Genomic DNA, 72,089 nt, shown 5'->3' with positions numbered 1-72,089 from the left:
GTGGAATTTGATTAGTAAATATGGAATTTTCAAAGGAAGAAATTTAATAAATTGTCATGCAATTTAAGAAACCTTGTCACCCTTTCTAAAATTGGTAAATTTCTTGCTTTATTTATGTTAGTTTTTATTTTTTATTTTTTAAATTGAGATCCAATATTAACAAACCAAAGAATTGCCATCATTAGGAATTGATTGCTCATGTTATATATTTTATTTTCTATTGGAAAAAAACTCTCCAATGTACAATAAATCATACTAGGCTCTGTTAGCACCTTTTAGATTTTATAGCCGAACTATTTTGTACTTTAAAAGTATTTATGTTAAAAATGAATAACGAAAAAAATAAAATAAAAAACAAAAATATAACCAAAAGAATACATAAACATCAACGATTTTCGGTCATAATATAAACATCAAAAGAATTTCAACAATGCTTGCTTTATATATCTTGTTTGCTATTTGGTGTAAAGCTCCTTAAGGTAAATCATTATGCACTCGGAGTACCTTTTAGATATCAAAGTCAAAAGAATTTATACATTGAAAAGAAAAAGAATACCTAAGCATTAGAATGACAAATAAAATGGTATAGACATAAATTAATGATTTCGAAAGTCATAAAATAAAATGATGTTTAATATGATTATTTTCTCATTTATTTTTCAAATTTATAGTTGCTTCAATTTTTTTTTCTTTCAATTTTTTTCTCCATATATCACTACGTGCATTTGCTCGTGCGTTTTTAACTTATATATATATATATATACACACACACACACACACACACACTATCATATCATACTACTATTATAAAAGTGTGTACTCTTTCTGCAAATCTTTCACTTGACTATTGTATCTTTTGACTTTATTTAAATGTCATCTTTTTGTATTAGCTTTGTTGTCATTTTATTTTTTACTCATAAATTATGGTACCCTTTTCATAAATTTTTTTATTTAAATGCGTAAAATTAAATTAAATCGAGAAAAAAATTTCCTAGAAAAGAGAGTATTTTTTTTTCAATCTCAAGCAATCTTCCTTATAAATTACTTAAAAAAAAAAAAGGAGGAAGGATCATACTCGCGATCTATAAAATTTGGCAGTTCCCCTCTATATATGGTATCAGAGCAGTTTCTTTCCTGAGAGACTGTGTAGAAAATTTTTTTCATACTTGATAAATGAAACAGGCCCTTAGATGTTACTATGTCCAGTTTATTGTTTATAAGAATAGTTTTAAACTTGCTACAAAAGCTATATGATGGTTGAGATCCTTACCATTATAAAGATGATAGTGAAGATGCCAGTATTGATTATAATAATGATCATACTGCAGAGGTTTATGATTATTTGAATTAAGATGTTTCAGATTTATTCATATGATAGATAGATTGGCTGTGTATAAGCACTTACCAAAACCAGATTGTTTGTGTGAAATTTATAATCAATATTGTAGATATATTGTTTATAATAGTTATTCAGATTTGCATGTTCTGCCTACGCATATTAAAGATATTATTTATGAAAAAGCTATATCCTTTTATGGAGATATTTATTCAGATTTTGGCAATATTATAGAAAGATATGCTGAAATTTTTACCTATAATTTGCCTATTCCAGATGCTCATATGCAAAGATTTTATCAAAGACATTCTGATCTCTTTGATGTCTGATTTGAAGAAATTAGAATATCTTGGTCTTGAGATAATTGATCTAACGGGTGTGAAACTCACTTCCTTGGATAGATATAAGATTACATGTTATTTTTGTTCTATGCATTTTAGGCATTAGTTGCATAACAATAAGCATGAAGATATTCCTGACCAGATCAACTGCTTGACTGATCTTTTGATAAGTCTTTCAGGAAATTTGAAGAAATATTGGGAAAAAGTTGAAAAGATTTTTAGAATTTTAGCCAGTAGTATAGGTGAGAAGAATCTAGTTCTAAAAGATATCGAACATAAATTAAGCTCTAAGGATGATAACTCTCAGATTATAAAAAATTTAGATTACATTAATTAGAAGATTGAAGATTATAAGAATAAGATACCAAGGGTTAATTATTCCAAATTACCTTTGAAAGAAGAAATTAAGTAATTAATTGCCCAGTTGAAGTTTAAGGAGCCCAAAGATATATAAAGACAAACTTTGGCTAATCTGGAAAATTAGAAAATGAAGCCAAAAAGATGAGTTTTTAGAGAGAAAAAGAATCGGAAGACTTTAAGCAAAGGATTAGAATCATTGATTCTAAGATAGATCAGCTTGAAGCTTTGACTAAAAGATTGTTTGGATTATGAGTGGAGAAACTCCTATGCCCTATAGAGATTATATCATTGCCATTGAAAGATTGCAAGATTATATTGGCCAGTTTACTGCAGATAATGTGGGAATTACGAAATCTTCACCATCGGGAATGCCAGATAGGATAATTATTGTCCAAAATAAAATTATCCTAGAGTTATTCAAGATAATTTTAGAAAAATTTCAAAGATTCCTACTATAGATACTAGTGGAAACAGCCAGTTGCCTTCAAACTTGAGTAGTTAGCTAGATTCCCTTAATGCTTCTCTTAGAAACTTAAAGGTAGACGGAGAAAAAATGGCATTAAAAGGAGATTTTATAGATTACCGACCTACAAAAGGTTATAAGATAGGACTTAAGAAATGAACCTCACCAGACCATTTACTGGAAGCTCAGAAACACTCGAGAGATCAACTTCTAGAAATAGGGGTTATGAATCCTCTGGGAGAAGATCCTTTGTAGGACAAATGCTCCAAAGAGTGATCAGATCTCCTAACGACCATAATGTGTCTTTAGAAGAGGTAATAGATGTAGATCAAAATATAGATAATTTTAGAAATAGAAGATTGGACTTATTACGTCCTCAGGAGCTATATGCTCATAACAGATTTGTTCGTGATACAAGCCTGATCCAAGCTTATCATGAACAAGCCCTTGAAGTTGTAGGAAGACAAGTCGGAGTCATCAACTTGCTCTCTGATAAAGCAGTACAAGATTTGGTAAGATCTCGAAAGATGAATATTTTGCACCTAGGCATAACTATTATAGGAGTAAAGGGTTTAACTAGGAAATGTTTAGGAACCAAAGTACTAGTTGCTATTACAGATGATGGTTGGAAAGATCCACAGAATGCCATCATAGCTGTTACTGAGATAGATATGAACAATAATATAGGATTGTTTATATTGCTCCTGATTTCATGAAAGAAATTAAGGATGTTCATAATATAAAGATTAAAATCCTAACTAAGGGATATGAAGATTATAAAGGAAATAATCTTCTAGTTTGTGTAGGATTTATGGGAAAATCTTCCCATAATTCTACTATAAACTTTAGAGTCAAGATTGATGATGTAATCCAAGGAATAGCATCCAGATATATTCGGTTACAGAAGCCAGTTATGGTTGATCCTACAAAGCTAGCAGGACTAGAATGGGATGTAACCCAATTAGTTCACCAAAAAGATAATAAGGTTATTATTCCCCAGGAAAATACCCTTTATAAGGATATGAGTGGTAATACACTCCTTAGATTTCATAATTATACAACAGATAATAGTATAGAACAGATTGAAGATGATTCTGAGTCTAGCATTACAGAAGAACTTGACCAAAGAATCTGATGATATTAGAATTTAGGCGTAGACAAATAAGAGAAAGAGCTTTATTAAGGCAAGATACAAAGATGATCAGGGATATAGAAAAACTTTTATATTCCAAATATGGAATTAGCTTTGAAGAATTATTCCCTGAGAAAGATCAAAAGAAAGAGCCAGTTGTGCCAAGATGTGATACACCTTTTAAAAACTCAGAGAGATTAGATAAATTCCTTAAAGATTATGTGGAAATAGTAGAAGAAATAGAAGAAAGATCCTATAACGACAGATCAGGATCTATAGATGATACGGAAGATCAGATAACTCTGATAGAATCAGCCAGGATCAAAATGAACCAACCTGACTTTGATAATTTTCCCTCAGAAATAAATTTTGAAAATGTTAGGATGAATACACAAGGAAAACCTTTTGATCCAAACTAGCCTTATGGTCCAGCTAATTCAGACATGAGATGGGGAGATAGACCTCGTCTAAAAGTTGAACCAGTAGATTATCAGCTAGAAGGCATGGAACCAGGAGCTAGGATTAGACCTAGAGGGAAACCAATGCCTATAGAACACCCCGTACACCTAGGAGTTGCTACACAAAATGGCAGACTCTTAAATTTAGGATTTCACGATCCACAGATGTGGGATTCTATCCTTGAAGTTTGGAAACAGGGGGTAATTAATGAGTTCTTTAATGAACAAAGGATATGGACCATAGATGATATGTATACATATCTTGAAACATTTCTTGGAGAAACAGTTAAAGCTAATTGGGAAAGATTTAAGGTTGAATACCCCAATAATTTTAAAGTTATGTTAGATTTGGGAACAAATCCCTATAACTTTACTAGTTTCATCCTAGAAAAAACAAGAACAACCCAAAAAAAATACAATATTTCAAACAACTTCTAACCACGCACGATTGCAACACTCTGGTACTTTATAACTTTAAAAAATTTTTTTTTAAATTTTTTTTTTATAATTGCCTATTTTGTTATTGTTTTTTTTTTTTTTTTTTTTTTTTTTTTTTTTTTTTACCACTACCTCCCGGGGGGCCCAGGGAGGTTGGGGGGGGGGAACCAAACATCCACCTCCCCCCTTCCCCACGTTTATTTTTATAAAAATTATAATATTAATATTTTAAATGATGGAGGCCTCCGCCCCCCCACCCCCCAACCACCCACTTAAAAAAGTTTTTTGTTTTTTTTTTGTTTGTCCTCCCCTCCCCTCAAGGAGGAAGAAATTTTGTTAGGGGGAGAACCGGGAGCCCGCTAACCAACCAAACTAACCCCGCGGATTATTCAATTAAAATAGAAAAGGAAGAAGGAATCACACACACACAAGACAAGATTTACTTGGTTCGGTCAGAGACCTACATCCAAGGATGAGATATGCTCTCACCAAGCATATGCAATCATCAAATAACAGAGGAAGGTTACAGCCCTAGACAGTGACAATACTCTATACAAAGACTAGAGATAACAACCGAAACAATGGAACAACCACACCTGAGTCAAGATGCAACCAGAGCCTCGAGAATCTCCTGCGTGAATCCAAGAGCATCAAATACCGAAGCCTTTACACGCACCAAACAGTATACACTGCTTCAGCTTTGTACAAGAGCAAAGAACCATCACCAAGAACACATTAGGGCTAACCGAAACCCTCAACAGCAGATGAAGAACCAGCAGAGACCGAGAGCAATCGCCAGAGAGCAAAACAGAGAGGAGAGAGAGTGTATTCGTGCGAATGAGATGATACAAACAAAACCCCAAATACATATCCCCTTCTAGGTATGCAATTACCCTATTGCCCTCAGAACAAACTAATAAGACAAGCTATCCTATAGAATGAAAAAGACCATATTGCCCCTGCTAACCCCTGTTACATATTACATTCTCCACCTTGACTCTGTCATTTTGCCGATGCATATACCTGAGAGAACACAACCCATCAAATAAAATATATAAAACAATGTAAAAAAAAAAAACAATTTATAGGGATAACAGTTTCAATGAGTTTAAGGCAGATTTAAACTTATTAACAGGTACAACCTTAGTCATAATATCTGCAGGATTAATAGAAGTATCAATCTTACACACATCAACTAAACCCTTAGCAATAATATCCCTAATAAAATGTAACTTTACATCAACATGCTTTGTTCTTTCATGAAACACACTGTTCCTAGCAAGACACAAAGCACTCTGAGAATCACAATAAACCAAAGAATGCAAGTCATGAAAACCAAGCTCCCCTAGAAGCCCTTAAGCCACATGCATTCTTTCACAACTCGGACAAAGCAATGTACTCAGCCTCAGTGGTTGAAAGAGCCACCACATGTTGAAGGGTGGACTTCCAACTCACTAGATTCCCACCAAGAGTAAACAAGTATCCAGTAATGGACCTTCTCTTATCTAAATCAGAGGCAAAATCTGAGTCACAATATCCAACAATGTCTAACTTATCAACACAAGAGTTATCATGAACAATTTTATAAGATGCAGAATTTTTCGGATATCTCAACAACCACATAACGCATCCCAATGTGAATCACATGGCCTACTCATGTATCTACAAACAAGACCAACAGCATAAGCAATATCAGGCCTACAACAAACCATAGAATACATGAGACTACCAACACATTCTTGATATGGTCTATTAGTTACAGCAGCAATAGAATCCATTCTAAGCTTAAAATGAGCACCAAGAGGAGTAGTAACAGCCCTAATATTATCATGTTCAAACTTGTTAACAAGTTTATGAATATATCCAACCTGAGACAAGGTCAAAACACCACTAGGCCTATCTCTATGAATATCAATGCCAAGAATCCTTTTAGCAGCCCCTAAATCTTTCATTTCAAACTCAGATTTCAACATAGACTTAAGCTTACAAATCTGAGATTTATCCTTTGATGCAATAAGCATGTCATCAACATAAAGTAAAAGATAAATGAAAGAATTAGTGCTAAACTCACAATAATAAATGCAACTATCATAGGAGCTTCTCTTATAACCATTCTTAAGCATGAATTCATCAAACCTTTTATACCATTGCCTAGGAGATTGTTTCAAACCATATAATGATCTTAACAATAAACAAACCTTTGTCTCACTCCCCTTCATAACAAAACCCTCAGGCTGAACCATATAAATATGCTCATCTAACTTACCATTCAAGAATGCAGTTTTCACATCTAATTGTTCAAGTTCAAGATCAAAGAGAGCAGCTAAGGCAAGAAGCACTCTAATAGAAGTATGTTTCACAACAGGTGAAAACACTTCATTATAATCAATTCCCTCAACTTGGGAATACCCCTTAGCCACTAGTCTTGCCTTATATCTAGGTTGCTCAACACCAGGAATACCAGCCTTAAATTTATAAACCCACTTACAACCAATTAGTTTCTTTCCTTTGGGTCTATCTACAAGAGTCCAAGTCTGATTTTTCATTAAAGATTCCATCTCATCTTTCATGGCAACAAACCAAAGCTTGCTGTCCCCACATCCAAGAGACTCTTTATAGGTTCTAGGCTCACTTCCTTCAAGCTGGTCAGCTACATTTAAAGCATAAGAAATCAGATCTGGACCACCATTAGACACACACATATTAGCATACCTAGAAGGTCTCTTTATCTCCCTTCTAGACCTATCTCTTGCCAACAAATAACCATCTAAAGGATCCTCATCTTTAAGCTCTTCTTTAACATCAAAAGAATCACTTCCAACTTCCAAATCATCATCCTCAATCATAGGATCGAATTCATCAACAACAGTTTTAGACTTATCCCCTAACTCCACCTCAAATATAGCCTTGTCTAGATCATTGGAGTTAGGTCTAACACTAGATGAATCAATTTTCAGAAATTCAAGTTCATTGAATTTAACATCTCTACTAATTACAATTTTCTTATCTTGTAAACACCAAAGCCTATATCCTTTAACTCCTAAAGGATACCCTAGGAAGATACACTTCCTACCCCTAGGCTCAAGTTTACCCTTGTTTTGATGAACAAAACAAACACAACCAAAAGGTTTCAAGAAATTGTAATCAGTATGCATTTTACTCCACCTAAAATCGGTGTTTCAAAATCAACAGAGGAACAAGGAGACTTATTAATGACATAACAAGTCTGTACTAGCGACTTCAGCCCAAATTTCTTACTTAGGCCAGATTCAATCAACATGCATCTAACCCTATCCATGATTGTCCTATTCATCCTCTCACCCACTCCATTCTCGCTGAGGAGTATAGGTGCATGTTCTATGTCTAGTAATACCATGTTCCTTACAAAAAATCAGAAACTTTTCATTCACAAATTCAAGACCATTATCAGTTCTAAGTTTCTTAATTTTCTTTTCAGTTTGATTTTCAACCAATACTTTCCACTCTAGAAACTTATCAAAGACAGCTGATTTATCCCTAAGAAAATACAGCCATGTCTTTCTAGAGTAATCATCAATAATAGACAAGAAATATTGAGCACCGAAAGAGATAAAGGTACATGTGGACTTCCCCACAAATCAGAATGTATATATTCAAGTACATGAGAGGTTTTATATGAAGAATGAGGGAATTTAGTCTTATGGAGCTTACCCATGGCACACACATTACAAAAAATCAAAGGGCTAAACTTCTTAAGACTTATCTGACCACTTTTGTACAAGTGTCCAAGTCCCTTACTACTTATATGACCCAATCTCTTATGCCATAGCTCCACCTCACTAAGAACCCCACTAGAGACTGATGCAGCCCCTAAAACCACACTTCCATTTAAGAAGTATAAACCATTCTTCAAATCAGCAGTTAGAATTACACTACTACCCCTCATAACCCTAAGAGAACCCTCCCTAGAGGTGTAAGAAAACCCCCTAGAATCAAGCACTCAACCTTTCTCCTAAGTCCGTACATGTCTCACCTCCTTTAAGTCTCTAACAGTCCCATCATTCAATTTAAGTCTTATTGATCCAATCCCCATAACATCACAAGCATGATCATTACCCATTAATACTTTACCACCACTAAGGGACTCAAAAGTGATAAACCACTCCCTTCTTGGAGTCATATGAAAGGTACAGCCTAATCTAAGACCCAAGCATCATGATCACTACAAGTTGAAACCACTAGTGCATCACTAGTAACATCAGCCACATGTGTGGCCTCTATTCTCTCATTTCCATTTTCACTTTGCAACTTTTGAAGTCTCTCTTTACAATACTTTCTTATGTGACCTTCCTTCTTACAATAATAACAGCCCTCTTGTTGTTATAAGACTTTCCATTAAAATTCTGATTTGTATTAACATTAGTGTTCTTTGTAACAAACTTCTTCCTTTTCTTATTATTATTATTATTGAACTTCTTCTTAGTTTCATGCACGGTTCTATTATCGAGTTAACATACAAGCCATCACTAACATGCTTTACTTTCCTCTCGCTTTCAATTCTATATCCCTAATTTTCAATGCTTCCATCACATCATCAAGGGTTATAGATTGCCTACCATACTTAATAGCATTCTTAACACCAACATGAGAATCAGCAAGATTTTAACAATAGGACAGCAAGGGTATTATCAGATAACTCTTCATCCAAATCAGCCAAATCACATGACAATTTATAAAAGTCTTCTACATTATCAGTTAAAGACTTAGAAGCATCCATCTTGAAACTAAACAATTGTTCTTTTAATAATGTAACACTAGGTATAGAAGCACCATATATAGTTGTTCAAGTTTAAGCCAAACCTCAGCCGCTTACACTCTCTTACCCTTCTCATTACGGTGTTACTCAAATGCAAACGATAGTGCTATAGCACATATCTTGCATATCTTCCTTCTCTTCATCAGTCATGGACAAGGGAAGTTCTCTATCAATCTTCAATGCCTTATGACATTTGTTTTGTACAAGAATAGCATGCATCCTATTCTTCCACACCATATAGTCCCCCTTACCATCAATTTCTCCAACTCATACCGTAGGAGCCATAATACACAAATGAAGAAAATACAATCAGATTATATCTTAAAACAGAACACAAGATATTACTAACTCTATCAAATTTCAGAATTTAAATAATCCAAAAAACTAAATAATGATATATTATAATATCGTTTTAGACCAAGAGAACAAGGATGAGTCTAATGTTTTATCTAAATCAAGAGTTCAATAATAATTACTAAGAAATGTTAACCGTAACAAGTTAACGAAAATCAGATTTTCAGAGTTTATATTCAACTATAATCGAATAACAAATCAAATTGAATTTCGATTATAAACTAAACTCAAACGTATTTCATATATGCAATCTACTTTGCATAAGGTCCCAATTTATTTTTCAAAGAACCAAGGCAGCCAACCACTTATCAAGTCAATCAGCAAAATTAGATTCTAATTTCAAACAATAATTTGAGATATGATATGCAAATTGATCCAAAAACTAACAGATGTAAAGCCCTAACTCAATTTCAAGAAACCCCCATGGCCAACCACTTCACAGGTCAAATTGCCAAATCGAAATTGATTTCAATGAATAGAAAGAGAGTTATACATATACAACTTCAATTAACCAATTACAACAAAGCCCCAACCTAATTTGGTAAAACCCTAAATTAGGGTTTCGTCTTAGGGTTTAACAAAAAAAGAAATTGAAGTAATAGAGAAACAAGAATCAATCAAATAATTAGCATACACGATTCACCATTACGAGACACTAATTCACAATATAATCAAGGTTAACCAAAAGTTAACTAACTCGCAAGAATCGAAACAAGCTCGATGCCAAACTGTACAAACTAACCTAACGCAGCGGAATAATCAATCAAAATAGAAAAGGAAGAAGGAATCACACACACACAAGACAAGATTTACTTGGTTCGGTCGAGACCTACATCCAAGGATGAGATATGCTCTCACCAAGCATATGCAATCATCAAATAACAGAGGAAGGTTACGCCCTAGACAGGACAATACTCTATACAAAGACTAGAGATAACAACCGAAACAATGGAACAACCACACCCGAGTCAAGATGCAACCGAGCCTCGAGAATCTCTCGTGAATCCAAGAGCATCAAATCCGGCCTTTACACGCACCAAACAGTATCACGCTTCACTTTGTACAAGAGCAAAGAACCATCACCAAGAACACATTAGGGCTACCGAAACCCTCAACGCGATGAAGAACCCGGCCGGCTCCCGAGAGCCAGGGAGAGAGAGTGTATTCGTGCGATGAGATGATACAAACAAAACCCCAAATACATATCCCCTTCTAGGTTGCATTACCCTATGCCCTCGAACAAACTAATAAGACAAGCTATCCTATAGAATGAAAAAGACCATATTGCCCCCCCCCCCCCTTTCTTCTCGGCCAGACTTTCTTGGGGGGGGGGGGGGTGGTGGGTGGGTGGGGGGGGGGGGGGGGGGGGGGGGCGGGGGCCCCCCCCCCTTTTTGGGGGGGGTGGGGTGGGGGGGAGGGCCCCCCCGGGGGTTGTTGTTTTTTTTTTTTTTTTTTTTTTTTTTTTTTTTTTTGTTTTTGTTTTTTTTTGGGGGGGGTGTGTTTTGTTTGTGGGTGAGATGATGAATCAATATATAGTATTGTTTCAATAGAAGTATTTGGTAAAGATATTGAAAGTACTTGTGAAGAAGAGATGCCAGATTTATTTCATCAGTTGGTGAATATTGCTATGATGAAATCAACTTGTGAAAAGGATAAGCATACATGGAAACATTGAGCAGGGAGTTTCCATATTAGATGTTCAGGATGCAAATTATACCCTGGTTTAGATGTTAGATATCAATGTAGAACTTGTTTAGAAGAAAGAAGTAATAAGTGTTTTGATAATTCTGTAATCCTTGTAGAACAAAGAGAGAAAAATGTTAGAATTACAAAATTAGAAACTAAGCGAGATTCTACTAAGATTGAACTTTTACAAGATCAAATTGATATCCTAAATGCGAAAACTGAGGATATTAATTTAAACCCAGATGTCAAATGATTTTCAGAAGTTGCTATGCTTCCCAGAAAATCCACGAAGCATAGCCTAGGATATGACATCTTTAGTCCTGTCGACCATACCTTAGCTGCTAGATCAATGACACAAGTAAATACCTATCTAACATTCCAGATAAACCCTAAATTTGGAATGATGATCAAAGAAAGATCTTCCTTTGCTAGTCAAGGAATCACTGTTATTGGAAGAGTTATAGATGCAGATTATGAAGATTCAATAAAGATATTCTTCTTTAACCATTCAAAATTAGATAGACCTATTACTGTAGGAGAAAAGATTGCCCAGTTCATTATTCTTCCAAATTATGAGCCTAGCCCAGATATACCGAGGAGAGGAGGATTCGGATCAACAAATATAGATATCCCTTCTACCTCTAATCCATAAGTTGGAATAGCCCGAACGGACCAAGTCCAGTTATGTCAGCTAAAACCAGATTTAAAAGAGCTTGAGGTTGGTTGCCAATTAAAAGTTAGAAATAAAATACACAACCTCAAAGGAATGATAGATACAGGATGTTCAATTTCTACCATCCATACCAAATGGTTTACTGATCCATCGGATTTAGTTGAAATTCCTCCCATAGTCACAAGAGGAATAGATAATATAGGATATTCAGTAACTAAAAAGCTGAAGAATCCTCTCATTAGTTTTCAAACTAATTGTGGCCAAAGCCAATGGTTACAATTAGGAACTGTCTTAGTTAGAGAATCGCCATGGGATCTACTCATTGGCCTCGGTTTATTTTAGCAATGGATGGTGCATTAACCATTAACAAACATTGTGTCCAGCTTACTAGACAAAGTGTTATCATACCTACTCTACCTTAGAGTTACGAGCGAAGCATGGTGAAGGATGATAATGTTTTGCCCAAAAAGTGTCAATGCAAGGTCCTTGGATCTTGTCAGCTTTCAAGATGCTCTAATGACATATACATCTTTAAATATGAATCTTGTAATCAGCTTGATTCGGACTACATAGATTTCAGAAGATTAAACATTTCAGCTGATAACCAAATAAAACAAATTATTGAAAAGCTTGAAAAAGCTAAGGTTATACAGGATGTAAACCCTCTTGAACACTGGAATAACGATAAGCCTTATATTAAGCTTGAGATAAAAAAACCTAGATCTTAGGATTGTTACAGGCACTCCTAAATATAATACCAAAGATGATGAAGAGTTTGATTTGCATAATAATGAACTCTTAAAATTTGGATTAATCAGAAATTCTGATAGTTCTCACAGATCAGCTGCTTTTGTTGTCAACAAAGAATCAGAAAAGAAAAGAGGTAAAAGCAGAATGGTAATAAATTATAAGCGTCTCAATGACAACATTGTTGATGATGCTTATAATATTCCTAGAAAAGATTTTCTTATAGCTCATATTGATAAAGCTATGATTTTTAGTAAATTTGATCTAAAATCAGGTTTTCACCAGATTATGGTCCATAAAGATTCCATTCCATGGACTGCTTTTGTCACAAGCAAAGGACATTATGAATGGCTAGTTATGCCATTTGGCCTAAAGAATGCCCCTTTTGTATTCCAACAAAGAATGGACCAAATTTTCTTACCTTTTAGAAAATTTGTAGTTGTCTAAATAGATGATATTCTGGTATGTTCCTAGAATGAAAAAGATCATTTCCAACATTTGTTAACTGTGTTTAGATTATTTAAGGATCACGGTTTAATTGTTTCCAAAAAGAAAATGGAGATAGAAAAAGATCAAATAAAATTCTTAGGCTTGAATTTAGGCAAGGAACTTATATCTCTGCAAGACCATATTGCTAGAAAAGCCCTTGAATTCCCTGATAAACTCGAAGGAGTTACCCAAATAAGATCCTTTATTGGACTAGTTAACCAAGCAAGAGATTTTATCAAGGATCTTGGAAAGATGCTTGGACCCCTTTATGCGAAAACATCGCAAAAAGGAGAAAAAAGATTCAATCAGCAAGATATTACACTAGTCAAAATGATCAAAGAGCTTATCTCAAAGGTACAACCAATGAGATACCCTAAAGAAGACTGGTTTCACACTGTTGAAACTGATGGTTCTCAAGATGGTTGGGGAGCAATCCTTAAGATTAGACCCAATGAGTATTCTACCAAGAATACTGAAGTATTATGTAGATACGCATCAGAGATACATAAAAATAAGACCCTTGTTGCTATAGATTTTGAAATTGAATCAATTATCAAAGGAGTTGAAGCGTTCAAGTTCTTTTTACAAAACAAGAAGTTTATGGTTCGTGACTGACTGTGAAGCCATAGTTAAATTTTACAAGAATTTAAATGAAAATAAGATTTCTCAAAGAAGATGGCTCGTGTTTCGAGACATAGTAGTTAATAAAGGTTTTAATATTAAGTTTGAGCATGTTAAAGGAATTGATAATTTTATCGCAGATTATTTGTCTAGAATAACATGTTCTCAGAATATTGCAATAGATGAACAGATTTTTTACATGATCCTGACTTCTGTTCTAATCATGATCTAGATGGCTGATCCAGCTAAAGACAAAGATTCGTCATCTAAGGCGAAAGATAAGATGCTTGAAGAAGCAATCAAAGATACAGTGGGACAGACCACTAAAGATAAGAAAATTGTCAAGATCAGTTCTCCAAATTTAAAGGAGAAACATGTCCCGAAAAGATGTCAATTTGGTCAGAACTATTTGTTCACCATTGATCCCAGATTCCAATTCAAGAACCTACTTGAAATTGGACCAAAAGATAAAGTTGTTCTAGATAACCTCTGAATATCACACCATCAGGTGGTCCAAACTCCTGCAGATAAAAACAAGAGAGATTACTTTGCCACAACAATGAATAGTTTGTGTTACCAGATGAATATGTCAAAGACAAAATCATCTTCTAGATACCGCTATTATGTGGTAATCAAAGGAAAGATGCCTGGTGTTTACACAGCATGGTCTGATGTAGCCATGTGCATCAAAGATTTTAAAAATCCTTTGTACCAAGGATTTACAGATTTGGGACAGGCATCTGACTGTGCCAGAAGAACAGTTGGAGTTAACTTTTACAAAGATCCCAAATCGAAAGATTAGATCAGAAAGATTTCAAAGGAGCACTGGTCGCTTGTGATGAATGTGCTGTTACAAAGATGGAGATGCAAGATCTAGTACAAGGTCTTGATACATGCAGAGCACACTGCTCTTGGCTAGTTGAAGAAGTTAATTCTTTAAGATTAAAAAATCAAAAGCTCGATAGAGAGAAGGATGACATGATGATATGCCTTCTCAAGGCAAAGGATTTGCTTCAGATGAATGAGGCCCAAATTCACAAGGCCTTTGAAGAAAAGAATTGAAAGCCCCAAGACCCAGCCCAACAATTTGTCCTGGCTGAGTTGGAAGGATATTCAAAGATGGAGGCATATGTCAAGTCAATTGACACTATGCTCGAAGAGATGAAAAAGGTAATGGCGGAAGATGGTGGACCCTCCTCTACCGAACAATGAATGCCATCCAATTTAATGTGAGGTTGAATCTACCAAGGAGCAAACCTCCAAAATCAAAGCTAAAGAAGGTGGTACACCCGCTAAAGAGATACTTGGCAAAAATCAAGAAAAAGATGAAGAATAAGCTTTTCATACAACAAAGCTGCGAAGCCACCTCATTCCTCACAGAGGTAGGAGAAGATGCCACGCATAGATTAGTCTCACTCTTTGATGAAGATGACGTCACCAGATATTTTAGAGAATAAAAGCTGCAACGTTGATATCTAAAATGATGTAATCCTTATCATCAAAAGATTCCCCTTTGATGCGATCCTGACGCATCTCCTTTATGATGGCGACATAAAGGCACCCAGATTTAGGCAGGAGCCTGTTAGCCACATGATGTGAATTTACTTTTTGCTTTTATGTAACTTTTATTTCACTTTAATTTGCTTTAATTTGAGTTTGCATTTCAACCTACTTTCCTTGCCTATATAAGCGAGCTTATGTACTTAAAAGAAGCAGAATGAGTGTAAGCAATAAAATATTCCTGTTAGAAAATTCGGAGTTCTCTGATGTTTCCTCTTCACGTCCTCTAAGCTCTGAAGACCAAGAACATAAGATAAGGAGAAGGCTACTGCCTACTTTAGTAAGTTTCTTTCTTTAATTCTTAGGGATGGGCCTGGAGTAAGATATCTAGTATGAATTTGTTATTTGTTTCTTTTCTTTCTTTCCTTCGGACTGGATAACCGTGAAGCATGCCTACAGTCGTGCCTCTGCTGTTGGTGACGGCCAGTATAATATAATAATCCCTGATGAATAGTCTGAGAAGATAACTGTAAGGCAAGTGTATGCTAGAAGCCCCGTGAAAAAGTTGGAGAGGCAAAACACTGCTTGTCAACGGTGATGATTCTCTAACGAAAACAAATGTTAATATAATCCCAGAAAATATTAGGGTTATATGACATGTTCACGATTCCGTGAAAAAGTCGTTGAATCTCACACTGTCATATGATCATAATATGAGTATAAAGAACCTGTAGAGTTAAAGGGTCCTATCTCCAAACTGGGATGAAGTGGCTGTGACTATTAACGGTTGGGTAAAGGCCTCTAGATGACTCTTCTGAAAGGGCAGTAAGTGTAAGTCCCTGTGTATAAGAGATTAGAGGTGCCAAAGAACTCAGTCATGAAATGCCTATCCCAGGATGGTGAGACAAGGTTCTGTAAAGAACTGGACTACTCCTTGAAGTTAAAAAAAAAAAAATTGTTTTATCTAGTTATCAGCTGAAATGTTTAATCTTCTAAAATCTATGTAGTCTGAATCAAGCTAATAACAAGGTTCATATTCAAAGATGTCTGTGTTATCAGAGCATCTTGAAAGCTGACAAGATCCAAGGACCTTGCATTGACACTTTTTGGGCAAAACATTATCATCCTTCACCATGCTTCGCTCGTAACTCTAAGGTAGAGTAGGTATGATAACACTTTGTCTAGTAAGCTGGACACAATGTTTGTTAATGGTTAATGCACCATCCATTGCTAAAATAAAACTGAGGCCAATGAGTAGATCCCATGGCGATTCTCTAACTAAGACAGTTCCTAATTGTAACCATTGGCTTTGGCCACAATTAGTTTGAAAACTAATGAGAGGATTATTCAGCTTTTTAGTTATTGAATATCCTATATTATCTATTCCTCTTGTGACTATGGGAGGAATTTCAACTAAATCCGATGGATCAATAAACCATTTGGTATTAATGGTAGAAATTGAACATCCTGTATCTATCATTCCTTTGAGGTTGTGTATTTTGTTTCTAACTTTTAATTGGCAACCAACCTCAAGCTCTTTTAAATCTGGTTTTAGCTGACATAACTGGACTTGGTCCGTTCGAGCTATTCCAACTTCTGGATTAGAGGTAGAAGGGATATCTATATTTGTTGATCCGAATCCTCCTCTCCTTTGTATATCTAGGCCAGACTCATAATTTGGAAGAATAATGAACTGGGCAATCTTGTCTCCTACAATAATAGGTTTATCTAATTCTGAATGGTTAAAGAAGAATGTCTTTATTGAATCTTCATAATCTGCATCTATAACTCCTCCAATAACAGTGATTCCTTGACTAGCAAAGGAAGATCTTTCTTTGATCATCATTCCAAATTTTGGGTTTATCTGGAATGTTAGATAGGTATCTACTTGTGTCATTGATCTAGCAGCTAAGATATGTTCGACAGACTAAAGATGTCATATCCTAGGCTATGCTTCGTGGATTTTCTGGGAAGCATAGCAACTTCTGAAAACCATTTGACATTTGGGTTTAAATCAATATCCTCAGTTTTTGCATTTAAGATATCAATTTGATCTTGTAAAAGTTCAATCTTAGTAGAATCTTGCTTAGTTTCTAATTCTGTAATTCTAACATTTTTCTCTCTTTGTTCTACAAGGATTACAGAATTATCTAAATACTTATTACATCTTTCTTCTAAACAAGTTCTACATTGATATCTAACATCTAAACCAGGGTATAATTTGCATCCTGAACATCTAATATGGAAACTCCCTACTCTATGTTTCCATGTATGCTTATATTTTTCACAACTTGATTTCATCATAGCAATATTCACCAACTGATGAAATAAATCTGGCATCTCTTCTTCACATTTTATCAGCTTGATTCGGACTACATAGATTTCAGATCTTGCATTATGTATTTTTTTTTTATCTCAAACAATTTTCCTTATAATCAATTATTAGAAACCTTCTTTTTTTTCAATATTGTTATTATGTAACATTTTTAGCATCTAATAAATTCACTCATAAATATTGTTATTTTAAACCATATGAATGGATTTAATCCATAATAAAGAACTTTTTATTAAATTCCACCTTCCTTTTATATCAATTGATCCAATCTTTAATATTCTATAAAAAAAAAATCAAATTCTAATAAAGAAAATTACCTTTTAAGAAAAAAAATTTCAAAAGTTTATGCCAACCTTTTAAGAGAAAGTTTCTTCAAATTTTATGTATTCCACGATTTTGGTTTTCTATTTTTTTTAATAAAATTTCAATCCTATTTATTGTTTCCCAAATTAAAAAAAAAAAATCCTCATTACCAACGGGGGTTGGTCCAAGTGGTAAGCAACTTGGTTCGCTTAAGCAAGGTTCCGGTATCGAATCCTTGTGGATGCAAAAAATCTCCGCTGGGAGACTCACCCACCACAGCCAGGTGTGCGACGCGGGTCGAACCACCGGTTTATAAAACCGGGGTTGGCAAACCAAAAAAAAAAAAAAAAAAAATCCTCATTGGTTTTTTTTTTTTTCTTGGTCGTTATCCTCATTGGTGTTTTAGATCAATTTTCTTTTTCTTTTTTTTTTGTTAAAAAAAATAAATTTCCTACACTTATCCAACTCTCATGAATTTAGCTTCTTTCAAAATCTAAAATTATATATGAAAAAATTCTTATGAAAACTTTGAATGACGTTTTTTTTTTTTTTTTGAATAATTTTCTCTAAAAATGTAATTTAATTATCTTTATTTTCATATTAGCTTAATTTTTTAAGAACAATTTTCTTCAAAATTTTTATACCATTTCCACAATTTTAGCATTATTTTATTTAAAAACTAAATAATACTTTATATAGAAGCATGTACTATGTTTTTGTGGCAAATCCTTTTATGTCATTATTTTTCTTTGAAATACCTTCAATAGACGGGAAGCTCTCATGTCCTCTCATGGATCATTTCATTGGTCTTGAGTGCTTGTGAGCCCAAGCCTAGCTATTTGCAATCCTACCAATAAATGGCTCCCACAATGTGATTTATGACCTCTCACGGATCATTTCACTGGTCTTGAGTGCCCACAAATCCCCAGTGCTACCACGGGTCGTTCGGTCTCAATACCCTTCCGATTCGGGTTTGACATGACAAGGACATCCTAGCCACACAACTAGACAAGTCCTACGTATGTCATTCAATAATTCGGGAAAGCGTCGATGGGCATCTTTAGGGAACATCCCATACTATTCCCTCTGATGTCCAAGGACAGAAGCGTCAATATGACACTCCCAAATCCCAATTTATACCTAAGCAATCACATGCTCATTTCCATCATATCATATATCAACGATACATCATCATATTGAAAGATATGTCATAACATCACATGATCAAGTGTATAAGTAAATGACAAGAATAAATAGACATGATAAACAAAGTAATTAAGCATGGTTCTACTGTCATAAGGTAACTACACTAGTCATATGATGTCTAAAATCAACTAATAAACTAAGCCTACTAAGTTGCCAACAACAGTGTAAAAGTCATAAAGTCTATGTTATATGGCGATAACCTTCTTACCTTAAGTTGTGATGATGATGATCCAAAAGTCACAAAAGAATAATCCAATGATGGTATTAAGACCCTAGACAGACATAAATGAAAGATTAGAGAAGAAATCGGGAAAATCGGAGGTCGAACGGGTCAAAACGGCGAAGAACACAGTTCAGCAGCATGCTTGGTCGATGCTCCTTGGTTGATGGGATCAACCAAGGACAGTCTTGGGGCTGCATAGTGTATTTTGTGATTTGGTCCGAAATCGGTCTTCCGGGGCTTGGATCGATCCGAAACTTGGAGGGATGATTAATAACAGTATAAGAACACATCTAAGCAAGTAATTAACATCATCTAATGGTTTAATTAGAAAGCCCCAAATCGAAATACTAAGTTCTAGAGACAAGGATCATAGCATAAATGAGAAATCAATGTAATTGAAAGGGAAGCTAGGGAATTAGTTGGGGAATGGGTTAGGAATAAGATTACAATCATTTGCAAGCTATTAATTAGACTAATCATACTCCACATTTCAGTTTAGGACAAGAAATCAAGTTGCTAAGCAAGGAATCATGGTAAGGCATATGCAATGATCATAATGAAAGTGAGGTATAGCAAGAATGAAGAGAAATCAATGTAAATTGGAGGAGACACTCATGACAAGGTGTTTGCAAGGTTGCAGCACCTTGGCTATGGTCTCAACAGTAAGAATAAGAAGAGGAGTGAGTAGGATAGAGAGCAAGAGAGAGAGAGTCATACCTTAGGAGTTGATAATGGAGGCAAGAGAGAGTGATTTGCAATGATTAGAGTAGAATATCCTTCACCAATATCAAGGAGGAGCTTTAGGGAACCTTCTCCACGTTCTCAGGTGTTGCAATGATTAGAATAGGGTTCAAAACACGAGGCTAGAATAAATAGGGTGTGGAATATTCCAAGGGAATCATTAACTAGAATCTGGGCAGCCTTGGTCGATGGGATCGACCAAGCATAGTTCAGCAGAAAAATCAGCAATAGTTCAGCAACGTCGGACAGGGATTCAGAGGGCTATACGGGGACAAATTGAGTGGGGTTTTCTTCTACAAGTAAATCAAGAAGTCTAGTTTCTGGAAATGCCTTCGGATCGTGCACGGGAGTTCATTAGGTACTTCAACTAGTTCACCCCTCTTCGATGCACAGATTTTCACTAAACACTGACAATGTACTCAAGTAAGGGGCATCATCGTCAATGTCCATGGGCTCGGACTCCGACACTAAATCATCAACCAATAGGGTCCACAAGTCTCTTCTACCACCACTTTGGATCTTCGGACCTACAAACATCAAGGGTTCCAGGTCAGGGTAAGGATAGGGCTGGATTTCACAGATTCAAATTCACATAATTTGAATGCCAAATTTAGTCATCATCAATTTCAAAGGAGCAGAGGTAAACTAGGAAGAATGTGGAGTCCATCTTCTTCCTTCTTGAACTGGCAGCAGCTCCACCCTGAATATCATGGCATCACAACCCCCACCTCTCCCTGGTTGAATTTATCAAACAGATTGTTATTTAGACTCACTCTTTCAAGTTTTCAACCATGACCATGGTTGTTCTGGTTCTAGCTTTCCCTCTTATTATGTGCATTTCAATAATATATCTCTTTTGATAATCCAATTAAATCATGGGATTGAGGGCATAGTTTGGCAAGATATATCTTAGGAGGGAATCGTGTAATTTTCTTATACACTCTAATATGTAAATCCCGGTAATCTTCTGATGTTTACTTTTGTTTGGTTCAATTGAACCTCTACAGTGCAAGAACACACCAAAAGAAGAAGAGATCAAGAAGAAGAACACAAAAACATTTGATAACGGAGTTTGGTTACTGACCTACGTCTCCAAGGCTCATATTCGAAGCCCAAATGCACTATCGAGAAGAGAACAAGTACAAACTCAACAACCCTGTGAAGAGCAAATAGATCCCCAGCAATAAAACCCCAAAATTAGCAAGATTAAGCCCTAAAACAAAACCAAAACCCTAGCAAAGCAACAACCTGGCTCACACACCTTAGGAAACCCTAACATAATGAACAAACCAACCCAACATCACCCTTGTATACCCCGATCTGAACGGTTAAAACATGGCACCGATTCAATAATAGTACAGACTAATGAAACCAAAATAAAAAAATGAGATTGGACTAAAAAACCCAAGAGCTAAACTGTGAATTCTAGATTAGACCTCACAAATCTCCCTCTCAATCTGCAATTCACCCTCTTCATCCATAGTCACTTGAAGCTTCCACATCATTGCCCAAAAGAAAACCTGCAAAACAAAGACACAAAACACAGTAGTACCATGCAAGAACATGGAATAGAAACAAGACTACTCACAAACTGTAACATATAACAAATAACAACCAGGTAAATAAGAAGTAAACACCCAAGAAAAAAGAGCCATATACACCTAAACAACAAAAAAAAATAAAAAAATAGAAGTATTAAAACAAGTGACTCAACATACAACATCACCTAGCTGCAAAAGCTCAAGACAATAATTGACCTTTGCAACAGTTGACTCAACATACAAGATCACCTAGTTGCAAAGGCTCAAGAAAATAATTGAACTTTGCAACAGGTTGAACCTTGGTGCCACATTTAGCTGGGTTATGCCCAGTGGAAACTTTGTCAATAACAAGAACACCATCAGCTAATTTATCCCCTAAAGAAGAAATATTTAACATCTATATGCTCAATTCTGTTATGATACACAGGATTTTTGTAGAGGAATATAGCACTTTGATTATCCAAATAAACAATAGGCTTGCATTCTAAAACATGTAATTCACATAATAGCCCATTAAGCCAAATAGATTCTTTAACACACTTAGTTGCAACAATATACTTAGCCTCTATAGAAGACATTGCTACAATAGATTGTTGTTGAACCTTCCAGCTAATGTAATTGTTAGACAATAAGAAGAAATATGAAGACAAAGATTTTCTATTATCTCTATTGTTGGGATAATCTGAATTTGAAAAACCAACTAAGCTAAGCTTCTCAGGTGACTTCTTATAGACCAAACCTTTATCAACAGTCCCTTTAAGATACCTTAACAACCATTTGAGTCCCAACCAGTGTTCTTTCCCTAGATTGGATATAAACCTGATACGGAGGAAATATGATCGAACCGGGTTCATACTCGGTTTGACCCTCGAACCCGGTCGAGACGGAGGATATCGACTCGCTTCCGAGCGAACCGGATCCAGAAGATAGCTTGCTGAGGAAGAAAACTAAATCAGCTACAAGCACGCCCTAATCCGACTTATGGATTAGGTTAATTACCCTAATGACGGCAGGCACAAATTGGCGGCTGTCACTTATCATCATTGAAGGGATAATCATCGGATAACCTGGAGGTTATCTCAGGAGTCCTCTACTAGTTCAAACTAGTAGAAGTCTATCGCCCAACGGATCTAACTGATAAGATCCAATGACTACCCAAAGAAGGCTCAAGTGCATCCAACGAAGGAGATTCGAAGGTACACTCTATATAAACCTTACTTTCCTACGAGGTGAGGAGGACTCAGATCCACATACATACTGGTAGACGTAAACTATCAGAGGCTTACGATCTATATCACTTTTTCCAGTTCTTCATTCCTTAGCTCTGTGCTTCTAGCAGAGCCGTTTGTGATTAAGTTCATCAACTGACTTAGCCTTCGGAGGTGGACTCCCCCGCGGTCGGGCCACATCTGACGCTTTCGTTTTGCAGGTCATCCCAAGGAGATCTAAGGGCTGAGCAGATTTTGGACGAATCAAGGATATAGCCTAGGGTCTCGAGTAGGAGTACTAGGAGTAGAATCCCCAATAAATGCCTCAGATGTAAAAACTAGCTCATCAAATCCTTCAGAGTGTGAAAAACCATGAGCCCTCACCTCCTCTATTTCCGTTTTTAAAGAAGCAAAGAAACCTTAGCATAGAAAACCCTAACCGAGATACCTAGGAGAAACCCTAAAATGAAATATGGAGACACCGACACTAGAAAACCTTGCACAGACCACAAGCAATCCTTGATCGAAGCAACTGGAGCAAAATCCCCAAAGGATTGCCCAAAAAAGACCTCCGATAGGGCTCTAATACCACTGCTAGGTTCAATCGAAACTCTCCTGTGAAAGAATACACCAAAAGAAGAAGAGATCAATAAGCACACACAAATTTGATAATAGAGTTTGGTTATCAACCTACGTCTTTGGGGCTCAGATTCGAAGCTCAAATGCACTATTAAGAACATAACAAATACAACCTCAAAAACCCTATGAAGAGCAAATAGATCCCAACAATGAAATCCCAAAACCCCTACAAAACTAGCAAGATTATTCACCTTAAAACCATAGAACAAGAATAGGAAGATGAGAGAACCAAAACCCTAGCAGAGCAACAACCTCACTTGCACACCTTAGGAAACCCTAACATAATGAACGAGTGAACCCAACATTACCCCTATATACCCCGGTCTAAACGGTTAAAACATGTTGCTTTTAATAATACCACACTTGACTCTCTTGAATGTTAAACACTATATTTGTATAACTATGCATGACATGATTCCCCTTCATTATACTATTCTAATGAGTGTAGGGGCTCATAGTTCAGAGTTGAACCTCACAGGATAGATTGTAGGCCTTTTTTTGGAGCTTCATTTCCTACACTCGCTATGGGATGGACTAATGCTGATAGATTTTGAAGGCTATGGCCATGTCCCAGGACTCCATCTCCCCCATTCAGGTGGATAAGCCCCTATTGCTTGTAGCCAGTATTCAACAAAGTTTAGGTCCCCTTGTGGGTCCAGTGTGGTATTATTAAAAGCAACATCATTACCAGGTTTCCAAGTAAAGTAGCAAGTGATAATGGTAATATAGAACATCCACTAGAGAGTGACTTTCTCATAAGAGGGATATGAAATTAGAGGATTGCAGAGATGAAGCAATGATCTTTGAGAAGGAAACTGAGTTGTCAATCCAAAGGTCCTGCTGCCCAACTTGCTTAGTCCATTCACAAGAAAGAAAAACATGCCAAAGGGACTCTACACAATCGCCACAAAAAACCACAAGGAGATGATATTGAAGTCCAGTGAGAAAATTGTCTTAGCGAGAATTCCTCAATGACACACCAAAATAAAGACAACTTGAATTTAGGATGAAGTTGTAATAGCCAAAAAAAACTTCCACCAAAACAAAAATTCATGATTAAAAACAAGCAGTTTTAGCTTACCAAGTTTACTCCTAGCTAATTTAGTAGAAAATATCCCCTAGAAGATAGTAAAGATACCCATGAGTCAAGGGAACTGTGGAGATTCAAAGACACCACATACTTGCCAATGGGGAGGGGGTGAATTTGCCCAGTCTGCAACACTGGAGAGTCTTGACTAAGGATTGTAAGTAACTGAACCAATTTTATGATCTGGGGTGCACAGGGATCAAAGGGTCATACCAGAAAGATGTCTCAACCTTGTTCCCACTTTTCTAAAGACAAAGCTTCCAAGAATAGGTAGAATAGATCGTAAGTTGTTCAATGACCAAGATTTAGATTTTGCCATTACCTTGGGATCAAACATAGAGTACTAGGAAAACATCTTGCTAAGAAGGTTCGAACCCATCTAGAATCCCAGAGGTTCAAATAGCCACTAATCCTATTTCAAAATAATGGCTTTGTTAAAGTCCATTTCCTAAAACCAAGGCCCCCCATCCATTTAGAGAGAAAACATTTGTCCCGAGAGATTAGGGTTAAATTTTCAGTTCCTTCAAATTGACCAAGCCAAGATCATTGGCATAGGCATCCATCTTCCTACACACACTTTTGAAACAAAAAACATTGCATTTGATTTAAAGGGAGTGCACCAACACATATTTTATCAGGATTGGTCTTCCTGCAAATGACAAGGCATTGGCCTTCCAAGTGTTCAATTTAGATTTCATTCCTTGCGATACAAAGTCCAGATTTATTTTATTTTGATTTCCCATCGAAAAAAGATTAGTTCCCAAATACAAACAATTGAGTTCCGTCTCCTGTACACCCAAAATGGAAATTAATCTTGACTCTGTGTTCATTCTTTACATTTTTATTGAAGAATTCACTTGATCAAAATTAATCTTTTGTTCAGTTAAATCACTAGAAATCTCCCAGCACAACTTTGATTGCAATGATATCATTTAACTTTTGCACAACAAAATAAAAAAGAGTCATCAGCATAGAAAAGATGTGAGATCTCATGGGTATGCCTAGCAATTTTAATACTAGAGAATAAGTTAAATCTCCTATATTCAATTAGCTCTCTGGACAAAACTTCCATAACTAACAAAAACAAGTAAAGGCTAAACCCCTCCGGCTAAAAAGTTAAACTACTAAATTACCATTAATTAAAATAATTATTAAAAATCAAAACACCATAGTTAAAACCTAAATTATCTTTAATTATTAAAATCCCAACATACTTTTTTAAAAAATTATGGGGCAAAAAAAAAAAAATAGGATTAGAGAAAAAAAAAAAAAAAAAGAAAAAAAAAGAGGGGGTTTTTTTTAAATTAAAACATATTATTTTTTTTTTTTGTTTTTTTTTTTTTTAAATTTTTTAAAAAAAAAAGGGTATGTTGAGCTTTTAATAATTAAGATAATTTGAATTTTAATTATGGTGTTTTGATTTTACAATTATTTTAATTGGGTATTTAATTTTTAACTGGGGGGGGTGGGTTGGGGTTGAGGAAAAAGTGGTGGGGTGGGGGGGGGGGTGTAGGGGAAGGGGAGATTGGGGGGGGGGGGGGGGGGGGGGGGGGGGGGGGGGGGGGGGGGGGGGGGGGGGGGGGGGGGGGGGGGGGGTGGGGAGGGGGGGGGGGGGGGGGGGGTGGTGGGGGGGGGGGGGGGGGGGGGGGGGTACCCCCAAAAAAAGAGGGCGCCGGCCGGGAAGGGAGGGGGGGCCCGGGGGGGGCGCGGGGAATTTTTAACTAGGGGGAAAGGTAAATCTCCCTTTTCCATTAACCCCCCGGGCGGGCCCCCCATAACCAACAAAAACCAGGAAGGGCTAAGGGGGCAGCCTTGGGACAACCCCCTAGAACCAGAGAAATACGAAAAAGTTGAAAGAAAAAGATAGAAGAGATCATAACAAAGATTTACTTCCACCAAGAGTCACTATAAAGCCTAGGTATCTTTCGACATGTCCAATTTGAAGTCTTAGCCTTGTTGTGGGTCATGAAATGAAAATTTTCCTGGACTATAACGACATGTCCAATTTGAGCGCTACATACCCAGTCTTAGCCTTGTTGTGGGTCATGAAATGAAAATTTTCTTGGGCTATGATGATGTTATCAGTTGTCTGTCTGGAAGCCATAAAAGCTCGTTGAGATGGGAAAATGATTGAGGGTAGGTGAGGTTTTAATTTAAGAGCAACCAGTTTAGCGATAATCTTATAAGTGACATTATATAAACTGATAGGTTATTGAAAATCAGACATAACAAAGACATTTTCCTTTTATCGGATAAAACACAGTAAAAGTATGGTTTATGACAAAAGGCAGAGTAAAAGACAAAAATTAATTCTGTACAAAGGCAACCATATACATCCCTCTTCCCCAAAGGCCAATTATTTTGATAAAAACATGCTTGGAACCCATCCATTCCCAGGGCATTGTAAGCCCCTCAAGAGAGAACAACAGATTTAGTCTCATCAGCTTCAGGCATAACAGTTCCAAAACTAGCATTCATCATAGAGGAGTGGCGATCAAACAAGCATATATTCTAAAAATGAGGCATCTAGAGGATTGGAAGATGTACTAAGATTGCTCATGAAATTTTTAAATGCAGAAGCAATAGGGCCAAAACAGAAATGCATTTACCATCATCAAAGATAAGGTAAATTTTCCTCTTATGGGGTTGAATTTGGAAGTCAGATGGTAGAACTTGGTTTTCACATCACCATCCTGAACATACTATTGTCTGGACTTTTGGAACCAAAATAACTCCTTCAGCATTATAGATCTAGGATAACCAAGTTTGATTGGATGTTTACAAATCCCGGTCAGGGTTAGGACTGTTTTCAATAAGCTCTAACTCTAACTCTAATTCTAATATAGTTGAGATGCATTACCAAAGGTAGAACAATTCCAATTTAAGGAACCTAGATAAATCATCTAACTTGCCCAAAAAGATTTCGATAAACCTGAATTTCTATTCTCAGTTAGAGCAGATCATAAATCTAGGTGATATTTCCACGCCACCTGAAAATGAAATGGTTTCCTTCCAGAAAACGACACATGGTTAGTATTCATGGTGTGATTTGGCCTAGAGGACATTCCAAGAAGGGGAAGAGAAGGTTCTATCCAATTTTTAAAGGGTCAATGAGGGAAATTGCTTTAGTCCTATGCATTTAATGCGCAGGAGTGTTAAATCGAATTTCAGATTGTCGGATCCAAAATTTCGGTCGAGATTTCAGTCCAGCAATCAAAATTGTTTTGATTGACAATCTTGCACATTAAATGTGTAGGACTGAAACAAGGTCCTCAAATGAGGCGATTTTTTCTTGTTAGCCCATGTAAAGTACTGATCAGGAGGTGAAAGTTCAGAAAAGGAGACATCAAGCATCACTGATTGGAGAAGTGCCAAAGCCCCCCCCCGGTCTATGTTTGAGGTTGGTATTGTCAGCTGGAAACTGTTAAGCCCTGAAGTAAAAATATCCCAAACAGAACCATTGACACACATAACAAAAGTTAACACTGTAGCTAATAATGGTTAATCCATGGAAAATGACCATTTTACACTCAATTAATAACTAGATTAAAAAGACAAAGTGAAAATTCCTATTGTACCCTAAACCCTATTTCCTCTTTAAAATTCCAATATTTTAAGAGGTAGGTGAAGGAATACCCTTTTCACCCGTCTTCTTTATCTCTATCCTTGAAACTATTTAAACCACAAGGGTAACAAAAAAAAAAAAAAAAAAAAAAAAAAAAAAGAGAAAACCCCAAAAATCCCCTCCAAACCAACAAAACCCCCAAACCCGGGGGTTTCTTAACCCCCCACCTTCGGTTGCGGTCTCCCAGAGCTTGTAAAACTGCAGCTGGTCTTTTGTTTGGTGAGGGTGGCGCGAAGTGGTAGAAGCGAGGTTTATTCTCAGCAGCACGCCTATTTGGAAGGCCTTCTTGCAGTGTTTAGTCATGATCTGTTTCTTAATATTTGATAGATATGTATAACTCCTAACTACAGCTCTCTGCTGTCCATTATCTGTTTCTTAATAGTTTATAGATATGTATACCTATTTCTTAATATTTGATAGTTTTGTGTAACTACTAACTACATCTCTCTGCTATTCATGATCTGTTTCTTAATATTTGATAGATATGTATAACCACTAATTACAGCTCTTTACTATATATATATCTTTCTATCTATATATTTTTTTTTTTTTGTGTCTTATTTTTTTTTTTTTTCGAGGTTCATCCGGACAGTTTCGCGGTACTTCGATTACATTATCCTCGAGAGGGAGCTTTGTCGTCTCCGCAAGGGTCAAACCCATGACCTTCCAACTGAGAAGTATGGATCTTACCACATCTACCAACCCTGCATTGACAGCTCTACTCTGCTATCCTTGTTACTGTCTCCTAAAATACCTTGGCCGGATGAGTTCATCACCTAAATTTTTTTAACTTGTAAATAGTAGGGTAACTATTGTATTTACTACGGACAAATTTGGCTTGTATCCACTACTTAATATGTTTAACTCTTGAGCAAACTCTCTAGCAGACCGATACAAATCTTCTTTATTTTTTGGAATTTCGATCTTGTTCTTCTTTTAACTTGTTCATAGAATCATACATCCATATTCACAAGAGTGTGAGACCTATATTGACTCTATCTTTGATCGATCAAAATAGACAAATCTCATAAGACTACGACACCAAAAGTTAATCATTATTTAATATATCTACAAAAAAAAGTGTTAATTAATATGAAATTTAAAAAATATATATATTGTAAATAGTTAAAGAGCATTCTAGTATCAAATATTGTATTAAATAACCTAGAGGGTATTTTGGTTCTTCTAAGTTTGAAATTTAAATACACTTAACAGCAACTAGCTATGTTATATAATCTGATTGAGACTCGCACCTAATATATTGCACTAAAGGAACCCAACGTTAGTTTATGGTCCACTAAGAGAACCCACACGTAATATATTGCACCAAGGGGACTCAACATTAGTTTATGGTCCACTAAGGGGACCGATATTTAAAAATCTCAATTTTCAATCAATTTTACCTTAAGTTATGTGTTTCAGTCAATCAACCTTATCTTTCACACTAATTTCGTATATAAATGACAAAAAAAAGACCGATCTTTCTACTTTTAGCGATATAAAGTCGATATTTGGTAATATCAAATCTCATGTGGGGTATTGTGTCATGTCGGGTCCCATCTACATGGCGATATATAGAAAAATTAGAATTGCATTTTGATAAACCTCTTACCAAATCTCTCATCCTGCACAAAGGCTTGGAGTTCTGCCTGAAACAACTCGACGTCCAAATGCAACTCTCCTTAGGATTTCTTCCTTACTGTTCACTCTTGCAAGTATCTTCTGCACTGTCCTTAGATCATAACAGGAGATTGACGGCTGCAGTTACAAGCACAAGAGAGATCACAGTCATTAGATCTCGAAAACATCACACATCGCCATTCAAGAACCACACAGGAAGATACCTGCGTTGTGCAGCAAACAAAAAATTATCCAAAACAACCAATGGCGTGGTATGTTAGGATACTTAGATTTGCCAAGCTTCAAGAAATCGGTTGTTAAAGATCTAAATTTTTGACTCCTTAAAGTAATAAAGATGGAAATGGAGACAAAGGGAGGACTCAAATTCCTTCCAATTTCCAAGGAAGGAATGTTGGTCTACCCATAAATATCACTCCCATTTCCATTAGACTCTTCATTTTTATTTTTATATTTTTCTCTTGTTTCTTTGTGATTCTGCTTTGTTCTCTCTCCTGTTCTCTGCTTTGCTTTTGCTGTCAGGAAAATGACGATCATCGTGAAACAGCCCCAAGCAGGTAATATTTTGATGAGATTTTATTACACAAACAATTTTTATCATTATTTGGTTAAAAGAAAAAAGCATACCTTAAGAGATCTGAGTTCAAAAATTTTTACAGGTGCCCAAGAACCTGAAAAGAAGATCAATGAAGACACCAATGAGTTGGTCCTCGCTGGTGGATTTGTGAGGCCCGAATCCAACACATTTGGCCACACCTTCAGGTATTTCTCAAGACGAAGGTTATCATTACAGCATCCAACAACTTAATTCTTAAAAGAGCCCCAGAAGAGAAATTTAATCCCTTGGGCTTAGCTTTGCTGTATTGAAAGCTGGTGCTTCAGATTCAGTATTTTGATTTTTGTATTATCATATTAGAAATGGGTTGAGCAGAGGATTATGAAGCCAAAAGTGAACGGAAACTTGTTTAGTTTTGTATCTTCGTTTGAAATTTGTCAACCCAATTTACTTGGAAAAAGGCTTCTTCTTCTTCTCGTTGATATTTATTTGAAATGGCTTCAACAGGGATTATGATGCCGAAAGTGAAAGGAAAAAGGGTGTGAAGGAATTTTACAGACAGAATCACATCCACCAAACAGTGGACTTTGTAAGGCCATTTTTTTACAATTAATCGTCTGATTCCTACTTCAGAGTTTTAAAATCGAAAGAGAATAGTTTTGAATTCTATGATTTTACTTTGTATGGATTCAGGTGAAAAAGATGAGAGAAGATTATGGTAAGCTGGATAGGGTAGAGATGAGCATATGGGAATGTTGTGAAATTCTCAATGAGTTTGTGGATGAAAGTGACCCTGACTTGGATGAGCCTCAAATTGAACACCTGCTTCAAACTGCTGAAGCAATCAGGAAAGACTACCCTGATGAAGATTGGTTGCACTTGACAGGCCTCATCCATGGTACACCTCTCTTCTCTTCTCTTCTCTTCTCTCTCTCTCTCTCTCTCTCTCTCTCTCTCTCTCTCTCTCTCATCACAATGTTCTTTTGTGGTTTTCAGATCTTGGAAAGGTGCTTCTCCACCCTAGCTTTGGAGAACTTCCTCAATGGGCTGTCGTGGGTAAGAGTCAACTTTGCTTATGAAGTACATTTCAAGTGTACATGGAAATAATTGTTGTGTTCGTACTTAGAAGTGCACAAGGTTGTCTAAGTAATATAAAATAAAAGAATTGTCATTTCCATGAGGATTGAAAAGAATTAAAACCGTGTACTAACTTCAAAAACACCTCTAATTATCTAGTCGAACGAATTACCTAAAATTAATTATGCTAGTGGAAAAAAACAAAGGAAATAACGAAATTGTTAAGAGAACACAAATCAATGAACGAAATCACTTGAGATTCAATTTCACCGAACATGATATAGTTTATTAAAGAAATCAATTTGACATGTTACATTGAAAGCAAAAAACCCACAAATAAAGTCGAACAAACCACCTAATTACGCATTAGATGTAATTTGTTATTTTCAATCTAAGTCTTGCATGCATTCCTCATTGTTACAGAAATGACCACAAAATTCATAAATATTGGTCAGACATTAAGAATAAGTTTGAAAAAAAAAAAGAAAGAAAGAGGGATGATTGAACTATATGAAAAGAGAATAAAATAAAATATCTCAGACATTAAGAATAAAATTGAAGAAAATAAAAGGGATGATTGAATTATATTAAAGGAGAAGAAATAAAAAATTATCTCATATAAGGTTCTATCTAACTCTTGCAATAAAAATTTAGAACATTATAGAGGAAGAAGAAGAAATCAAATGAGACATCACTCTTGGGTTGAAGAAGAAGAGAAGAGTAGCGACCACTCTCAACTGTCCCAAGCAATTTTCCTCTCAAATTCATCCCAAGCAGTAGCTTCCACCATAAAACATTTTTCATGGAGTTCTCTTCCTCTTTTATAAAATAATTTTCTTCTAATACACTCTAGAACTTTCCTAAACCATAATCAATACAACTTACAAACAAACTCACTTTTTTAATTTACAATCTAACCGAGAAGGAAACTAAATCCTTGAAGCCTTTAGATCACCTTCCTTCCTGCGTTTTTACTTGGTGGCATTCCAACTTCATGCACAAACTTTCCTTGTTTCTTAGTGCAATAAAATCTTGGCCAAATTTCTTTAGATATCCATAATGCTCCTGCAAAATTTGGTTGGTGATTTCCTTCAAGAACAAGTAATAAATCTTAATTAGAATTACTAAGAAATATATAAAATTACCAAAATCATAGTGATTAAAAGGGAAGGGTGCCAAATGTTAATTTCCATGCAGTATTAGGATAAATTAATATAAAACAATCATAAAAATAGATGCAAATGTAACCAATTAATTATCCAAAATAATATGCTTGAAATGAACTTATCAAATTACCCCTAACTTAAATGTTTGCTAGTCCTCAAGCAAACATTAAAATCAAACAAACTCTCATTCAAATTCAATATTCAATCTTAGTCAAGTTCCACCATAAGTCAAAGAAATGTATAAATGAGTTAATTAATAGATGACTATATAGGTCACGAAATCCAAACTTTGACTTCTGTGTGTACACCTTAACCAATCAAGCATGCACATTGAAACCCCAAATTTAACCTACAACTCCCTAGTCCAAGGTCAATTCTCATATGTCCAATCAATCATCCATCTCTCCACTAACCAAGAGCAACCACTTATCCAAGACCAAGAGGTCTTATGAAGGTGGAATTAATGTAGGAAGGGGCTAGAATACATACATAGAGATGATAAAATTAAAGCACAATTCTCTCTTTTCTTTTCCAAATCATATAATAATTCCAAATAATTTTTCTTTCTCATTCTCAAGGCGATAACACTTCTCCCAAGAAGCTGCCCTAGACATATCCTACACTAGTAATGTCACACCCCACCCGCCGGTCTCGGTTACCCGCCCGACAACCCGTGGGAGTGACCCATCATAGGATCCACGGTTTTAATCTATCAACAATAATAAATACAAATAAAGACAATCAAGAGCAATAATAGTTCAATTAATGAATTAAAAGATTACAAGAGTCCAACTACTCCAATAAAATAATCAATGAAAGAATAATAAATCAAAATGAATACGAGTTCAGTGGAAGCAATCAAAAAGAGTTAAATTATTTTCTTTCCAGTTTCTTTTTCTAAAGCTATAAACTTAGACTCAAGTTTATCAAGATGAGGGGTCCTCCAATTCTTCTCTATTCGTTGACTGAACTGCCTAGCAACTTATCTTCTCTGCCCATCAATGGGTGCGATAAGCGCATTCCATGCACTCGCAAGAGCTCCCGCACAGGCTATCTCCATTTCCCATTGTCGGTGCCACATCTTCTTCATACGGGAAGGTTCCTTCATAGGAAACCAATCCATCTTCTGACACATTTCCTCCATCTGCACAGACTAATAAAATATATACAAATAAAGGAGTGAGTTCTGGAGAACTCAGTAAGAACAATTACAATTCCCATCCATATGTCCAACAAATCAAAAATGTATATATGATATGTATGAGTGCAAAGTATGAATGCTACCGAAATATGTGGACCAACGTCACATCACTGTCATCACGGGTCATCCGGTTTCAATTCCCCTACCGAAAGGGTAGTAGCATGTGCGGTACCTAGCCATGCAACTCTAGACTCTACCTAAGAATGTCATCCAATAGTTATGACAGGTCTGGAGACATCAGCAGGCATGTGTCCCATACCACAACCTTCTGATATCCCAAGCTAAGATATCCCAAAGGAATACCTCATCTATCAGAACCACATACTAACCATCATCAGTATATCACATTCATAACCAACAAAGTGTATATATAAACAAGATAAACAGCAGTAATATAACAAGATCAGCATGTGAAACATGATTACAGCAGCATATAAAATGAAAAGCTAATACTAACAAACACTGGACTAGCATGTTCAAGTCTATTCATAAAGATAGGATTGTATGCCTTTACCTACATATAAGTAATTCGTCCATAAACAGAAATCTGTAAACAATTATAAAACTCTCTTCAAACAGAGAACACCTAAACACAGGGTTACAATAAGGTATAAGTCAATTGAATCAAATCGGATCAAAACCAAAAGCCATTTGGTCATTGTGTACCAGCTGGTCACCTGGGCCGGTCGCTTAGGTTGAGCGACCGCCACTAGTGACCATTCCAAAAACAACAAGTTTCAGATCCGAAACTCAGGCTTTTGATCATCCGTTTTCAATCCAGATTTCGAGTGATCATAGTCTAAATCTCGAATCTAACACTCCTATAGCCAATGGGTGAAAGGAAACCTAACAATCATCATAATTGGATTACCTAGAAACCTTCCCTTGATCAGATCAACCCTTTTCACGAAAGCTGGGTTTCGTTTTCGGATCTGATCTAACCAAGATCATCAAAAGAATAGACAACGCAATGGAAAGATCAAGAACAACCAAAGATGAACACTGAACTACCTTAATCATAGCAAGTGGTGAAGCATAAGTGAACAGGGAATCACTTACCTCAACCAGATCAACTATGGAAGTCAGTAGAACCTTTTGGGACTCCAACAGCACTTCAGATCTGCTTTCGGCACTTCTCCTCAGCCGTTTAACCTCCAAAAACGGTAACCACAAATAAAATATCTGTAAATTAGGTGAGGGTTACTATTTATAGAAGTTTGGGGGCAAAATAGGGCAAAACCCCCAACCAAAACCAGGCGGTCGCTTGGTTCAATCACCGCCACTAGCAACTGCCCCCATGTATTTTGCTATACAAGGGTGCTTTTGCCAGAGGGTTGATGTCCAAGTACAACCTAGCCCTAAAGAAGAGAAGGGGGAGATCTTACCTTCATTCCGGACATCTCCAGACATCACTTGCCTTCCAGAAGTCCAACTAACAAGCAAGGCAGGCTCTTCAGTCAAAGAATCCAGATCCATGGGTTAAGGGTACTTCTATCCGAACACTCCACAAATTTACCCGACTAGACCTTCGGGTTCTCGGACCTGAAATACGGATCCCAGGTTAGAAATACGGGGGGTTGTTACAAGTAACATGGCTCTCAAATAAATATCTATCCAAGAGTTGCAATAGCCTTTGTTCCTAAGCCTTGGTTGTGCAATGTTAACCAAGTGAGAATCCAAAAGGCTCACTCAGTGGCATTAACTACGGGGATCCGCAATTGCTAGGAAGGTCTTTTCACAATGCTTGTAACCCTCACCATGTTTTTAACAACCCAAATTACCTTTGGTATAATTCAAGGGATCATACAACTTAGGAGAGTCGTCAATGAGATACTAACACATACACCATATACATCTCCATGAAATAATAGATGAAATGAAACATGGTAGAGGTGGAACAGAGTAGAAGTGAATATATTTTTCAAAATTTTTAGCTCAAGTATAATGGCCTCTATCATATCCTTAAATATGTAGTACTCTTGTGAATTTCACCTTAAGAGGAAATTCTGGTGGATTCTAATATGTTGACTAAACACGAAAAATTGCATGTTTCATTCAGATATCCCTAATACTAGACAAGACTAGAGATTCAAATGTCATTGGTTTCCATTTTAATCTACTAACTACACAAGTAATTCTTGAATCCACAAAAAGTTTTGAATAATTTAAAAAAAAATTAAGTTTTTCAAAAAAAATTATGGGTTTGAATATAATTAACTCAACTCTATATGTTTTTGGTCAAACCCATTCTTGCCCGAACAATAATTTAGGTTCTAGAATTCTTTTCTTTGACCCTAAAACCTACGGAACCAAGTTAAGCCCATTCCCTCCCTAATTGTCCCTAATTGGGCCAAACCGAGACAGTTAGCCCTAGCCCTGATTGGCCCTACCCCTTGTCCTCAATTGGGGTGAGCCAACCCTGAACCCTAACGTAACACTAGAAGTTGAAATTAAAACCAAAGTCACAACCCAACCTAACCCGCCCTAACTCTACTATATAAAAAAAAAAAAATGAAGAATTTGTTATGTATTGAAATTCAAACTGAGACCTATTAGATGAGAAATAATGTTTTTACCAATTGTTGTTAAATTAAATTTTCAGTAAAACTAATCAAATTAAACTAACATAGGGTAGATCGTTTTTGTAACTCAAGCCCGCCCTTTGGGTTGAAAAAATCAGGTTGAGATCGGGCTAGGCCTAGGGCAGGTTTTGGCCAAGCTAGATTAATAGGGTTTTATTGACACCCCTATTGTTTATAATATTTGAATCATATAATAATTGATACGCATAATTTAACTTCTTATTAATTTTGAATCTAATATGTTCATTTGAACAATCTAATTCATTAAAGTGTTGGTCTATTATAAATGTATTATATAAAAAAGTGACATACAAATTTAATGTGATGTTAATGTTTAGAGTTTTACACTTTTCATTATTCTAATTTTAAAATATGCTTAATCAATATGTAAGATATTGAAAGAAAAAAATCTTAAATTTCTACCCAATTTTTTTTAAAGTATTATATAATGATATAGTAAAGACAATGAAAAAAATTAGAACAAGATGAATCGAACTCTCTCATTGAATTGTGTGCATTGCATATTTATAGTCAAAGTAGTATCTTGTCTGACATAAAAATATCAGAGGGTAAAATACAATATATGATACTTGCATAGAATAAGATGTTATTGTTATGGAAGGAAAGATTTTTGTGATCTTCGATTAATATGGGAATGTGAATCGCCAAGATTGCATGCTGAGGTGGCTAAGATATTCATTTGGAAGTTCATCTTCTTTTATTATCTCCTTGGGAGTGATGGACATCCATAATCAATATTATAATACTTCCCGTTGAATGTCTATCAATAGATAATGTATTTCGTTAAAACCTTACTAAAAAAAATCATGTGGGAAAAAAACTTAATGAAGGAAAAAAAAATATACATATCTAAATAATATGTATTTCTAATTGTTTCATAAAAAACCAAACCAGAAAAATCCAGTGAGACAAAATCTTAGTGAAGGATAAAAGAGTGAAGAACGTATTTTACTCCCCTTGATTATAACATTATTGAATATCTTTGAGTCTACACATCCCAATCTTATATACTAGCTTTTCAAATTTTGAAGTAGACAATATCTTAGTCTATAAATCAGTCAAATTATCACTTAGAATGAATTTGCCTAACATCAATTTCACCATTTCATTAAAGATCATGAGTAAAGAAAAATTTTGGTGAAATATATTTCATTATCTCTCATGTGATATATCCTCCTTTTAATTGAGATATGCATGCAACATAGTCTTCATATAATATTGTTGAAACCCCATTTTTTCTACTGGGAAGACCACATGTTTCTGAATGTGTTGGGTCATTGATCTTAACCAAACACCTTTCTCTCCAAGATCTTTCATTTCAAATTTGTTTTCTTCAAATAATCTACTACTTTTGGAAGCTTTTTAAGAGTTTCAATGATATTTAAGTCATTAATATATAAATTTATTATAACAAAATTAGATCCTTATATTTTAATAAAGACATAGGGGCAAATTAGATCATTTTTGTACCATTCTTTTAATAAATATTCACTAAGGTAATTATACCACATACGCCTTGATTGTTGTAATTCATATAATAATATTTGAAGTCTTATTGAACAAATTTCCTAAAAAAAAATTATACACTTCAGGCATTTTGAATCCTTTAGGGATTTTCATGTAAATTTCACTATCGACTGAGCCATATAAATAGGCTATAACAGCACCCATTAGACACATGTCAAGTTTTTTATGTACCGCTAGACTAATAAGATATCTGAAGATGATTGCATCCACCATAGGAAAATATGTTTTCATAAAATAAATGCCAGTCTTTCCAAAAATCCTTATGCTACAAGTTGTGCTCTATGTTTGCAAAATAAAAGTAATTGCAAACACACGATATCGTGTAGCTAATGGCCGGGTTGACCTCAGGGAGATATACCACTTTAGAATCTAACCTCTTAATGGTGAAGCGAGAGTGCAATGATTCAAAACTTTTAACTAATCAATTAAACTAAATGAGCTGTCCTAACACATACATCTAATTCAATCGAATTGAGACTAAAAATAAAAACAAACATAACCTAACCCTTCATCATTTAATAAATAAATAAAAAGCAATAATAAAATATGCAAACAATAAATAAATAAACAAATAAAAGGGAAGTGATTCGAGTGTCAGCTTTTGATCGAGGAAAGAGGAGTATAACTAGGATGACTTTGACCGTGGACCCTTTGCAGTAGCTTACAGTCCACCAACCAAGGGAACATATGTTAAAGCAAAAGAAAATGTGGAAACCAAATAACAAAACAAATAACAAAGCAATAAATAAAAGTGGAAACCTTAACCAAAGAGAGGCACGACTGTAGGCATCTTTGATCAAGGACCCAAGGGGAAAGGAAAATAATAAATAAGTACTGAAAAGTAAATCCCAAGTTAAGAATATATAGGGGTAGACAAAAGCAGGAATGGAGGTGGGAGAGAAGATTACTGACGAAGACTACTTACTTACATCCTCAAATCTCGAATGACCAAAAAACGTTCTTGAATAATTGATTCGAATTTCAGTCAACCCTAACAACCAGATCTGGAATTATCCAATTCTACAATTGCTAGATCCAGAGAAAGACAATCCTCTTGAGAATTGAAACTTGAAATTTGAAGCTTGAATTCGAAATTGAAATTGAAATTACATTGATCAAAAGAAAGAAAATACACTTACATAAAAACACTAAGTAACTCGAATATTCATTGCATTACATAGAAAAGTGAACCTAAACATTCAATCTAGAAACTAGAACCCCACAAAACAATCAAACAACTAAAGAAAACCTAAACAAGCTAAAGAGAATAGAAGGTGTAAACCTAGGTTGAAGAGGGGAGGGTATATTTATACAAGATGGTGAATGATTTATAAATAAGGAAAGAAATAATAATAAACAAGAATTATAATTATGAAAAATTAAATCAAAGAATAAAATAAAGTAGAAAACTTGGAGATAGAAATAGTAGAGAAAAAAATAATGATAATAGTAATGAAGTGGTTTGGAATGGAGAGAGAGAGAGAGAGAGAGAGAGAGAGAGAGTGGAGAAAAAGAATGAAGTTATATATATATACACACATATATATATATGTATGTATATAGAAAAATAATGTGGCTAAATTAAGGAAGAAAAAAAATTAGTAAAGTAGAGAAATAGAAAGTGGGGGGAGAGAAAATAATTTGGAAAAGAAATAAAATCTTCTAGAAGATCTACAAAAAAAAAAATAGAAAATCCTAATATTTGACTACTTGTGAACCCCATACATTTTTCAATTACAATTAAGTAAAATAAAATAAAAATCCCTAACTAATCTCAGTCATATCTTAAAATTGACTTATTTATTTCTAAGATATTCTAGAGTTGGCCTATAATCGCATCTCTAGCCCATCATGCTCCAAATCAGGTCTCTTAACACTTGAGAATTTGAACGGACATTTTGACGTGTAAAATTGCATGTTTTATACCCAAAACTCCAAATATTTGCTCAAATCTTGAAAAGTCTTAAAATCTGCAAAAACAACATAAAACCCAAGGTAGTTCCACTTTAAGTGTGTAAAATGCATGCTTTATGCTCTAAGATTTCACACATAAATGTGTTCATCACTCTATATCTTACGATTTCATTTTTTTCATTTCGTTTTTGCACAAAAACCCATTTGTACCATATTGGCTTTACACCTTCAAGTGTTTGGACTACATGTCCAAAAACTGTATTGTCAAATTCACCTGGCCGGTATTCATTCACCCAAATACCCAGGGGTGTGACCCACAGCCCCATAGATCAAGTCTTAGACAATCAACAACCATTCCACACCATAATACAATCATGAGCAAGAATAAATCAATGTAATAATATTAATAAAGAATTAAATCAAGTTTTAAGGATCTTACAAGGATCTCAAAACTAAATTAGAGTGCGGATGTGATGTCAAATCTAAAGTATACAACTGAAAAGGAATAAAATAAAGTCAAAATTTCCTAAGGGTTACATTAAGTATGTATCCTTAAGTAAAATATAGTTTCGAGACGCGAACATTCTTCACTGTGAACATCATAGTCCCCAAATCTTGTACACCGTACGGATCTGATCTGCTGCTGGTGTCTCATATTCTTTAAATTCAACAACATCTGGATCTATAATAAATTCTAAAGCAACAAATTTCCCAAAGGGTGAGCTCAAAAGAACTCAGCAAGTAGTTCATAAACAAATAACAAATATCACAGTCCAAATCAATAAATCACATGGTGCAATATGATATGAAGCAAAATGCAAATATACAACTATACTCTAACAGATGCTAGTCTCTAATGGCTAACACGCATTAAGATAGCTAGAGCACCAGCCTCCTCTGGGTAGGTCTTGTCACTCTGATATCTCATGGGTTGGTTATCAGTCTTAAGATCCCGAGTAAGGGGTCAAGGCATCCCTCTAGGACTACACTATAGCTGGGGTTTAGGTCACCACCACTGGTATGAGTACTGGCACGTGTAGGTACATTTACCTCCCCTCATGCATCTCACAATCTTGGTTCAGTATCCTCCCCTACTAGAGTCAACGTACCTTATGGCATTAACCAGCTCATACTATGCCTTCTCTTATCCCTATTGGTCATCCATATAAAATGGATGGGAAACTCTCATGTTCTCTCACGAGTTGGCTACCGGTCTTGAGCACCCATGAGCCCAAGTCTATTATATGCAACCCTACCAATGAATGGCCCCTAGAATGTGGTGGTTTTCTCTCACGGGTTGACTACCGGTCTTGAGCACCCACCACCCTGCACTACTGCCACGGGTCATTTAGCATCAATACCCACGCCAATAGAGTGTGATATAACGGGGTTTCTAACCAAACTCAACTAGACTTCCTAGTTTTGACATCCAATAATTGTGAAAAGCACCAAGGGACATCATAGATTGGGTCCCATGCCACCTCCATTAATGTCCCAAAACTGAAACACTAGAATGGTATTCCCTAATTCACAATCATAACTTACATTCACATTGAGATGGATTCAATAACATTCTCAATTCAAAAGTCAATCTAAGTCCATATAGTCACATGTTGATCCATATATCATAAACATTATTAATCACATTTGCAGGAAGACTGTGACTTTGGTCTGGAGATGTATACTAAAATTTCATGGTCATAATAATCATTCCTAAACCTTAAAACAATAGTATGTAATCATATGAGCAACTTTCATAGAAATAAAAAATGTAACAATGGTTATGTGGAAGTGAACGTCCTCACCTTGCTATTGATTTATAACATTGTAAAATAGGTCAAAGAGTATGTTCACGCTTCCTAAAACATCATATTAACAAGTTGGTTCAAAGTTAGAAACAACCCTAGAGGTATGATGTTGAAAAGAGAAACAAACAACCAACTTGGTAGAGGGTGGTTGGTTGGGCTGGTCGCCTTGGGCAATCAGCCGGGACATCCATTCTATCAAAGCATGGGTTGGTTGATGGGTGGGTAGCCTGAGACAACCAAGCCATGCAACCAACCTTTTGTGTACAGATAGATTTGGCTCTAATTGTCAAAAAGCTTCTGTTTGGGTTCTAAACTACTTCAAAAATACTTGGATAAAATTTTGAAATCATACTAGAACATGATCTATCATAGTTTAGATATCAAACAAAACAAAAAGAATGAAAACCTAATGAATCTTCTATTAGGTCTTCTTCGAAATCTATCTACAAGATTTACGAATGAGCTAGAGTGAATGGGGATTCACTCTAGAGTAAAGAAGATAGAATAGTTAGGTCGATACAACAAGTAGAAGCCTTCAACTAAGTCTTGGCAGTAGGAGGAATCAATATTAGAAGAGAACTAGAATGAAGAAGATGAATACTAACCTTTAAGAAGACAAATCGTCGTTAAAAAACCTTGATAGATGTTCTCCACACTTTCTTCCACCTTGGGGAGGATTCTCTGAAGAGCTCTAATGGCTTTAGAACATAATGACAATTTTAGAACAAAAAAACAATAATAGGGCTTCAAAATCATTTTCTTCCAAAATGCCTATTTCCCCAAAATTGGGCTGGTCGCCTGGGGCGACTAGGGCAGGCAACCAGCCCCTGGTGCTTTTTTTCTAGGAGCAAAGTTAAGGCCTTGAATACCCTGGCTCTTCCTTAGCTCTTATTCTATGCTATAGAAGAATCCTACCTAATTTTTCAAGACCTTCTACACGTGTCATCACTGCATTCTTGATCCATCTACTAAGTCTGTCAACGTCCTAGTTAGATCTTCTTTCAAATTCTAACATAACTCCGAACTTAGCAGCATCTCCATCTAAATCCATTGGTTCGGAAACCAATCCAATGGTCTCTACTTAGATGGCCCACAATTGCCTTCTTCCCGCACTCTGGATTTTCGGACCTACAATATCGGGTTTTTGGAGATTTCACATGAACATTTTTCAAGTGAATTCAATCTCGCTTGAATTGCGTCTTTTCAATTTAGCCAATCATTTCTTCTTTTGCATTCATCAACATATTTAGGTTCAAAATCCTCATCTTGTTTCATTATTTCAACCGAAACATTATATACAAAAATGTTGTCGACAACTAATCAAAATCTCTTCACTATTTTCAGGTACTTGAACCTTTTCTAGGGTTTTATGGACAGTTATGTCTTTAGGATTTTCATAATCAATTGTCTCCATATTATGACTAATTTGATTATTTTCTCCCGTTTTTTTAGGATTTTTATCCTTATAACCAATTGGTCTTCTACAATTTAGATGTGATTTAATTTCATTTGCATTAATAGATTGTCCTGCATTGACATTAATTCAAATTAGAGCATTTACATCTAGAATATAAAATTTAGCAACTCTTGGCAAATCAGTTGCAACAAAAAGACAAAGAGTTTCCTTCTTCAACTCTAAAGGCATTGTTGAATGGCAACACCCTTGCCCTTGTCATATATCTGAGGACCTGTCAACATTTACAATAGTAAGCTTTGCGGCCCAATAAGCAATATAGACAACCATGTAAGTAAGTTAGACAATCCATTAACACATCAAAGTCATATAGCATTATGCATTCCAATTTTCTTTTCATTTATTCTCATCTCTGTTACCTAGCATTATAGTCTTGAGCCTAAGCAAATCCAGAGGATGCACATTTCTCTTCACCACTTAAGTGGCTTCTATCTCTTCACCACCAAAGTGGCTTCTGTCTCTTCACCACCGGAGTGGCTTCTATCCCTTCACCACCGAAGTTGCTTCTAGGCACAAGGCCTTGTACACCTCATGGATTGCCATTGGCACAGGCTCAATCTTTCCACTTTTCAGTCTTGCTTCATGTCCTCCCATTGGTTACATTAAGTACCAGGACTTACAGAAGCCATTACATTTTATTTCTTTCTTTATATTCAATTTCAGTATAGCATTACTATACCATGTCCATTTCAATGTACATTTTACATTTCAATTATCACTTAACCTTATCTGAATAAGACATGATACAATTCATACAATCCCATCATTTAAATAAGAAAACATGCAAGATGATTCTGAATTTAACAAGCATAAGTATCATTATGGACTATCAACATTTTAATTCAAGCATTTCAATCAAGTACTTGAGCTGTCATTCAATCCCATGCATTTTTGTTCAATTCACAAAGACATATATCATGCACTTTTCATAAATTTTATCAATGAATAAATAAAATAGATTTTATGTTAACATGTGAATGCTACATGTCTACTAAATGGAATCACCCACTTATAACATACATAGGTTGGTCAATATCACTTACCTATTCTTGTTCCATGTGTGTGTCTTGATCCTGGTTCAGTTAAAAGTCCGCTCTCTCTCTTGTATTCCGAACAATTATCGGCTATTTTCGAGTGTGTAGTAATCAATAGGGTTTCCCCTTTACTCTGTCTCCTCTCTCTCCTCTCTTCTCTTTATCTGCGTTACATCTCTCTTCTGCACATTTCTCTTCTCTCTCCTCCTCCACTTTCTTCTCTTTTTGTACGCTATTTCTCTCTCTCTTCCTCTCTCTGTCCTCCTTAACTCCTCTTCTGCACTTTTCTCTTTGTTCTCTCCATTCTTTCTCCTTCTCTCTCTCCTTAATGGTTCTACAAATTCAATACTTCTCTTTCTCTTTGTTTTTCTCCTTAATTCTTCTTCTGTAATTCTCTTTCTCTTACTTCTCTTAAGTTTACAAGCATAAAGGTAATAAATTTTTATCATAAGATTCTCTCTCTTCTTTCCCTCTTAACACCTCATTTCTCATTTCCTAAAAACCAATCACGTTAGGTGAGAGAGAGGGGGAGGTGTCACTCCCTCCTACTCACTCTCCTTTTATTACTATATATACTACATATATAAAACTTAATAGTGGGCTTCTTTATGGGCTTGTTGGCCCATTTTATTATCTTATGCAAAACTCATTCTAAGGTGTGAATATTAATACCTCCGGGTTTAGAAAATTATGCTGATCATTTCCTCATTTCCAGTTCAGTCTAATTATACCGTTGTGGTACCCACAAACAATGTTAGACCTAGACCAAGATGTCAATTAGAATCTAGTCTCATTTAAGCTATTCTTTAACTACACTCGAACCATTTGATTAAACCATCAAACCAACCATCATGATCCTTTAATAATCTTAAAGACTGAAATATTCACAGAGTGATAAAATAATAATATAAAAAGATGTGGGGCATCACATCCTCTCCTACTTAAAATAAATTTCGTCCTCGAAATTTGTGAACCTGATCAATTGAAAAGTTGGGGATATCAAGTTTTTATATCAAATTGAAGCTCCCATGAGGCTTCTTGACCCGAGTGATTGTTCCACAACACTTTCACTAGTGGTACCGCCCTATTTCTCAATTTCTTCTCTTTCTGTTGTAGGATCTCAATCGACTTCTCTTCATAGGAAAGATCTTCTTTCAACTCCAATGGTTCGTATTGAAATACATGAGCCGGGTCTACTACAAACTTCTTTAGCATTGATACATGAAGCACATCATATATGTTGGACAAATCTGGAGGTAGGGTAAGTCTATATGTTACTGCTCCAATTCTTTCTAGAATCTCAAATGATCTTGCATATCTTGGACTTAGCTTCCCCTTTTTGCCGAATCTCGCCACACCCTTCATTGGTGCTATTTTCAGGAAAACTTTATCGCCCACCACAAACTCTATGGGCTTCCTTTCAACATCTGCATAACTTTTCTATCTACTTTGAGAAGTCTTCATCCTCTTTTGTATTACCTTTATTTTCTCACAAGTCTATTGTACCAAGTCTGGCCCCAATACTTGTTTCTCGTCAATTTCATTCCAACATATTGGAGACCTACACTTCCTTCCATACAGTGCTTCATAGGGGGCCATCCCAGTAGTGGACTGGTAGCTTTTGTTATAGGTAAACTCCACTAGATATAAGTGATCACTCCAGTTACCCTTAAAGTCAATAACACAAGCCCTAAGCATATCTTCCAATGTCTAAATAGTCCTTTCAGATTGCTCATTAGTTTGAGGATGAAAAGTTGTGCTGAAGTATAGTTGAGTGCCCAACGCCAATCCGAAAGTAAATCTAAGATAACGATCTGACACCATAAAATTGGGTACTCCATGTAACGTCACAATCTCCTTCACATATAATTTAGCTAGCTTGTCTAGGGAGAAATCAATTTGGATGGGTAGAAAATGAGATGACTTTGTCAATTTATCCACAATTACCCAAATTGCATTAAAACCTTGTGGAGTCCTTGGTAAGGAGGTAACAAAGTCCATGGCAATATGCTTCCACTTCCACTCAGGTATGTCTAGGGGTTGTAACAAACCTGAGGGTCGTTGGTGTTCTGCCTTTACCAATTGACAAGTCATGCATTTCTGTACATGCTTGCTATCTCCCTCTTCATATTGTTCCACCATAAATTCTCTTTCAAGTCCTGATACATCTATGTCCCATCAGGGTGCACTGAGTATGGGTTGTTATGCACTTCCCTCAACAGTTCTCGTTTCAACTCTTCATCCTGAGGCACACACAACCTTGATTTATGTCTAATGATTCCTGTTGAATCAACATTAAAATCAGTCAACTTTTCCTCTTTCATTCTACCCTTAACTTTCTATAGAAAAATATCATCCTTTTGTTATTCTTTAATCTGCTCAAGAATAAAAGGTTTTAAAATCAAGCTTGCAACCAATGCTATAACCTTACCTCCAATAATAACTTCAATTTCCATCTTCCTTGCATCTTCTATAAGATGAGGCTGATTCATTATTAGAGTTGCAGAGTATCCTTGTGACTTCCTACCTAAAGCATTAGCCACCACATTTGCTTTTACCAAGATGATAATAAATATTGCAGTCGTAATCTTTTAATAATTCTAACCATCTTCTCTGTCTCAAGTTCAACTCTTTTTGAGTGAAAATGTATTTGAGACTCTTGTGGTTAGTATATATCTCACATTTTTCTCCATACAAGTAGTGTCTCCATATCTTCAGTGTAAAGATGATTGCTGCCAACTCCAGATCATGAGTTGGGTAGTTTTGTTCATGGGGTTTCAATTGTCTTGGTGCATATGAGATGACTTTTCCATGTTGCATAAGCACACAACCCAACCCACTTCTTGATGCATCACTATATATAATAAATCCTCCAGTTCTAGATGGCAAACTTATGATAGGTGTAGTTATTGATCTCCGCATTAGTTCTTGGAAACTCTGCTCACGTTCATCTATCCAAGAAAATCTGACTCTTTTTCTAGTGAGTCGAGTTAGTGGCATTGCAATTTTAGAGAATCCTTCAATGAATCTCCTATAATAGCCAGCTAGTCCTAGAAAGCTCCTTATTTAAGTCACATTAGTTGGTCTGACCCAATCCATTACAGCTTGGACTTTGCTAGGATCCACCATAACACCTTCAGCAGAGATCACATGTCCTAAGAACATGACCTTGTCAACCCAAAATTCAGACTTTTTAAACTTAGCATAAAGCTTCTCATTTCTTAAAGTTCGTAGAGTTGCTCTCAAATGCTCCTCATGTTCTTCATTACTCTTTGAATATATCAATATGTCATCGATAAAGACAATAACATACTAATCCATGACATTATGGAACACCCTATTCATTAAATCCATAAAGGCTGCCAGTGCATTAGTCATAGTGTCCATATCTAGTCCTAAAAGCAGTCTTTGGCACATTTTCTTCCTCACCCTCAATTGGTGATAGCCTGACCTCAAGTCAATCTTAGAGAATACATTTGCTCCTTGTAGTTGATCAAACAAGTTATCAATCCTAGGCAAGGGGTACTTGTTCTCGATAGTAACTTTATTTAATTCCTTATAGTCAATGCACATTCTCAACGTCCCATCCTTTTTCTTCACAAATAGGACTTGGGCTCCCCAAGGAGATACACTAGGTCGTATGAATCCCTTATCCAAATTTTCTTTGAATTCCTCTAGTTCTTTTGGAGCCATTCTATATGGGGCTTTAGATTTGGGGCTGTACTAGGGATAAGTTCGATGGCAAATTTCACTTCTCTTTCTGGTGGTAACCCTGATAAGTCTTCTGGAAAGATATTAGGAAATTCTTTCACCACTGGTACTTCAGGTAAAGCCACCTTAATTACTTCCAAATCTTGCACATAAGTTAAATACCCTTGGCATCATTGCTTGGGCAATCTCTTGGTTTGAATAGCTGAGATCACTCTAGTTGAGGAAGACTTTATTTTCAATCCTGAGAGTTTGATCTCAGGCTCCCCCACAGGTCTTAGTATCACCATTCTCTCATAACATAAAACACTGGCACGATTTGCAACTAGTCAGTCCATTCCAAGAATTACATCAAAATCCTTCAAATTTAAAAGACATCCGGTCATTTCCTTTCATAATTGATAACTAACATGGAGCCTTGCTTCAAATTTATGAATTTAGATATCTTTATTAAAATAAATTATTCAATCATATTGAAAATGTATATTATAAAAAATTCTTCTTTTCAAATCCTTTCAATTTCATTTCGTTTTTCAGTTTTAGTCATAAGCCTAAGCGAATCATAGAGAATATACATATGTCTATACCACTGAAGTGGCTTTAGTCTCAAGGCACAAGGCCATGTACATCTCATAGATTGTTGTCATTGGCTTAGACTCAGTCTTTCCACTTTATAGTCAACCACAAGGATTTTGCTCATCAGTACGATGTCTTTTAATTCATTTCAATCTTGCATTTATAAAGTTCTTCACATGAGAAATCATTTTATCATTATGTTTGAGACAAGTATATATATTTCAAACCAAAATGCAATCATAAACAAAGTAATATAGCATATTACTCATCATATAGTCATAAACTTAATACAAAGTCCTTACACTCATTCAGTTCAGTCATACTATCACTCATATCCTCATCTCAGTCATTGAATAATCATTCATCCATAAAATATAATATCTTAGTACATTACAATCATGCATACAAGTCACACTCCACATATTATACACTACAATCATATATATCTATTAATGGAGTTACAATCCTCATATCATACATTTCATTCATATATATGTATGAGTTGAGTTATAATATTCACAATTCATAATTCATTTCACATAATTCAGTTTGATAATTGCAGAAATATCATCATATCTCAATTCAACATTTACAAACATCCATTCTTTCCAATTTAGCCATCCCAATCTAAGACATTACATAGTCAATCTTTTCACTAACCTTTTTCATCTTTTTCTCACTAGTTAAATCCTCGATATTATCAATCAAACAATTGATTCTTAGGTCACTCCATTCACTGAATCAAAATTAACTTTCTCCAAGTTTAAGCCTTCTTTGCTCAATTTCCTATATCATCGATCATTCTAGTCTACATAATATATTGCTCTATATACCACCTCTATCGCAACTCCAATTTTCACAAGCTTGGTGGGGCCCACATTACAGACATTCAACTAGGGCACATCACAGTTCCTCTCTTTATCAACCTGTTTATAACCACTAAAACAAAAATGCTAAACTAAGCATTTCCAAGGTCAAAAACAGACAACCTATTTGATAGTTTGACTTATAAACATATGTATACAGTCCAAAGTCCTGTTATGTTTACATTTGAGCTTTCAACAATATCTAGTTAAGTATATACAATCTCAAAGGAATATATACATCCACAGTCCAGTTAAACAAACATCAGTTGCAACAAAAAGCCAAAGAATGTCCATCTTCAACTTTAAAGGCGTTGTTGGGGGCAGCACCCTTGCCCTTGTCATATATCTGAGGACCTGCCAACATTTACAATAGTGAGTTTTGTGGCCCAGTAAGCAATATAGACAACCATGTAAGTAAGTTAGGCAATTCATCATGCATCCATTAACACATTAAAGTCATATAGCATTATGCATTCCAATTTTCCTTTCATTTATTTTCATCTCTATTATTTAGCATCATAGTCTTGAGCCTAAGCAAATCCAGATGATGCACATTTCTCTTTACCACTGAAGTGGCTTCTATCTCTTCACCACCGAAGCGACTTCTGTCTCTTCACCACCGAAGTGGCTTCTAGGCACAATGCCTTGTACGCCTCGTGGATTCCCATTTGGATACATTAAGTACCAAGACTTACAGAAGCCATTACATTTTATTTCTTTCTTTATATTCAATTTCAGTATTGCATTACTCTGCCATGTCCATTTCAATATACCTTTTACATTTCATTATCACTTAACCTTATCTGAATAAGATATGATATAATTCATACAATCCCATCATTTAAATAATAAAACATGCAAGATGATTCTGAATTTAACAAGCATAAGCATCATTACGGACTATCAGTATTTTAATTCAAGCATTTCAATCAGGTCGTCAATCTGTTTCAATCCCATGCATTTTTGTTCAATTCACAAAGACATATATCATGCACTTTTCATAAATTTTATCAATGAATAAATAAAATAGATTTTATGTTAACATGTGAATGCTACATGTCTACTAAATGGAATCACCCACTTATAACATACATAGGTTGGTCAATATCACTTACCTATTCTTGTTCCATGTGTGTGTCTTGATCCTGGTTTAGTTAAAAGTCCGTCTCTCTCTTGTATTCCGAACAACTATCATCTATTTTCGAGTATGCGGTAATCAATAGGGTTTCCCCTTTACTTTCTCTCTCCTCTTTTCTCTCTCCTCTCTTCTCTTTCTTTGTGTTACGTCTCTCTTCTACATGTTTCTCTTCTCTCTCCGCCTCCACTTTCTTCTCTTTTTGTAAGTTATTTCTCTCTCTCTCTCTCTCTCTCTCTCTCTCTCTCTCTCTCTCTCTCTCTCTCTTCCTCTCCACTTCTTCTCTCTCCCCTCTTCTCCACTTCCTCTCTCTCTCCTCCTTAAATCCTCTTCTGCACTTTCTCTTTGTTCTCTCCATTTTTTCTCCTTCTCTCTCTCCTTAATGGTTCTGTAAATTCGGTATTTCTTTCTCTTTGTTTTTCTCCTTTATTCTTCTTTTATAATTCTCTTTCTCTTACTTTTCTTAAGCTTACAAGCATAAAGGTAATAATTTTTTATCCTAAGATTCTCTTTCTTCTTTCCCTCTTAACACCTCATTTCTCATTTCCTAAAAACCCATCACGTTAGGTGATAGAGAGGGGGAGGTGTCACTCCCTCCTTCTCTCTCTCTCTCCTCTTATTACTATATATATATATATATATATATATCCTAGTTATATATATATAAAACTTAATAGTGGGCTTCTTTATGGGCTTGTGGGCCCGTTTTATTACTTACACATGGCTCACTCTAAGGTGAGAATATTAATACCTTCGGGTTCATAAAATTATGCTAATCATTTCTTCATTTTCGGTTCAGTCTAATTATACTGTTGTGGGACCCACAAACAATGTCAGACCCGACCAATATGTCAATTTGAATCTAATCTCATTTAAGCTATTCTTTAACTACACTCAAACCATTTGATTAAACCATCATGATCCTTTAATAATCTTAAAGACTAAAATATTCACAGACAATGATAAAATAATTATATAAAAAGATGCGGGGCATCACCCCCTAGTTGATTTAATTTCCCCAATCTCCAACTTTTCATACACAAAATAGGGCATTAAATTAATTGAAGCTCCTAAGTCACATAATGCCTTATTAAATAAAAGATCATCAATCTAGCAAAATATAGTAAAACTTTTTAGACCCTTCATTTTCTATGAAAGCTTGTGTTGAAGAATTGCTAAGCATTCCTCATTTAATTTGACAGTTTCATAGTCATCAAGACTTCTCTTCTTTGCGATGATCTCCTTTAAGAATTTTACATAACTTGGCATTTGGGAGATTGCATCTGCAAAATGAATATTTATTATTAGTTTCTTGAAAACATCTAAAAACTTGAGGAACTATTGATCCGCTTTTTTTTTTTAACCAATCTATTAGGAAAATGAACAAATACTACATAGGGGGATAGGGATGGAAGCACCTAAATGAATAGGTTTAGAGTTGTCCCCTTTTTTTGGTTTATTCTTTTTTTGCTCATCCACTATTACTTCAAGAGCACTCATTTCTCTAGCACTTCTCAATTTGATGACTTGTGCTATCTCTACTAGGTTTGATTCAGTGTTGTTCGACAAACCTCTATACGGGCGTTCAAATTTTTTTTGGAGAGTTGGCTTATTTGCTTCTCTAAATTATGTATCGATGACTCCTAACTTTGGAAATACATAACCACGTTCTTCATAAAATCAGTAGAAGTCTTTATCATCTGTAGCATCACCTCTTCCAAAGGATTAGTAGGGCCATGGGTACTTGTCTTTATTGTCTTTGCTCTTTCCATGCAAAATTTGGATAGTTCTTCCACCTTGGATTGTATGTATTGCTGTAAGGATTGCCTTGAGAGTTCCCACCAAAATTATTAAAAACAAAATTAGCATTTTCTAATTTCTTAAAATATGTATCAAAATTATGGCTACCACTACTCATATCACAAAAAAAACCCTTAAATCTTAGAAACAATTAAATTTTCAACTCTTCCTCTAAAAGTTCCAGTTTTGCATAAAGCTTAGCTTCTATTATAGCTATAGCCAGTTTTAAACAAAATGGAAAAGATAAAAATCAGGTCTTCTAGAAAATTAGACTAAATAATAGCAATAAAAACTAAGAACAATAAACACACTAAACAAAAAACCATAATTTTAACAAACCAAAAACTAGATTAATGAAATGTAGTTTCAGCCAATAACAATTTTAACACTCATCGCCCTAGCAAGGGTACCAAACACTTGTTGTGTTCGGACTCGCAAGTTTAGGAGGTCACCCAAAGAATATATAAGTAAGAGGGTTGTCCTTCCCACGAGAATCAAAAAGAATCAAAATTACATACTAACTTCAAAGACACCTTTAATTATCTAGTCGAATGAATTATTAAGAATTAACTAAGGCTCTGGTTAAACTAACAAAACATGAAGGAAATAATGAAATCACTAACGAAAACACAAATCAATGAATGAAATCACTAGAGATTGATTTCACCAAACAAGATATAGTTATTAATCAATTCTCCCTTTTTCATACAACCAATTTAATCTCCACTCTTGTTGACAAGATTCTCTAAATTAGATGACCTCATTTATTATGCATAAAGATCCCTAACATATCAAATCCCCCAACCAATTAAGCATAGGAGATCCATTTAACATGTTGCATTGAATGCAAGAAATCCACAATAAAGTTGAAAAAACTACCTGACCTATTACGCATTATATTTGTTATTCTTCAATCATAAGTCCAACATGCATTCCTCATTGTTGTATGAATGAAAAGACACCACGAAATTCATCAATATTGGCCAAACATTCAGACAATAAGAATAAAATTGAAGAAACAAGAGGGATGTTTGAATTATATGAAAGGAGAATAAAATAAAATAAAATAAACTACTTCATATAAGGATCCATCCAACCATAGCAATAGAAATTTAGAGCGCTATAGAAGAAGAATAAAGTAAGGGAAACATCACTCTAACTTTGAAGACGAAGAAGAGAACAACAACCTCCACTCTCAACCGTCCCAAAAAGCCTCTTCCACCAAAAAAACGTTTTTCATGGAGTTCTCTTCCTCTTTTATAAACTACTCTCCTAGATTGGTAGAATTCTTTGACCCAATCTAATACATTCTAGAACTTTTCTAAACCATAATTAAATACAATCACAAACAAACTCACGGGTTGAGCGAAGCAAGGCGCAGCATTCAATCAAATATCTTTTGCCTTAAGCTCTCTTTGCCTTTGCCCTTGCTTCTGTGAAGGCCTACGCACCCTGGGGCTAAATGTGCCTTTGCCCTTGCATTTCCGGGTACAATAGGTCAACGAAAAGCCAACTCAATCAATACGTGAAAAAAGCCTGTCAATATCTTTCTTTCCAAGGGGACTCTTTCTTGTGCTATTCTGAGGATTCAAGCATCAACGATTACCCCTTTGATCAATTAGGGAGGCCCTCCTTAAACAAAGAGTTCTCATTTGCCCTTTTTCACTTGTATAAAGAATCCTTTTTTATCTACGATCAACGGTAAACAGTTCAAGTCAAAGTGTCTGCGAGAATCCTGTAGTAAGACCAAACTGATCTAGGACCAGCCTCATGCTGCATCTGACCAAAAAAAAAATTTAAATCCCTGAAGCCTTTAAACCACTCCCTATAGGTGGCATCCCAACTTCATGCACAAACTTTCCTCTTCTTTTTTTTTTTTTTTTTTTCTTCTTCTTCTTCTTCTTCTGTGGAGTGCAAGAAAATCCTAGCCAACTTTTCTTCAGATATTCATAATGTTCTTGTAAGATTTGGTTGGTGATTTCTTTCAAGCACAAATAATAAATCTTAATTATGAATTGCTAGGAAATATATGAAATTGCAAAAATTATAGAAATAAAATGGAATGATGCCAAATATTATTTTTCACACAATATTAGAGTAAACTAATATAAAACAATTGTAAACACATGCAAATGTAGCCAATTAATTATACAAAATAGTATATATGAAATGAACTTATCAATAGTCCTTCTTTTGGTGATTTAAATTTCTCATATGTTAATGTCACAGGTGACACATTCCCTGTTGGGTGTGCTTTTGATGAATCAATTGTTCATCACAAGGTATATGTATATCATATCACCTTATAGTAAAACTGCAGATCTGCTTTTCTGTAGCTAGAAGCAAATCGCTAAACATAAACTTATCTGAAATCGTATTTGCCTATTGCTGAGACAGTATTTCAAGGACAACTCAGACCACCACAATCCTACCTACAATACTAGGAATGGAATCTACTCCGAAGGATGTGGTCTTAATCATGTGATGATGTCATGGGGACATGATGACTATATGTACTTGGTATTCCCTCTTGGCTCATTTTGATTGGAGTTAAACCCTATTGTATAACATTAATAACTTTGGTTATAAGGAAAATGGTAAAAACTAACTAAATCTATGACCTCCATAGGTAGCCAAGGAGAATAAGACGACGCTACCTTCAGCTGCATTGTTCGTAGTTCGATACCATTCCTTCTATTGTAAGTACTTTAGGCTAAATTGTGTAATTTATTATAAACATATTAATTTTTCTAATGATCTATTTCATTGAGAAAGAATTTTCAACCTGTCTCTTTGCAGCTTTACATAAATTTGGAGCATATAAACAGTTGATGAATGAAGAAGATGCTGAGAATTTGAAATGGCTTCACATCTTCAAGTAAGATCTTCCCCACCCAAAAAAATAATAATAATAATAAAAAAAAGCCTTCGAGTTTGAGCACCTGTTGACTTGTTTTTGATATTTTTGCAGCAAATATGATCTTTACAGCAAAAGTAAAGTGCGGGTTGATGTTGAGAAAGTCAAGCCTTACTATCTATCCCTCATTGGAAAGGTGAGCTTCACCTAATTTCTAGTTTCAACTATTGTTTTCCTTACCATTTGTCCTCCCCTACTTGTCCTTGATTAGATGAATGTGATTACAGTACTTTCCGGCTAAGCTAAGATGGTGAGATTTGATGGTTCAACTTTGGAGACTTGATTCAGCAGATAATGACCAGAATGCACAGATAGGACCATAATGAAGAGCTGTGGATTTATTATCTTCTTCTTCTTTCTTTTATTTAGTAGAATGTCAATAAGTCTCGTTTACTCTCCTATATTGATGAGTTATGAGCAATAATTAACAATGAAATCATAGTGTGTTATATATATCCATTTTCCACTCCACTGCCTCTCATTGTCTAAACGTAGCAGGAGCATGTAGATGTTCTTGATACTAGTATTTAAAGAATAGTATTCTAGGTAAATGATGACTATAAATAAGTAGATCTAAACGACATTTCATATCAAAGCATTTTTTTTCATTCTTCATCAAACTACAGGAGAAGAGATGGGCACAACTATTGAGGTTAAAAAAAAAAAAAAAAAAAGAAAGAAAGAAAGAAAAACAGAAGACAGGAAAAAAACAACCTAATGTCAAAACAGCTAGCCAAATAAACAAGATGTTGCAATTACAATCCAAAAAAGACAATGCTGTCTAATCCAGAATGCCTTGAAGGACTTCACTTGAAAAGAATATCACCAAAAGATCCTGAACAAAGAAATTTTGAGTAAAAAAAGTTCAGTCTAACTCAAAGTTCATGTCTATGTTAAGAATAATCATTCAAGTTGGTTTCCCAACTCCATTTTATTGAAAGTTGTTGATGATCATACCTAGCATTGTTCAATAAATTTTCATTAAACATAAGCCACCATATTTTCCGATAAGCCTAAGAAAGATAAGCAACCTACCACAAAGAAGCAAAGACAGATTTGCAAACTTTTGAGGGTTTAGATTTCTAAGCTAATTAAACAATTAGATTTGTTAAAGGTTGAGTTCAGTTTATAGATCCTAACTGAGGGAATTATCAATAGTTGGAAAAATGCAAATGTTTCTACCGGCAATTTCGAATAATTAATTGATTGAGTTGGGGAATGTGTGCTCCCACCGCAAAGAAAAGCATAAACAAATCAAACAATATAAATGAATTGTTAAAGGTTTAGATTTCTAAGCTAATAAAACTATTAGATTTGTTAAAGGTTGAGTTCGGTTTATAGATCCTAACGGAGGGAATTATCAATAGTTTGAAAAATGCAAATGTTTCTACAGGAAAATTCAAATAGTTAGTTGATTGAGTTGGGGAATGTGTGCTCCACCGCAAAGAAAAGCATAAGCAAATCAAACAGTATAAATGAATTATACTGCTGATAAGGTAGGCCTATGTTTTCAGCAAATGATGAATTGAATACAAAGTACAACATTGGAAAGCTTATTCACAATGATTCTTCTTGAGCAACCCCTAAATTACAAATCAATATCCGATATATCTGAAGACAAAAGGATGGATTTCACTGAATCAGGCAACAATGCCAATTTTAATTTTCACATTCAAAGGAAAGCTACTAACCGTTTTCCAAATTAAGATGATGCTCATAAGCACATTGCAAAAGTAGGATATGATGTTTGTGCTTCATACTTTCACCTAGATAATTACATTGTTAAAGAATCAATCTAGCAACAACTTGACTAACATAACAGTTGAAATATGACAGCAATTAGAAATTCATAACCAGTGGTGATACTACATGGAGGCTAAGAAACCATACAAGTCACAAATTGAAAACTAAGAAAGGATTGTATTAATATTCAATAATACATGTAAATATAGGATCGGAAAGCATGAAACTTTTGCAGAGTATGACACATCTCAATAGAATGATTAATAAACTACTCAAGAACTCAAAAGCAATTTAAGTGCTTATCAGCCAAAAGGTTCCCCCTCAAGTCCCAATTCGAACACCATTCAATGCTAAGAGGAGAAAAAAAAAAAAAGATCAGAACATGTACCTGAAAAAGCTAGACATTAAACAATAAAGCGCTTGCATGAGACTGCCCGACGTTGTAATGCAAAACCCTCATCATCACCTCCTTGACAGGAATACAAATGAAGGTACCAGCCTAAATTGCAAAATAAAGATCTCAACATTCTTAATTTCTATTAAATTAATTAGAACTCGCATTTCAAGCCAAATAGCCTGTTGCTTATCTTTCTTTTCTATAAAAAGACGGGAGATAGATCCTTACCTCGAATCACTTTTCCCAATAAAGAAAGATCGCACCGTAGAAATTTAGAACCCACATCCTCGTTCCTCCATAAAATTGTCACCGGCAAATCCTCTACAATCTCAAGGAAATGGAAGAAAGTCCACAACCCAAATACCGTTGTGGATGAATGAAAATCAAGACCAAACCAGGGAGAAGAAAACCTTTCACAGAGCTTCCTTATGTTCCTGCATTTCTTGGAGAGAGAGAGAGAGAGAGAGAGAGAGAGAGAGAGAGAGAGAGAGAGAGAGAGAGAGAGAGAGAGAGAGAGAGAGAGAGAGAGAGAGCAATTTCCAAAACTGAATGTCGTAATGCAATTGTGCATGGAGTGATGTTGCGGTTACCAAAATATATCCCTATATTTTATAACCGCCCAATAAGTGAACTTCCACATTTTCCCTTAGGCATATTAATAGATGCCAACATCTCCCACTTGCACAAGGGCAAGTGTCAATCTCTTTGTCATAGTGTGTCCTAGATACACATGTATATCCCAGATATACACATTTTGATCTCTCTACTATGTATTTCAGATACATAGATCACTTGTGTCGCAGACACCAACATCTATAAGTTATACTGGTAAATGGGTCGTGCGATCGGTGATATACATGCATTCGTGAGCCCCAAACAAGAAACCTTCCCAGAAGGCCAGAATGGAAACATCATTGAAAGAAACACATCAAATAAGCATTAGTATACCATAGTGTCCTAGGTTTATTTAAACCCACCATACAAAAGGTATTTCGATCCCTCTGAGAGATTACCTTCTTGTCCTTAAAATGTTTGCTATTGTAACTAATACAGCTGGTGCCAACAAACACTCTTAAGGTGCAGTTGAATCAAACCTTTCATTTCGCCCCTAATCATCACTACACTGGGGATTGATTCCTTTCCCAGTAATGCCCCTTTAGGTCGAATCAATCATGACCATAGGTAACACCCCAAAGTAGCCACATCAACTCCTTGTTTCATGACGTCATCAAAAGTCACTAAGGACACTAATGGACCATAAAGTCCAGGACTCACAGAATGAAAGAAGCAAGGATCCATCTTCTCATTTCCAATGATCATTAAGCACACATAGTATGATATGCGTGCTATGGTGGAGCATTCTATACACAATAGAATATATGTCTCTCCCAACACCATATAGGCCTTAGTCTAGTCACACCTCTTGCACCTATCCTGAGTTTCTTTATTGTTGCTACCCTAGCACCACATAAAGTACTCGCACTTGGCCTCTATAGGCAACATGAATAGTAGGAACATTCATGTTGATTCTCTTCACAATAGAGAAACTCATCTTGATTCCAAAATCAAGACGACAACATGATTATGAATCGACCTACATAAGGTCATTAACAATTCGTCTCATCTCTGCTCGCTTCCAAAGCGCTAGAGGTGAATGCTCTTGTGAGTGAGCCATTCTCATGCCTACTGCCATATCACGTTTTATGCTAGAAGGACACAATCACATAGAAAGTTTTTAAAAAAAATGCTAGAATGAACTCATATTACTCAATAAAGAAAGTTTCAATACAAAAATAAGTCACAATCTACACAAGCCCAAAGACTTTACATGAGAAATAAAAACATCCTTGGCTATAGGTTTGGTTGGAGGGTCAGCTACCATCTGACTAGTAGATATGTGCTTAAGTACAACTTTCTTCCTTACTATAGTGTCCCTAAAAAAATGATATTCACTTGTATATGTTTGGTCTTCCCATGATACTTGGGGTCCTTGACATAACTAAGAGTTGTCTTACTATCACAGAAGACAAGGGCAGGCTCTTTGGATGTCAACACAAATACAATATGTTGTAGGAACCTCCTCAACCAAACAGCCTCATGTACTACAGTTGAGCATGCCATATACTCTGCTTCCACGGTCAAGAGTGCTATACAAGTCTGCTTCTTGCTACACCACGAAATGGCCTTGCCATTCAGCAAGAAAGCATATCCAAAGGTTGATTTGTTCTCATTAATGTCTCCAACCTAGTCTACATCACTATAGCCAACCAATCGCAAATTCGATCCTTGGTAACACAATATGTAGTTACTCGTTCCTCTGAGATATCTTAATATTCTCTTGACTGCTTTCCAATGCTATATGCTTGGGTTTGATTGGTATCGACTAACCAAAACTGTGAAATCCAGCCCAAACCTAGCCAGGACACCCTATCTGTTTTGGGTAAAGAAGGGTTAGTTTAAATGTTACACCTTAAAGTTGGACATTGATTTGATCTTAGCTTTTTGCTTGTAGACCCTTTTGGTTGATGATTTGGTGTTGGAACCCAAGCCCATGGACATTGTCAATGATGCCCCTCACTTGAGAGCATTGTCAGTGTTAGTTTTGAATCTGCGCACCAAAGAGGGGTGAATTAGTTGAAATACCTAATGAACTCCTGCGCCCAATATGAATATATTTCCCGAAACTAGACTTCTTTATGGACTTGTAGGAGAAAACCCCACTCAATTTAACCCCATATAACCTTCCAAATCCTTGTCCGAAGTTGCTGAACTATGTCTGGAAAATCCTGCTTGTGCATCGAAGAAGGTGAGCCTAGTTGGTAGACCTAATGAACTCCCATGCTTGATCTGAAAGTATTTTTGGAAACTAGACTTCTTGATTGACTCGTAGAAGAAAACCTCACTCAATTTGACCCTGTATAGCCCTCCGAATCCCTATTTGAACCTTGCTATCCTGATTGGTCAACTGGACCAGTAGACCAATCCAATCGACCAATGAGTTCTGTTTTTGCTAATTAGGTCGTGGCTGCTCTATTTAAGTCTAATCTCGGGAATACTCTGCCTCATCTGCCTCCTAAGCCTCTGGAACGAGTTAGAACCCTATTCTAATCGCTTCCCTTGCATCCTTGGTTGATATCTCGCAAGAACTCAAGCAATCTTCATCCTCCTGCATCAACGGTATGTGTATGATCTCTTTCCTCTCTATCTCTGATTTTCTTTTCTTGAATATGTTCTTGATTGAGACCTTGGAAGATGATGCTGCATTATTGCAACCATCTATTCCATGATCTCATCATGTTCCTTGAGATCCATGATCATCATCATGATCTCAACCCTTGCCAATTGAATCCTGGAGACCCTAACCCTTGAAACCCTAACCTTGTGTGGTCATCTGGAGAACCTTTAGTAATTCCCCATGAGAGGGAAACCTCTTGGGTAAAATTTATATGAACCTAAACTTTATCATTGAATGATTCTTCTTGTTATTTTTGACTAACAATTTACCTCCCTTCATCCAGAACTCTCAACCTTTTCATGGGAACCTAAAAGGGTGAAACCCTAATTTCTTGGGTAAAATCAAGAACCCCTATTTTGATCATGTTAGAAGACTCTCACTTTATTTTCTTTACTAGAATTGTAACCTATTAATTTTAATTCCTTACCCTTGATCATATTATATTTTTCCTTCATAATCTATGTTTAACCTAATTAGGTTAACTTTCAGTTCTCCCGAGTTGTGACCTGGAAACTTGATTTGATTAATGGTTTGTTGTCCTCTATAGACTTAGATGTTTCCATTAAAGTTTCCCCCTTATTTTGTACCCTTTTGAACCACCAAATTCGGATTCATATTCTAAAAATTCTGATTTTTGAAGGCTACTTTCTCTATTGGTCGACTCATTGGTCGACTGGGGCAATAGACCAATCAGTCGACCAATGGGTACAGCAACCCCATTCTTGGTCAGTTTTGATTGAATTGTGATCTTTCCTTCTATGTATCTTTCCTAACTCATAGTATACACTTGTTTAAGACTCTTTTCTCAGGTTTAGTCAAGCTCTTACTTGATTCTCTAAGTTCCTTTACGAATTAAAAGGTAAGGACAATTATTTCCTTAATTACATAGATCGCATGCTCTCTGGTTTCTACCTTATGAAACTATGAGTTTACCTACTGTTGTTATACTTTATATTTCTGATTTTCTACTGTGAGAACAATAGCACTTGTTTATGTAATCTTTTTCATTATTCATACTTATATGAATTGATTATTACTATATTGTTTAATGATAAGATCATGACTGTATATACTCTTGTATATGATTAACTGTTGATTGTGTATGTCATGTCTGATCTGAGATTGTGTCTGATTAGGTATGGTTTGGGGTTGAGAGGTGTCCTTTTGACACTTCTGTCCTTGGACATTATCGGAAATAGTATGGGATGTTTCCGGGGTTGCCCATCGACGCTTTCCCGAATCATTGATTGTCATACCTAGGACTGTCTAGTAGTGTTTGGTTAGGTTGTACCCCTGTTATATCATACCCAATTCGGAAGGGTATTGAGACCGAACGACCTGTAGTAGCAATGGGGATTCGTGGGCGCTCAAGACCGGTAACCAATCCGTGAGAGGACATGGATCACATTGTGGATACTCGAAAGAGGCCATTTATCGGTAGGGTTGCATATGGTTAGACTTGGGCTCACGAGCGCTCAAGACCGGTAACCAACCGGTGAGAGGATGTGAGAGCTTCCCGTTTACCATATGTGGATGACCTATAGGGTTGATGAGTCTGTAGTCAAGGACTATTAGGACTCTAGTGGAAAGGATACCGGAAAGGATCGCCAGGGGCGAGGAATGGAAGTATCTGGACCTGAGTTGATGTAACTGAGTAGATGACTTGCATTGGGCTAGGCTTTTCCCTGACATGCCCGGTACTTATGCCAAATGGTTGTGAGAGAGTGTGTTGACTTAACCCCCTGCCATGGTTTGTCCTGTGGGATGCCGGACCCACTACCAAAAGGCTTTGTGTGATTGACCTACCCAAAGAAGTATGGTGCTATGACTTAAAGCATGTCTGCCATAGAGACCAGCATACATAGAGTTAGATGCATACATACATTATCTGTTTCATATTGCATTACATCTTATTATGTTCTGCCGCATGTTATTTATGTTGTTATGGATTAACTTGCCTTACTGAGTTTCTTTCGAAACTCATTCCTTTTTGTACAATCTGTTGTTAGACTTCTCTACAGGTTTGGATTTCTTTGACGATCCGTACGAGGAAGCGCAAGGTGAAGAAGATAAGACTGAAGGAGAAGAAGAGCTGACTGAAGATGTGGATTAGATTTATTTTGTTTCTTCTAGACTTATCTTTTACTTTACTTGTATTAGCTTAGAGCTTTATTTAGATTTCGATCTACCTTCCGCATGTGTTTGTAGGGTATATTTCCGCTATACTCTACAATTGTCTTTTGATTTGGTATCTTGTTATTCCGCACTGTGATATTTTCTAGTGATCCTTCTGAGATCCTTTCTTGACTTTTATTATAAATTACTTGAACATTATGATTTGTTCTTGCTTTTGATTATGTTATTGTGCGAAATGGATATGATCGTTCCTAAACTTGAATCTTTAGGGTTGTGGATCACACTCTCGGGTATGCCAGTTAGGGTACCGGCTGGGAGGATGTGACAAAAACCCATTGCATAACAAATATCTAGCCTAGAACACATCATAATGTATATAAGGCTACCCATAGCACAGGAATATGGAACACTTTCCATTTTGGTTTTCTACTTTGGAGTCTTAGGACCCATATCAAGGCTCAAATGCAAACCCTTCTCCACTGGAGTATCAATTGGTTTGCAGTTATGTATCTGGTATCTCTGTAAGACATTCTCAATATAGGTCTCTTGAGATAAACCAGTAATCTCTTTTGCCTATTTTTGACAGTCTTGACACCAAGCACATAGCTTGCTTCACCTATGTCTTTCATATCAAATATGGAGGACAACCATTTCTTAATGGTTTCCAATAGCTCCTTGCTATTGCTAGCCATAAGTATGTCATCTACATATAGTGTCAGAATGACATAATTACCATCAGATCTCTTGATGTAAACACAGTAGTCTTCCTCAAGCATGGAAAAATCATTTTCCATCATGCTTAGTGGAAACACACATTCCATTGTCTTGATGCTTGCTTTACGCCATATATGGACTTCTTGAGCTTGCACACTTTTTGTTTTAGTCCCTTAGCTTCAAAGCCTTGAGGTTGATCCATATAGATCTCTTCCTCAACTTCTCCATTGAGAAAAACAGTCTTTACATCCATCTGGTAAAGCTCTAAGTCCATCTGAGCAACAATGGCTAATATTAGGCAGATGGAGGCAAACCTAACCACAGGGGAAAAAGTTTCCTCATAATCAACGCCCTCTCTTTGGGTGTAGCCCTTAGCCACTAAACAAGTCTTGAATCTCTAAATAGATCCATCCACCTTTCTCTTGATTTTGAGAACCCACTTTTTCCCAATTGCTTTTCGGCCCGGTGGTAAGTCAACCAAGTCCCAGACATGGTTAACTTTCATCGACTCCAACTCTTCCTCTATCGCTCTCTCAACCATTCCTTTGAGCTCGTTTCTGCAAGAGCTTTTGTTGAAAAATGAAACTCGGTGTAATCAGGAGCACGAGATAACAGTATGGCAGCTGAAGCTTCTAGGCACGTTACTATGTCGTTGTCCTTAAGACGTAATTCGCCCCTCACGGAAGGTGCTATGAGGTACCAGCGAACCGTCTCCCAGGATACAAAGAAGCCCAAACTCAAGGTTGTTTCCCGAGTTTTGCAAAGCACAGACAAAACTCAGAACAGAGAAAACTTCGGATTTTCTTATTTTCTGCTGTTGAGAAACTAGAGGGGATTTATAGGCATTGAGGTGCCTCTACTGAACAGTTCATGACTTTGTTCGTATGGGTGCACCTCTCTGTAGGGATACAAATGCCAACGTTCAGATCTGAGCCGTTGGATCGTTCGGCCGCACGATCTAACGGTCCAGATTGAACCATCAAGATGACATTTATGGATCTACTTCCATCGCCCTAGATCTGCCGTTGATCAAAATAGACGGTTCAGATCTGATCTTGCTCGAAGCGTGCTAAGTGCTAAGTGCGTGCACCAAAAACGCCTAAACAGCCCACTGCCCACGCCCACGCCGCACGTATGCGAGCGCGCTCGGACGGTACACCGTCCTCGCTCATACACTGCACACGCATTGGCATGTCTTTTGATATTAAATCAAAGTTAATAGGCAGTACCTATTAATTAACTTGGATTCCGACATCTCGGTTTCCAATGTGGGACTATATAACACACTTTCCTAAAATAAACAAAGGAAAGTTTCCGCACTTATAAAATCCAATTTTAAATGAAAAGTTTATTATTTTATTATATTAAAAATAATACAACAGCTTTTTGTACGCTCTTCGATTCATGCTCATCAACTGGAGTCATCTCAGTCACCTGACAATCAGTCTCTTTAGGAGCTATCATGTACGCTTCATCCTCTATGTTGAAACTAGCACGCGCTCACCATGACGCAAGTGCATGTTAGATTGCTCACCCTCGAAGGGAGCTATCACATCTACTCTCCCACTCCCACTAGGATCTTCTGGATGAACCCTAGGTTCATTATCTAGAATCTGAATCCCTGGAGTGACAAGATCATTATCTTGTATTTCAAAGAATTCCAATGATTTTTTGTTAACTCCTACGAGAGTTGGAAAATCATTTTCCAAGAATGTTGCATCCCTAGACTCGAGTTTCGTTCTCCTCTCACTCTCATCTATTCTAATAAAGACATGACTCTTCGAGTGTTCAAAATATCTCACAAAGATACACTTTCTTCTTCTGGGTCTAAGCTTCCCATATTGGTGAGAGGTAGAGTGAACATATGTTGCACAACCCCATGCACACATGTGACTCAAATCTGGCTTCCTTCCAGTCCACAACTCATATGGTGTGAAAGGAACCTACTTAGTTGGAACTTTGTCAAGGATATAGGCTGCAATCAGCAAAGCATCTCCCCAATAAGAGATGGGTAGGTTTGCCTACACCATCATGGATCTCACCATGTCTAGCAAGGTTCTATTCCTCCTCTTAATGACCCCATTTTGTTGTGGAGTCCCTAGAATAGTAAGTTGCCTAGATATCCCCTTTTCATCATACAACCCTTTGAACACATTAAAGAGACTTTCTCAACCTCCATCCATTCTAAGTGTTTTAATTCTTTTATCTAACTGATCAACTAAGCTCATGAACTTCTTAACACATTCTATAGCTTTTGACTTATGAGAAATTAGATAAACATGACCATATCGTGTATAGTCAGTCATCTATAAATGTAATGCAATAAGCTTGTCCTTCTCTACTATGCACATTCATGAGTCCACACACATCTGAATGAATAAGTTCTAGAGGAAGAGAGGCTCTCAAAGCCTTTTTGAATGGTTTTCCAGTTGCTTTCCCTGCTAGACATGATTCACAAGTTAGAAAATCAGATAATGAACCATGGCCCAAGAGGCCTTCTCTTGCCAACTTGTTCATCCTATCTAAGCCAATATGCCCTAGTCTAGCATGCCACATAATAGAATCAATACACACAGTATTTTGGCACATAAAAGCACTACTAGAATTAGATAAATAATTAAATTGTATCTAATAAAATAAAACCATTCTGTAGAAAACCACAACCATAAAATGTATCACCTATATACAAAACCAAAGAAATGTTATCAAATACAACTCTAAAACCATGTCCCATAAGAAAATTAATAGAAACAAGATTTTGCTGAATGTCTGGATCATACAACACATCATGGAGTAACAACATCCAGACACCCCCACAAAACTAATTTGCACGTGCCAACACCATGGACCTCCACACTCGAGTTGTTCCCCATTGTTACTCTTCTGCTTCCTCTTAGAATACAACGGTATTCCACGAAGCTCGAGCGTTTCCTCGTTATGTGTTCTATTCACTTGAATCAACAATTCACAAAGGACTTAATTCATTAAGCATTGAAGTGCTTGTTACATAACAGGATGAGGTATAACACAAAGTACATACCTCCTGCTCAGTGCAATCACGAGCAAAGTGACCAAGTTTTCGACAATTGAAGCAAATCAAAGACGATTTTTATTTTTTATTTTTTTGCCAGCTCTAGTCCCCCTTGAACACTTGGGGCCATTCTTGTTTCTATTTCCACCCTTTTTACTTTGCCTAGAACGCTGAGGTTGAGCTTTTTCCCTCTTGCGCTTAGAACCTGCACCCTTACTAGTGCTTGCTTCAGCAACAATACTTCAGCGGGAGGGGCATCAGCCAACATCCGATCCTCCTCTAGCTCAAGGTGCTTCGTAGCTTGATCAAAAGTCTTGACATAATCAGCATGAGTCAAGAAGATCTTCATGTGCTCCCAAGTCTTTGGCAATGACCTGATGACTGCAGAGACTTATTCCTCATCAATCTTTTGGCACCCACATGTGCTCAACTCATTTAACATGTTGGACATGATGATTATGTGCTGCCTCATGGTGTGACCTTGGCGCATCTTGTAACCATCAAAAGTGAGTCTGAGCTGGCGGCCTCTAGTGGTGGAAGCCCCTCCACATTAGACTTCACTACCTCCCACAAAAACTTTGTCGTCCAATGCTTCTCAAATCGAAGCATCAAGTCATCCCTCATAGACTTAGGATAGTAATCCTAACTACCCTATCCTTCATCTTCCAGGCATTGTAAATCTCAAGGTCCCTGCGATGCTATGTACGTCATGGTATGGTTTATGGTTTCCATCATATTTTGCTCTTCTAGGAGATATTGCACCTTTCGATGCCAGAGGTCATATTTCATCTCATTCAGCTTATCTCCTTTGGTGAGGTCATCAATAATGCTCTTGGTAGCAGTCATTTAAACTAGAGACAATACATGCAAAGATGAGTTCGACTTTTTTAGCATAAAACATAAGAGACAAATTCACACTAGCATGGTCAACCTATGAGATAAGCATTTGAATCAAAAGAAATGCTAAGAAACATCCAATCAAATCCTCATGCAAATCCACATATAATTTATATACTAGTTTCATTCTGCGCTAGACGCATGATTAAATAACCCAAATCAAAATCATTTCACTTCTTACAAAAGTAAAACATAAAGTCATGCTCTTGCTATGAGGTGGTTCACACAAAACGCTTCTACCTCAATAGCTCCCACTTAGCACCAGTAGGCTTTTAATCCCCAAAAAATCACTCAAAATGTCGGGCTTTAGGTGTCCAGAAAGTCGGGCTTTAGGTGTCCAGAAAGTTAGAAACACCTTCAAAACCAGAGAACAGTCAGACAGATTCTGAGATGAATTGTCGTTTCGCAATCTGTCTGAGATAGACTCTGAGACGGATTGTTGTCTGGGAGTCTGTTTGCCTAGACAGACTTCCGTCTCACCAAACAAAAATTCTATTTGGTCCTTTGTGACCAGACAGATGTCCGTCTGACCAAACAAAATTTCCGTCTAGTCCCCTTTGATCAGATGGACGTCCGTCTGGTCCCTTGTGGACCAAACGGCCGTTCTATACACCTTGTATGAGCCAGTCTCAATCTGGATGGAAAATTTCTGTTTTTTCTCCAAAAAAAATCCCAAAATACTCCCGAAAAATCCAAAAAACATCAAAGAAAACTTATTCTCATGGATTATCAATTCATGCATGTTATTATAGAAGAGAAATCACAAGGAGCCTCCAATTTGGATTAAAAAAATTAATAAAAAATTTAGGATTTCTATTAAACCCTGGATCCTCCATTGGATCCAATCCAAGGAACAACAAACAATTCAGGAGGAACTAAGAACCATGGGAACTTGGCTCTGATGCCAATGTTGGTTATCTTTCTATTCTATAAAAAGATGTGAGATACATCCTTACCTGGATTCACTTTTCCCAATAAAGAAAGATCGCAGTGGAAGAAATTTAGAATCCACGTCCTCATTCCTCTGCGAAATTGTCACTAGCAAATCCTCCACAATTTCAAGGAAAGGGAAGAAAAACCACAACCCAACTACCGTTGTGGATGAATGAAAATCAAGATCAAAACCTTTCACAGAGCTTTCCTTCTGTTCCTACGTTTCTTGGAGAGAGAAAGGGGGAGAGAGAGTAGTTTCCAAAACTGAATGACGTAATGCAATTGTGCTTGGAGTGACGTGGCGGTTACCAAAATATATCCCTATATTTTATAACCGCCCAATATTTGAACTTCCACATTTTCCCTTCGGCATATTAATAAATGCCAACATAGCCAATAAAGGGGATGGGTTAAATACATTGAAATAACACGTATGGCATCCAATTGAGCAAACAAAACAATGGATTCCGACCAATGCCCTGTACATATTGGCTATTCTACCTAACCCTTCATCCAGATTCTGACAGGAGATAGGTGGAGCTGAGCTCGTTGAGGAATTTTCACAAGCACATAATGAGCAAGTACAGTCAGAAGCTAGAAAACAAATTTACTTGTCAGCTGCAAACTATGAAGTAAAGATTTTACACTTCTTATGTTGAAAGGTTGTTTTAAAATATTCTCTCAACTTTGGATTTTCTTGTAAAACCTATTCTGAGCTAGGTTTCTCAAACCTGGAGTTGATTCATGGCTACTAGAGACGCCATTTGCAGATTACAAGAAACCCAATCGATTCATCAGAGGAGAACAGAGAAAGAAAATGCATTTTTCTTCTAACTTATTATTGAATTCGCCAACAGATGGTGATGAACTTGCTTATGTCTTCATTCGGACTAGTTCTCCTTTGGAATTGTTCAATGGGAACTCCTTTGGGTTACTCTATTGATTGGAGGTTTTTTCATTCAAAAGATATCTTTGAGGGCCTTGTCTAGTAGAAATTCTTATCTAACAATCAGTGTCTATCCTTGGAGCTGTAGGTTCTCCTTGATCAAAACCATATTGTGCTTCTTTAATCGGTGTTGCTGCAACAGATCAAACACATCTTCAGCAGCCATGAATCGATGCATTATGCATTGAAACCTAGAAGAAAGAAAACAATCATTACTCCTTAGAACCTGTAGTCGCAAATTTTTTACTAGGTTTGTCTTAGTCCAAGTTTGGTCTAATTGGCACGTTCTGTTTTGATCAGCATAAACTGGTTTGATAGGCTTGATTCGGTTTAATTTTCCAATCCCAGCCAAAATATGAGCACCCCAAAGGGACCATCACACAAGGTTTAAAGTATCGGTATCGAGTATGGTACTGAGCAGGTGATTTTAAAAGACATATCGTCTCGTATCGAGTATTATGTCATGTTGTTCAATGCATTTTAGTGCAATATAATAGAGAGACATATTGACGATCAATATGAATCATATTGGTTGGATCCATCATTGCTTTTTAGTGCAATTCATTAAATAGACATATTGGCTATCGATATGAATTGTATCAGTTGGATCCAATATAGATACGTATTGACTAGTATAGTATCGTAGAATACTTATAAACTTTGCCGGCACATGTGGAAGCAAAAGATGCGTAGGATGCCCCATGTGTCATCAAGTGAGAAAATAAGTTTGTGACAATAAAGTCAGAAGGTTGAAGAACAGGTTTGTTTCTTTCTAGAGCGATAGGAACTTGACAAAGCTATCAAACTTGGAAACCTTTTCAAAGTGGGATTACCTCTTATTTAGAGCCATCAACTAATAGGCGGCTTGTATGATTAAGTTAAACTGTAGCCCCTTGTGTTGGGTTTAGCCCATTAACCCCACGTGGGGCCCAACCTCATTAAAAGAAAAGAAAAGAAGAAGAAAAAAAAGCATCAAATCAAAAAGAGGGTTTTTGAATCTTGAATCAGTCTTTGCACACAACAGAAAACGAGAGAGAGAGACAGCAAAACTGAGAGGTTGAAGAAAAAGGCTTTTTCAGGATTTTCTCCGGCAAATCCAATGGTAAAATGTTGCTGGAATGAGGTTAAATTTGAAGAGAATGGTTGTGACACCTAGCTCTTCACATCCAACGGTTAAAATTTCATTCTACTATAGTTCGCAGGAAGCCCTCTCTAGTGATTTTCTTCATTTTCTTTTAAATTTCCATTTTTGATGAGGTGGTTGTGACTTCGTGTTCCTCTAGTATTATCTAGAGATGAGATATTGATTGTGCATCATCAGTCATACTTTTGGTAAAAGTGAAAGTTTGGATGGACCCCGATAACTGTCCCATGGCTTTTTCTCTTGCAATATTTTCATGTCAAAAAGATTCTTGTGTATTTGTTGTGGTTTGATTAATTATTGTTGTTTATGTTGCTTTAGTTTACATTGTATATTGTCCCCCCCCCCCCAAAACAAATTGGTATCAGAGCTTGGTTGGTAATCATAGTTATTGTACAAATTAAAATGGAAGGTGCATCAAGTACAATGGTTAAGCTTAATGGGTCAAATTTGTTGATTTGGAAGCCTATAACAGAAGATTTCCTATTTTGTAAAGACTTGTATGAACCTATTGAAGGTCATATTAATTGACCACTTGATATGTCTGAGGCTGAGTGGACATGATTGAACATAAAGATTGTTGGTACGATTCAATAGTGGTTGGATATTAATGTTTCTATCATGTTGCAAATGAGACTTCGGCGGAAGAACTTTGGAAGAGGTTAGCAAGTCATTATGAGAGGAAAACGACCAAGAATAAAGCTTTTCTAATGAGAAGGCTTATAAATATGAAATTGAAGGAAAATACTTCAGTTGTTCAGTACTTGAATGAATATCAAAACATAGTGAATCAATTGAGCATAATGGAATTGAAACTTAAAGATGAGTTGCAAGCTTTGTTCTTATTGAATTCCTTACTAGATTGTTGTGAGACTTTAGTTGTGTTTGTTCTAATGCTTTAGTTCTTCTTCCTTTTGGTGAGGGTCAGTGTTTCCATGTGTCAAATCATTAGGTTAAGTTAGTTATTGACATGTGAGCTTCTTACTATGTTACTTCTATTAGGGAGTCCACTAGATATAAAGCAAGAGACTTTGGAATTGTGAAGATGAAGAACACTAGTGCATGAAATATTGTGAGTATTGGTGATGTTTGTATAGTGATAAACATGGGTTACATGCTCAGTTTGAAAGATGTACGTGTGAGATCTCCTACGATCCTAACTTGGAAACCTGCATTGTGGGACCAAGAACTCGAAACGATAGTAAAAGATAGTTGTGAGCCATCCAAATAGTGACCATTGGATTGAAATCTAAAACAAGGGAAGTGGATGGTGATGATGTTAAAGTTGGAGTTCTATTGAAGTTCGGAAGAAGATCTCACTAGAATGTTAACGGATTCAGAAAGTGGATCAAGAGTTTGTTGACGGAGCGTTTGGAAGGTCCCAAAGATCAAGTAAGACCCCCTAGTTGTGGGCTAAGTGTTGAAGAAGAGCCATGGAAAAACAGCCCTTGAAACTCCCTCCTGGATTAAATTCTAGGGGTGGGGTCTCTTGGCTATGGGTCTCCCCGGGTGACCCCTACCCAATGCCTGCAAGTAAAAAGGGTATAATTGGGATTTTGAGTTTCGGACCTCTATTTAATGAGTGTTTCAATTACTCCCTAACCGTCAGAGAACA

General features: G+C 36.1%; 1 protein-coding gene across 3 annotated transcripts; it reads left to right on the top strand.

Moving 5' to 3' along the window:
* Nucleotides 1-29,908: 29,908 nt before the first annotated feature.
* On the top strand, nucleotides 29,909-55,786 carry LOC149011424 (inositol oxygenase 1-like). 3 transcript variants are annotated; one of them, XM_089161971.1, is made up of 12 exons: nucleotides 29,909-30,193; nucleotides 30,462-30,496; nucleotides 30,573-30,701; nucleotides 31,003-31,084; nucleotides 31,189-31,393; nucleotides 31,492-31,551; nucleotides 54,614-54,666; nucleotides 54,782-54,904; nucleotides 55,014-55,083; nucleotides 55,184-55,262; nucleotides 55,356-55,437; nucleotides 55,529-55,786. In XM_089161971.1, the coding sequence occupies exons 1-12, from the start codon at nucleotides 29,972-29,974 to the stop codon at nucleotides 55,553-55,555; spliced, it is 1,167 nt and encodes a 388-aa protein (XP_089018097.1). In that variant the 5' UTR covers nucleotides 29,909-29,971; the 3' UTR covers nucleotides 55,556-55,786. The 3 variants fall into 3 exon arrangements, with proteins under 3 accessions (XP_089018097.1, XP_089018099.1, XP_089018098.1); XM_089161972.1 differs by having other exon boundaries at nucleotides 30,110-30,193; nucleotides 30,599-30,701; XM_089161973.1 differs by lacking the exons at nucleotides 54,614-54,666; nucleotides 54,782-54,904; nucleotides 55,014-55,083.
* Nucleotides 55,787-72,089: the final 16,303 nt, after the last annotated feature.

Source organism: Hakea prostrata, chromosome 7, assembly GCF_041222555.1.
Source record: "Hakea prostrata isolate BN-2017 chromosome 7, UWA_Hpros_2, whole genome shotgun sequence".
In the NCBI taxonomy this organism is placed as follows: Eukaryota; Viridiplantae; Streptophyta; class Magnoliopsida; order Proteales; family Proteaceae; genus Hakea; species Hakea prostrata.
The sequence above is the reverse complement of the archived record's forward strand: the minus strand, read 5'-3'. Positions and strand labels throughout refer to the sequence as shown.

Coding starts and splice junctions, on each gene's coding strand:
- LOC149011424 (XM_089161971.1), top strand. CDS start 29,972: ATGCAACTCTCCTTAGGATTTCTTCCTTACTGTTCACTCTTGCAAGTA. Junction 31,085..31,188: donor TCCACCAAACAGTGGACTTT/GTAAGGCCATTT, acceptor GTATGGATTCAG/GTGAAAAAGATGAGAGAAGA. Junction 31,552..54,613: donor TCCTCAATGGGCTGTCGTGG/GTAAGAGTCAAC, acceptor TTAATGTCACAG/GTGACACATTCCCTGTTGGG.